General features: G+C 41.5%; 2 protein-coding genes across 5 annotated transcripts in view; both read right to left on the minus strand.

Moving 5' to 3' along the window:
• PDCD6 (programmed cell death 6) overlaps positions 1-17538 on the minus strand; it is a 23383-nt gene extending 5845 nt beyond the window's left edge. For 2 of the 3 annotated variants that reach the window (XM_060781508.2, XM_060781507.2), the window contains exons 1-4: positions 17217-17538; positions 17046-17107; positions 2724-2768; positions 1-83 (exon numbers count right to left, since the gene is read on the minus strand). The exon at positions 1-83 is cut by the window's left edge. In XM_060781508.2, coding sequence (XP_060637491.1) covers positions 1-83; positions 2724-2768; positions 17046-17107; positions 17217-17254 — 228 coding nt within the window. In that variant the 5' untranslated portion in view covers positions 17255-17538. The remainder of the gene's footprint in view (positions 84-2723; positions 2769-17045; positions 17108-17216) is intronic. The other variant, XM_067470151.1, reaches the window with a different exon arrangement.
• Positions 17539-24348: 6810 nt separating this feature from the next.
• On the minus strand, positions 24349-50427 carry EXOC3 (exocyst complex component 3). Of its 2 annotated transcripts, none has more exons than XM_067470152.1 (13): positions 50324-50427; positions 45498-45688; positions 43868-44087; positions 43027-43708; positions 41400-41517; positions 37786-37911; positions 37052-37152; positions 34458-34568; positions 33721-33871; positions 31848-31970; positions 28676-28837; positions 28308-28435; positions 24349-24945 (listed from the first exon to the last, which is right to left on the minus strand). In XM_067470152.1, the coding sequence occupies exons 2-13, from the start codon at positions 45639-45641 to the stop codon at positions 24774-24776; spliced, it is 2238 nt and encodes a 745-aa protein (XP_067326253.1). In that variant the 5' UTR covers positions 45642-45688; positions 50324-50427; the 3' UTR covers positions 24349-24773. The 2 variants fall into 2 exon arrangements, with proteins under 2 accessions (XP_067326253.1, XP_067326254.1); XM_067470153.1 differs by having other exon boundaries at positions 50296-50395.
• Positions 50428-70906: the final 20479 nt, after the last annotated feature.

Genomic DNA, 70906 nt, shown 5'->3' on the forward strand with positions numbered 1-70906 from the left:
ATTCTGCCAGTCAGAGATGTATTTCCAGACTCCTGTGAATTCGTTGAAGTTTACGCCGCCTTTGTTCTCTCTGTCAAACATGGCTGAAAGAAGCATAACCGAAATATGAATACATTTAACTTACAGAAAACTATGTAGTTCTTTCTTTAATAGAAACTATCCTATGTTTATCGAACAGAGTGCATGAATGTATTGTTTATAAAATGTTGTATCATGCAGTAGATTCTCAGTTATCTAGAGATTAAGCAACTGGAACTCCAGACAAGCATCCAGAAAAGACTTAATTAAAACTACATAATGCATTCATCAAACTTTTTTTTAGTAATATGGTAAAATGGTTATATTGTTAGGTCTACTCAGATGGCACTTTCTATTTGTTTGCTTTTAATTACTGTATATCAATATTAATATCAAGTCAATACAGAATTTATGGTATTGGAGATAATATTGGTTAGTATTAACGTTTAACAGTAAGACTCAAGCAACCAGAAACAACAATTTCCATGTCTGCTAGTTAACTGAGAGTCTACTATAGTTTTAAAACTTTTGATATATGTAACCAATTAGAGGCAGTTCCCGAGTTACAAAGAAATGTATAGCCTGGGCTATGCTGTACTAGTGTCATGGCCACTTCTCCCTTTCCTGTTATAAAATTATCACTGAGCTGAGAAGAGATGTGGTAGCATCAGGGCACGTCTTGCCTGGCATCTGGCATCAGGGTCCCTGGTGTGCACTTCTCATCTTTGCTCTTGTTTCCTTCACCTGGCAAGGCACTGCCCTTCCTAAAAGCCAACTTACAGTCAATGCCTGCTTTCTCCTCCCTATTTTTTTTTCCTCCGCCCAGCCTAGCTGAGCCTTCACGGATCATATCATGTTCCAGTGCCTCATCATCACCGCAGGAAGAACAGCCCAAGCAAGTTGTGCTGCTCTTCCAGTCCACTTGATCAGCAGCTACCACACCTGAGAGAGGAAAGTGATCTTGGTTTTCATTTGTGAAGTGTTAGAGGGTATGTAAATTGCCTAGGAATACTAATTAGTAATTACTTCATACATGGAATTGCTGGCCTTGGGAAGATGGATAAAGTTATTAAACTGCAGAGAAGAGAGGAAGTTTGGGAACTTCTGGTGTCTCTTCCCTTTAGATGTTTGATCATTTATTCCAGGAAGCCATCTCCAAATCTTCAGTCTGTCTTGGGGGCCCATAGTTGACCCCTGCAATAAAGTCATTGTTTGCCTCCCCTTTCATTTTTATGCAAATACTGTCTACCTGTTTCCATGTCCAATAAGTCATGGTACTCTTCACAGAAGTACATATCCTTGACATAAAATGCTACTCTTGCACTTTTCTTATTTGGTGTATTTGTTTGAAAGAAATGGTGCCACTCCAATGATACACCTCTCTGTAGCTTTCAGTAATACCTATTCAACAATATTTGCCTTCCTTTGTTAGCACTTCAAATTAATCTTATTTACTTCCCATGTGCATTACAGTAGAAGCAACCATTGGTTAATTATCTCCAGCTGAGCCCTTTTTTCCTGCCCACTGCTGAACAGTCACTTCATAGAATCATAGAATCAAAGAGTTGGAAGAGACCTCATGGGCCATACAGTCCAATCCCTGCCAAGAAGCAGGGATATTGCATTCAAATCACCCCTGACAGATGGCCATCCAGCCTCTGTTTAAAAACTTCCAAAGAAGGAGCCTACACCACATTCCGGGGCAGAGAGTTCCACTGCTGAACGGCTCTCACAGTCAGGAAGTTCTTCCTCGTGTTCAGATGGAATCTCCTCTCTTGTAGTTTGAAGCCATTGTTCCACGTTTTAGTCTCCAAGGAAGCAGAAAACAAGCTTGCTCCCTCCTCCCTGTGGCTTCCTCTCTCATATTTATACATGGCTATCATATCTCCTCTCAGCCTTCTCTTCTTCAGGCTAAACATGCCCAACTCCTTAAGCCACTCCTCATAGGGCTTGTTCTCCAGACCCTTGAACATTTTAGTCACCCTCCTCTGGACACATTCCAGCTTGTCAATATCTCTCTTCAATTGTGGTGCCCAGAATTGGACACAATATTCCAGGTGTGGTCTAACCAAAGCAGAATAGAGGGGTAGCATTACTTCCCTGGATCTAGACACTATGCTCCTCTTGATGCAGGCCAAAGTCCCACTGGCTTTTTTTGCCGCCACATCACACTGTTGGCTCATGTTTAACTTGTTGTCCACGAGGATTCCAAGATCTTTTTCACACGTACTGCTCTCGAGCCAGGCATCCCCCATTCTGTATCTTTGCATTTTGTTTTTTCTGCCTAAGTGGAGTATCTTGCATTTGTCCCTGTTGAACTTCATTTTGTTAGTTTTGGCCCATCTCTCTAATCTGTCAATATCGTTTTGAATTCTGCTCCTGTCCTCTGGAGTATTGGCTATCCCTCCCAATTTGGTGTCATCTGCAAACTTGATGATCATGCCTTCTAACCCTTCATCTAAGTCATTGGTTAGAAGGCATGATCATCAAGTTTGCAGACGACACCAAATTGGGAGGGATAGCCAATACTCCAGATCCAACAATTTGAAAACTGCATGATTTGCACACTTGATATATATGGTTTAAGAGAGAATACAAAAAGCAAACCATATTAAATCAAATATACTTTCAGTTCTCTACATATATACTATGAACATTTCAAAATGGTACAAAGGAAAAAAAATAAGAATATGCATATTACTTACATAAGATAGATCTAACTGTTGCTGGATTAAATGGAGTCCATGTTCCTAGAATAGAAATTAACCCAACTATAAACAAACAAACACACATATACACATATATAACACTGACAAATTAGCAATTAAAATGTCAAAATCAATTTGCAGTTATTTATTTATTTATTTATTTGGAACACTTGTATACCGCTAATATCTCAGCCTTGCGGCGACTCATTGCGGTTTACAACATATTTAAAATACAATATTCACTTTAAAAATATAAGGTAAATTATAAAAATACATACATATACATACATAGTATTGGGCCACCAATACAGACCGGGTATCTCATAGTTAAAATCATGATCCAATTCGTTGTCCTTGATTGCTAGTCCATGATCAGAACATCATCACATCGGCATTAGTTGAAAACTTGTTCGAACATCCAAGTTTTCAGTTTTTTACGAAATGCCATTAACGAGGTGGCTGATCTTATTTCAGTAGGGAGGGCATTCCAAAGCCGGGGGGCCACCACAGAAAAGGCCCTATCTCTCGTTCCCGCAAGCCGCACCTGTGAAGCAGGCGGGATGGAGAGAAGGGCTTCTCCTGAAGATCTTAGGGTCCTGGTGGGCTGATAGGCCGAGATACGTTCGGATAGGTAAATAGGGCCAGAACCGTTTAGGGCTTTAAAGGTCAAAACCAGCACTTTGAATTGGGCTCGGTAGCTAATCGGTAGCCAGTTAGACCCACGTGTAAGGCTATTTTCTTAAAAGAGAACCATTGATAAGAATTGAGAGGTTGAGTTTCACAAAACTTCCAGTACTATATTTTGTTGTACATATCTAAGTTGTTTTGCAGCAGGGATCCTCAAACTAAGGCCAGAGGGCAGATACGGCCCTCCACGGTCATTTACCTGGCCCTTGCTCAGGGTCAACCTAAGTCTGAAACTACTTGAAAGTAGACAACAACAAAAACAATCCTATCTCATCAGCCAAAAGCAGGCCCACACTTCCCATTGAAATACTAACCAATTTATATTTGTTAAAATTGTTCTTCATTTTAATTATTGTATTGTTTTAAAGCGTTTTTGTATTCAAATAAGATATATGCAGCGTGCATAGTAATTCATTAAGCTTTTTTCCAATTATAATCCGGCACTGTGACCTGGCCCTCTGCTTAAAATGTTTGAGGACCCCTGTTTTACAGGAATTGGGTTTTTTAAAAAATTGAGCTACAAAGTCCTGAATTGTAAGAAACAACTGAACTATATGGAATGTCTTTGCTTTTTCTGTTTTACAAAAGCTAAATAATACTATAAAAACAGCTAAAACAAGGAAAAATATTTTGCTCTACCTAGTCCTCTGTAGCACTGCTTCTTAAACTGTGAGTCCCAATTACAAATTGAGTCCCCATAGCTCATTGTTGGGATCAAGAAAAAGTTGGCAAAAGTAAAAGGTTTCTGAATGCCACCCAGTTATAGAAATATGTTAGTAACAACATACAGTGTTTACAGTGGACTCTGCACATTCATGCTTCAGTTGTACTTCACAAAAAGAAAAATCAGCCTGTTCAGCAAGCCTTGCAAATGCTGATTTATTATCAGTAAATGTTTGATTTTTTTTATATCTATTTTATGCCTCTGAATGTAAAATTCAGAGGCATGTAAAATCTCTCAGGCAGAAAGGGGTAACAGGTAGAAAAGGTTTAGGAAGCCCTGCTCTATAGTGCCAAGCAGATATAAAGTACCCCCCCCCCCCCAAATCAAAAGAAAACTAAGATCAGGAATGGAATTTTTTTTTTCGTGTCAGGAGTTGCTATTGTTGTGAGAGAATTGGCCGTCTGCAAGGACGTTGCCCAGGGGACGCCCGGATGATTTTTGATGTTTTTATCATCCTTGTGGGAGGCTTCTCTCATGCCCCGCAGGAGGAGCTGGAGCTGATAGAGGGAGCTCATCCGCCTCTCCCCGGATTCAGGAATGGAAATGATCAGAGATACTATGCAGTCTTATATAAATGTTACCTGCTACATGGCTTACATGACTTCTAACAACAATGTGGGGAAGTAAGAACAAATCTACAGAACTTATCTTGCCCGTAACTTGAGGACTGCCTGCACAACAAAAATCGTATTAGAAGGAAAGATAACAGTAGAGAGACAAAGCCAACAAGAAGAAATACAAGAAAGGAATCAGACAAAGAGAAATAGTGTGAAGTCTGATCTGTGGGAGAATAATTTTGGAAGAAATGCTTCCTAGTAGGCCTCTGGAAAGAACTGCCTGACCAATAAAAAGAGAACAGGAAAAGTGCAGGACTTGCATTTCTTAGATACTGTGATTAGATAAACTTAGAGGAATCTATTCTCTACTTGTCCTTCCATTGCTAATTTCGGACCTGCTGTAAACTGAAACACAATGTTTTAAACCACTAGCTGTCCCCTGCCACGCATTGCTGTGACCCAGTCTGGATCTGGATGCTGTGACCCAGTCTGGATCAGTAACCACAACTCCCAAATGTCAAGTTCTATTTTCCCCAAACTCCATCTGTGCTCATATTTGGGCATATGGAATATTCGTGCCAAGTTTGGTCCAGATCCATCATTGTTTGAGTCCACAGTGCTCTCGGGATGTAGGTGAACTACAACTCCCAAACTCAAGCTCAATGGCCACCAAACTCTTCTAGTGTTTTCTGTTGGTTATGGGAGTCCTGTGTGACACGTTTGGTTGAATTCCATCATTGGTGGAGTTCAGAATGCTCTTTGATTGTAAGCAAACTATAAATCCCAGCAACTACAACCCCCAAATGACAAACTCATTTTTTTTTGAGTGAAGGACATACATTGGGTTGTTAGCTGTATGTTGTCCAAATTTGGTGTCAATTCCCCCAGTAGTTTTTGAGTTCTGTTAATCCCACAAACGAACATTACATTTTTATTTATATAGATTTTAGGATCTAGAGTTCGAAAAGAAAAGAAATTCTTTCTTCCTCCTGCTTTGACATCAAATTAGTAAACCTTTTAAAACTTTTTAAATCATTATGCCAAAAGGCCCACCACTCTATCAAAAGGGGGCTTCAATTTGGAGTTAAAAGTTTGGTATTATAATGGTGGAAACAGCGTCACGTATAAAGACATCCACCTAATGGCAGCAGAATAGTTCCTGGGAGTGCAGGCATGTAGCCGAGGGGGGGGGGGGCTCGGGGGGCTTCAGCCCCCCCCCCCCCGAAATTCTCATGATGGTTCGCGAAAAGGCCTTACTGGTGAATTATTTAAACTGTTATGTTTATTCATATCATGATCTGATCACCATACTCAATATATCCCATATGCATGGGGGTATTGGGGTAATGATACAAAAGGTTTGCTAGGCTAGACCCCCTTTCACTCAGACTCAGCCCCCCCCCCCCCGAAAAAAATTCACCCCCCCCCCGAAACGAAATCCTGGCTACGGGCCTGTGGGAGAGACAGAAAGATCCCTGTTGGCAGGGACAGCGGATGTTGTTTTTAGCCGGTCTCCCCCCCCCCCCCCCCAAATACATAATAGACAAAGCTAGGTCACAGTTTGTAACAACCTGGTAGCCAAAACTGGAGAGATGGGCATATCTAGAGACTGGCTATATCTACAACAGCCAAAAAGGAACGGTAACATTTCATTTTCTGACTTTTTTTAGTATTTATGAATTGTCAAGCATAAAAAAAAGCTCTAAGTTATTTCAGAGACAAATACTTCATTGGGACTAAATGTAGACCTTTGTCTCTTGTAAAGAACGATGATTTAGAATTTCAGTTTAATTCTGCAATTGTAAATCTCCAGAAGTGCTGCTGTCCATCAAAAGTTATTTGGCAGACATTATTCTGAGAGGACTGTATTAGAACAAAGCTTCCTCTGTGGCCATGTGGGTGGAGTATGAACTAGGTAAAGCATCAATTAGTCAACACAACTTTCCATGCTGCCATTTACACTGTAGCAGCCCTATTTTAAGAAAGCAAGGCAGAGAACTCAAGACAGTGAGACTACTATATTTTGCTGTCCTCCTCAACTATTTGCAGTGACATGTAGAAACAGAAGAATTCGAAGTAATGTCAAGAAATTCCAACTGCTCACAAGAACTAGATTCTTGATTCTTCACCACTTCTTTTCCTTTCCAGAAAAGCTAGATGTTATGAATCCACCATTAAAATCTCACATCAGATGTAAGATTTTTTTGTATATACAAGATATATATATACACTTTGGTTGATGCAATGAATCGAGGATGGAATATAAGATTATTGAAGGTATTGATGTATTCTAAGAAAACCAATAAAAATATTTTTTTTAAAAGATGTAAGATTTTCAAGCCGCATAAAAAGAAAAAAAATGTATCACAGAAAAAACGTATTAAGAAAACTGCTAACAAGCAGGCAAAATATACGGTTCTGGCCCAGCTTACTTGTCTGAACGCATCCACCCCTATGTCCCACCTCATAATCTAAGATCATCCGAGGAGGCCCTGCTCTCGCTCCCGTCAACAGCATCTGGCGGGGACGAGACAGGGCCTTCTCGGCTGTGGCCCTCAACGCCCTGATCTACTACAAACATTCCTGTTTAGTCCAATGCATTGTCATTGGACAAAGCATTCATGGGAGTTAAAAGCACAGGATCCTTCTAAAAGTGGACAAACCACAAATACAACAGAGACAGGGGCAAGATTCCCCAGAAGGCTCCTCAGGGGAGCCTTCTGGGGAAGGGAACTTCTTATAGAGGAAGCATGAAGAATTTGTGCCCCATAACCACTACCGCTTGAAGAAGCTCAGGACTGCCACTTGCACATTCACATAGCAGTTACATGCTTCAGGCGGGGAATGGGACAAGCTATCACCATGGCTACCAATCACTTCCTGAAACCTCAATGTTCACATTCATATCTGCCCTTGTTCCAGCAGGAGTGAGGGAACGAGAAGTTGCCATGGCTGCTATTCACCTTCAAAGGAAGCGAGGCTGAGTGATTGCTTCAGAAGCTGGTGGTGGCCATGGCAGATTGCCACATGTCACTTCAGAAGGTGGTGGTGCCCACAACAATCATCCCCCCCCCCCCCACTGCCAAAGTGCATAGTTGCTCCATGCACATTCACATAGTAGCCCCAGACTTCAGGAAGTGACTTCCAACCATGGTGATTGCTTGTTTCCCTTCCTCCTGCCAAACTGCAGGGCTGTAGTGTTCACATTCAGATAGGGGGAGGGGGTGAGTGTCCATGGCAGTAGCTCATGCCCCCTTCCCACCAAACTATGAAGCTGCTGCATGTACATTCCCACAATGGCCTCAGGTTTTAGGAAACGGTTGGTAGTCGCAGCTATTATTTGTCCTGCCCCCTGCCAAAGTGTGTTCATGTTCCACACAGCAGTCCCAAGATTCAGGAGGCCATTACAAGGTGTGGCGATTGTTTGTTGACTGCCTCCTTCCAAAGTGCTGGGCTGCTGGATGCACATTCACACACTAGCTTCACACTAGTTGGTACTTGTAGCAAGCACCGATCTCACCCCTCTTGCCAAAGCATGGCCCTTCTGTGTGGTTCATAGCAGGCCTAGGCTTCCAGAGGTGGTTGGTAGCGCCCCTTGTAAATATAAACCAAACCATGGTGGCTGGAAGGGACGCGGTTAATACAGCAAGAACTAAGGAATAATCCTGAGCAGAGCAATGGCAAACCCATGAAAAATTAAATCCATGCAAGTCAAACCAGTGTGATTCGAGTGAGCCTGTTACCCCCTCCTTGTGCAAACGGAGATCTAAATAGAATCTATACTACCATTCAGTACCTTATATGCTTCAGTAGAAATGCTAGTGGTTACCAAGGAGAGGGGATAGGCTACAATGTTCTCTCCGGTTGTAAGTCTGTGCAACAACCTTTATATCTCCATAGTAACACCTAGACATGGAGAAAGACTCACAGAACCATTTCCTACTAATTCAGTGAGAACTTCTTCAAAAACAATTATTTCCTATTTGAAAAGTAAATGATCACATCATGTGAACATTTTTGATAGTAGAATATACATAGATTTCAAACATGTACATGTGGTAAAAGAGAGGGATACTCGTGAATTTAGGTCAATAGACATCACAGACTCAGCTGCCTAACTTCACATATTTTTCAACAGTATAAATTCCTGATAAACCAACCTGGACACAGCATTTTATTTGAGAATACAGAAATTTTATTTGAGAACACAGAAATGCTGGACCACTCTCACAACCACCATGTCAGAATACAAAGAGAAGCCACTGAAATCCACAAGCATGTGGACAATTTCAACAGAAAGGAAGAAACCATGAAAATGAACAAAATCTGGCTACCAGTATTAAAAAAACTCTAAAATTGCAACAGCACAACAACAGAGAGGAAACAGGCAGGGGCATCTAATTACCTCTCAACAAAAGTTTGCTCCAGGCACAGTCAGCCCATTGTATGCTAATCAAGTGGTCAGTTGAAACTTTCACACCTAGCTCCAGCAGACAAGAGTCCTTTGTCTCACCCTGGTCATTCCACAGATATATAAACCCTTTTTCCTAGTTCCAACAGACCTCACTACCTCTGAGGATGCTTGCCATAGATGCAGGCGAAACGTCAGGAGAGAATGCCTCTAGACCATGGCCATACAGCCCGAAAAAACCTACAACAACCCTCCTGATAAACTAGTTGTAATGAATGATGCTTGTAAGTTTCAAAATGTCTGCACTTTGATCTTTAAATGATATCATTGACTTTTTCTTATTTAAATAATTCATCACACAACCTAACTTGATAACACCTGATGTGATCAAGTGTAGGAATGTTTCAAGGTTCATCTCATTTAATGAATAATCGCAGATTTCAAGCACACTGTCAGCAGACTACTTGCTGATAAATGAGCTTTTTTGATAAACGAGTAAGTAGCATAAATGCGTGTGTGTATGTATACAAACACACACACACTTACAAGCTTGATGTTTCTAGTAGACAAACTATATGTGTGTATTAATAACATGTATTGTTTATAGACCTAACTACCTGATGAAGACTCCTGTGAGTCGAAACCGGTTGAATGTTGGTGTCTACTCTTGTGTAATAAAGAAAATAGGACATTTACTGTGCAAGGACTTGGGAGTCTACTCGTTTGTAGTAAAGACACAAGTACTATTTCCACGCACATTAAGATTTTTTTTCATCTTTCAAGAAAAAAAAATATTTCTGTTAAATATGAATGTAACAATCCTATGTTTTACTGACATTTGTATTTGTATGTATACATTGAGCTTCTCTGTGTTTAGATACAATTGCATTACTCCCGCTGTTAGCCCCAGCTTCTGCCAACCTAGCAGTTCGAAAACATGCAAATGTGATTAAATCAATAGGTACCACTCCGGCAGGAAGGTAACATTGCTCCATGCAATCATGCTGGCCACATGACCTTGGAGGTGTCTACAGACAACGCTGGCTCTTCGGCTTAAAAATTGAGATGAGCACCAACCTCCAGAGTCAGACACAACTGGACTTAATGTCAAGGGAAAACCTTTACATTTACCTACAGCAGCAAGGAGGAGGCTCAGACTCATGTATACACCTACCTAGATCAATGAAAATAATATCCAGAATTTCTCTTTTAATATACTTTCTTTAATATACCACAAAATATTACAGCAAAAAGCTTTTTGTAAATCTTTAGTTCTAAAAACTACCTAAAACCTGATGGGTAACACGTTTTGAAATCATGTTTTTGCTTTGTGTCACATTTTTGGAGAAAAGTAGAATACGGATCAAATAAAGTCCTGTGGCTTGGTTCATTTCTTTGAAGTTACTTGCTTTAAAGGCTTGTACAAACATATTTAAGGCAATGTGACCCCCCTCCAATTCTATTTCTGTTTAAATGTGACACATTCAGCAGCCTTCCCTTAAAACAATTACCATATTTTCTTTCAGGATTAATTTTGTTATGTATGTGTTTTAAATGTGCTTATATGTATTTCCAAGATGGATTCCACTGTGTATTAGAAATGCTGTGCAGAATGTTTATTCTAAGAGGCATACAAGAAGACTGGGGGTATAAGACGACCCCCAACTTATCAAGAAAAAATACAAAGTTAGGGTTAGGGCCATATAAGACCTCTTCCAACACTATGCCTATCTAGTTACAAGAAATCCCAAGTGCAAAGCTTGGCAAGGGAGGAGGAGGAGGAGGAGGGAGGAGGAGGGGCAGGCCACATTGCCATGGAGTTGGGGAACTACAACTCCCAGAATGCCTCAGCAAGCACATCCAAGGCATGCAACTGCCCGGGGCTGCTGGGAGTCGTAGTCCGGAGGTGCTTCCTTGGGCCTAGGTGAGCCCAGTGGCCTTTGGAGGAGGTGGAGGAGGGTCTTGAAAGTAGAGCGGAAGGTGTGGCAGGGACAGCCCCAGCGGCCCATCACCCCCGGCCGGTCTCCATAGTAATTAAACCCTGACACCCAGGATGTATACTAGTTTGAGTGTTGGGAATACAACAACCTTTATCGGCATACACTAACAAAATCACAAGAATGTTGGGTGTAGATTCTGCTCAAATCCATGCTCAGCAATGGAAATCTACTTAGCAAGTCACACTTTCTCAGCTTCAGAAGAAAGCAAAGGCAAGCACCCTCTGAACAAATGTTGCCAAGATAACTCCATGATAGGTTCATCTCAGGATCACTATACATCATATAGGACTTTTTTTTTTGTCGTGTCAGGAGTGACTTGAGAAACTGCAAGTCGCTCCTGGTGTGAGAGAATTGGCCGTCTGCAAGGACGTTGCCCAGAGGACGCCTGGATGATTTGATGTTTTTATCATCCTTGTGGGAGGCTTCTCTCATGTCCCCGCATGAGGAGCTGGAGCTGATAGAGGGAGCTCATCCGCCTCTCCCCAGATTCGAACCTGTGACCTGTTGGTCTTCAGTCCTGCCGGCATAAGGGTTTAACCCACTGCACCACCGGGGGCTCCATATAGGACTTGAAGGGCACCAAAAATCCAAACAAAAAGCTTGCGATACTACACATAAGAGGATAATATAGTCAAGCTCAATAACAATAAAAAATATAATATTTCAAAAGAGGTTAATCTAACATACAGATATGTCTATCTTACATTCACCTGGATTCAAGAACCTTCTGGACCTCTAAAGACACCCCAACCATTGCTTCAATTATCTCAACACAGATTGTCGCACATGAATCAAATTGCCTGATTCAGACACAATGCCAAGACAGAATTCTTCACAGTTATGTCTAAACCAGGACCTCTTCAGATGGAAGAGTAATAAACCCAGGCTTCTTTTCCTTGCTAAGCAAAACAATAAACCAAAAACAAGTCCTGCGTTACCAAGCTATATCAGAGTACAGTAGGCCCTTTATATTGCTGAGGTTTGGTTCCAGGATTTTCCACAGAATCCACAAATGCTCAAGTCCTATTATGTAGAATAGCATAGTACAGGGATGCCTCTTATATGAAATGGGAGTCAAGGTTTGCTTTTTTTTAATATTTACAAATTATTGATAGCATACAGAGGTCTGACAATACAGACATTACCAGGCAAAAACAAGTTCTAAGTTTTCTGGTTTATTTAGCTGCTTCTGCTGACGAAAAGAGGTTAACAAAGAGCTACAGAGCACACATGCTCATTCTTCTCTCCTGAAGATTTCCAAATTGTGTGTCTTGACAGGTTAGTGTGCCAGCTGCAGTGTGCTGGTGTCATGCAAATGTAAAGGAAACCTCTGAGTCTATGTGAAAGAAGCACAACATATATTATATATATATCTATATAAGTAAAAATGTAATGTTCGTTTGTGCAATTAACAGAACTCAAAAACCACTGGACTAATTGACATCAAATTTGGACACAAAACATCTAACAACCCAATGTATGTCCTTCGCTCAAAAAATTGATTTTGTCATTTAGGAGTTGTAGTTGCTGGGATTTATAGTTCACCTACAATCAAAGAGCATTCTGAACACCACCAATGATGGAATTCAACCAAACGTGGCACACAGTTCTCCCATGATCAACAGAAAATACTGGAAGGGTTGGTGGACAGTGTCCTTTGGTTTTGGAGTTGTAGTTCACCTACTTCCAGAGAACACTGTGAACTCAAACAATGATGGATCTGGACCAAACTTGGCACAAATATTCCATATGCCCAAATATGAACACAGATGGAGTTTGGGGGAAATAGACATTGACATTTGTGAGTTGTAGTTACTGGGATTTATAGTTCACCTACAATCAGAGCATTCTGAATCCCACAAATGACAGAATTGGGGCAAATTCCCCACACAGAACCCCCATGACCAACAGAAAATACTTAAGGCCATCCAGTCCAACTCTCTTCACCAGGGCAAGAAAATCTAATCAAACCCCCCAGACAAAAAGCCATCCAGCCATAGGTATAGATAGATATATATGATTCACACAGATAGAATATCATAGATTTGAAAGGGATCCCTAAAGGACAATGATATGTTGCATATTCCAGAGTAGGCAAACCAGACACTCTCCACATCAACACTGACAAAGAAACAACAACAAATACTGTTTACCACAAGCATAAAGAAATTACATAGATTAGAAACCATTACTTTATTTCCCAGATCACCAGGCTGGGCCACAGCAACGCGTGGCAGGGGACAGCTTGTGTGTGTGTGTGTGTGTGTGTATGTATGTATCTATCTATCTATCTATCTATCTATCTATATATATATGAAAGGTTTTCATGAGATATGTTGTCTCCGCATATATTCTGTTATTCCAATTTATGTCCATATTTCTTACAAAGGGTTGCTAGAAAAACTGAATTACTGTATTGTGAAATGGGGCGTGTCTAAAAAGTGCATCACCAACGTGAAATGTTTGGAAAGTTTCTATCGACTTCTAGTCCACACATCCTGGAAAGCCATGACTTGGATTAGTGTATGACACATAAATACCATCATCGCACGTGATAAGTCTACCCAAGGATTTCATCATCTTCCTACAATTTTTCTCTATGAATGGGAACACATTTGAAAGCTAAAAGATGCAAGTGGGATATAATGGATTGCTCTGATAATATGTGCACAATACATTCCTCTAAGGATCTCAAAGCAGAATACACGGGGATTCACAAAGCAGAACACCCTGACGGATACAGATCTATGTTGAAGTCAGATTTGTTTACCCTCTTCCCTTACTGAGCCCAATAGCATTTTCTCCAGGTATTCAATCTCATCTCCCAGTAACATAGAATCAAAGAGTTGGAAGAGACCTTTTTATTCAGGCAGGCTTTTCAAGATGAAGGATTTTAAGATCATTTCAGGGGGTGCTGTGGTTTTTAACACTGAATGTGTTTAATGATTTTTAACTGGAAATGTTTTAATACTAGTTATATTTAATCCTGCTTTAATGTTTCTATATTTGTATATTTTAAATTGTTATGCTGATGCTTTTACGTTAAGCCGTTAACTACTATTTGGGGGAAATAAAGCGGGGTATAAATAAATATAAGTCGGAGAAGAAGAAGGATCATCCAGTCCATACAGGAAAGCACGATCAAAACACCCCCGAGAGATGGCCATCCAGCCTCTGCTTTAAACTTCCAAAAAAAGAGACTCCACCACAATCTGGAGTCCATGACATGCGAGAGCAGAGAAGGACAGAGAAGAGTGAAAAAGATCTTGGAGTCCTCGTGGACAACATGTTAAACATGAGCCAACAATGTGATGCGGCGGCAAAAAAAGCCAATGGGATTTTGGACTGCATTAATAGGAGCATAGTGTCTAGATCTAGAGAAATAATGCTACCCCTCTATTCTGCTCTGGTTAGACCACACCTGGAATATTGTGTCCAATTCTGGGCACCACAATTTAAGGGAGATATTGACAAGCTGGAAAGTGTCCAGAGGAGGGTGACTAAAATGATCAAGGGTCTGGAGAACGAGCCCTATGAGGAGCGGCTTAAGGAGCCATGATGGCCATGTACAAATATGTGAGAGGAAGTCACAGGGAAGAGGGAGCAAGCTTGTTTTCTGCTTCCCTGGAGACTAGGATGCGAAACAATGGCTTCAAACTACAAGAAAGGAGATTCCATCTGAACATGAGGAAGAACTACTTTAGAAACCTTTAAAAAAGAAACGCAAGACCTGGCTCTGCCCTTGTGCTTTCAGAAAGTAGTCACATAATCTTATGCTATTATTCCCTCGACATTCTTGTCCTAGGAGTACACCCCCCCCCCCCTTGTACAAAGGTCTGATTATTTCCCTGTCTCTCCGAGTTCTCCCTTACAAATAATTCTGCTCCTTTATCTCATCCTGAGTTTTTAAATCATTTTATTGTATTTTGTTGTTCGGGCTTGGCCTCATGTAAGCCGCCCCCAGTCCCCGTTGGGGGTGATGGTGGTGGGGTATAAATAAAGATTATTATTATTATTAGAACTTCCTGACCCTGAGAGCCATTCAGCAGTGGAACTCTCTGCCCTGGAATGTGGTGGAGGCTCCTTCTTTGGAGGCTCTTAAACAGAGGCTGGATGGCCATCTGTCAGGGGTGCTTTAAATGCAACATTCCTGCTTCTTGGCTGGGGGTTGGACTGGATGGCCCATGAGGTCTCTTCCAACTCTAGGATTCTCGGAGCCCTTCCACAGCGCCATATAACCCAGTATTACATAAGTTTTTAAACATTTGCATGTTATTGTTTATATGTGAGTTATATTAATTGTATTTTTTTATTTTCTTATTGTTTTTGTTCTATTGATGTGCTGTTGGGCTTGGCCTCATGTAAGCTGCTCCAAGTCCCCTTGGGGTAGTGGAGTATAAATAAAGTTGGGTTGTTGTAGGTTTAAATAAAGTTGGGTTGTTGTAGGTTTATCGCATTATAACAGGGTGTCTGCGCCCCACACCACTGGAGAAATTACACTGTTTAGCTGGTATTGCACCACCTGACATCCGCCGGGAAGTAGCAGCCAATAGTGAAAGGACCAAGGCAGAGACATCTCCAGCTCATCCCCAGTTTGGGTATCAGCCAGCATGTCAACGACTTAAATCAAGACATAGTTTTCTTAGATCTACAGAGACACTTGGATCGCTGGAACACCCCAGCAAGCGAGAGTCCAAAAGTGGCAGGCCCAAACCCAGCACCTCAATCCATGGGTGATACCAGATGAGAGACTCCCCTCTGGGCACACAGAAGACTGTGGCCGACTTGGAAGGCGCTGAACAGACTGCGCTCTGGCACCACGAAATGCAGAGCCAATCTTAAGAAATGGGGTACAAAGTGGAATCCACGGATGCGAGTGCGGAGAAGAACAAACCACTGACCACCTGCTGCAATGCACCCTGAGCCCTGCCACATGCACAATGGGGGACCTTCTTAAGGCAACACCAGAGGCACTCCAAGTGGCCAGATAGTGGTCAAAGGACATTTAACCAACTACCAAGTTTGCAAAATCTGTGTGTTCTTTTTTTTTTAATCTGTGTGTTTGTTTTGTTCTGTTAGAATTGTAATACAATGGTATGGTTGCTGATGACACGATAAATAAAATAAATCTGACCTTTCCGTAAGTTTTTAAACATTTGCGTGTTATTGTTTATATGTAAGTTATATTAATTGTATTGTTTTATTTGCTTATTGTTTTTGTTCTATTGACGTGTTGTCCGGCTTGGCCTCATGTAAGCTGCTCCAAGTCCCCTTGGGGAGATGGTGGTGGAGTGTAAATAAAGTTGGGTTGTCGTAGGTTTTTTCGGGCTATATGGTCATGTTCTAGAGGCATTCTCTCCTGACGTTTTGCCTGCATCTACAGCAAGTATCCTCAGAGGTAGTGAGGTCTGTTGGAACTAGGAAAATGGGTTTATATATCTGTGGAATGACCAGGGTGGGACAAAGAACTCTTGTCTGCCGGAGCTAGGTGTGAATATTTCAACTGACCACCTTGATTAGCATTTGATGGCCTGGCAGTGCCTGGGGCAATCTTTTGTTGAGAGGTGATTAGATAAAGATGATTATGATGATTATTATTATATCAAGGCAGATAATCCACAATGTCTGCTTTGAACTGGGACAATGTGGGATTTTATTCAGCTGTGTGGAAGGGGCCTAAATCTGGCCCTTTTTGGAGAAAGATCTGCTGGCTCTGGGAAGTAATTTTCTGAGGAAACTGCCACCCATTTCCCTTTATGTTTTGGTAGTTTTTTAACGTTGTGCTAACATGATGACTGACTTGAAAAGAGAAACCAATTGGTCGGCCTGATTGAAGAGTTGTAGAAACGTTACATAATGACCAAAGACCGCATTGAGGCGGGGAGAGAAGCCATGAACCAAGGCAGGAAGGAAGGAAGGCAGGAGTGAGGAGGGACTCACCGTTGGAGAGCGCCTGCTGGAGCTCGAGGTCCGAGATGATCCCGCTGCGGTCCTTGTCGACCCTGAGAGAGAGGGGGGGGGGGAAGGAAGGGGAGAGGGCAGTCAGGGCAGCCCCTTCCCGAGCGAGCGCGGGAAGGGAACGCGCCAAGGAGGAGGAGGGGGGGGACTCACCTCTGGAAGACTCCCCACAAGAAATTCGGGTCCGCCATTGCTCACGCGCCCCAGCCCTTCAGTTCGAGAGAGAGAGAGAGAAGGAAGGAGGAAGGGAAAGCCAAAGGAAGGAGGAAAGGGCGGGCCCTACTTGTCTCCTCAGAGAAACACCGAAACTCCTCCACGGAAGGAAGGAGGGGGGAGGGAGGCCGTCCCTGAGAGGGGCGTCGCCCTGAGAGAGAGAGGCCTCCCCTCCCCCACTGAGCGCCTCCCTCTCTCTGAGGGGAGTCGCAGAAGTCGCGCGGACGGGGCTCTCCCCTGCCCGTTTGCCGCGCCATTTTGGCTCCTCCTACAACTCCACTTGGAACGTGATTGGACAAGGCGCCTCAGAGGAATTCCACGGCGACGGAGAGAGGGGTTCCAAGCTCTGGTGTCACGTGGTGTGACTTCATCGGAGAGAAGCGGGGGAAAGGTCTTCTGCGAGGAGGAAGCGTCTTCATTGCGTGGCCTTCCGTCTTTATTTATTTATTTACCTCATTACCTTTGAGGATGCTTGCCGTAGATGCAGGCGAAACGTCAGGAGAAATGCCTATAGAACATGGCCCTATAGCCCGAAAAAACCCACAAGAACCTATTTATTTATTTATTTATTTAAGTTACTTTTACCCCACCCTTCTCACCCCCGAGGGGGGACTCAGGGCGGCTTACAAAGGAAGGCACGATTCGATGCCTATATCAAATGTACATACATACATACATACATAACAGCACTTAAACAGTTAACAATTAAAATCACCAGTACATAACAATACACTAACACAATAGTAAACTAATCCTATGCTCAGCGCTCAGAGTTCCGTACATCCATTCCGTTTCGTCAATTCCTGCTCATCATCAAGGTCTTTCTTTAGCTGCCAGAATGTCCAAATGCCCGGTTCCACATCCAGGTCTTCAGTTTTTTTCTAAAAGAAAAAAGGGAATTCGCTGATCTAATCTCCCCGGGGAGTGAGTTCCACAGGTGAGGGGCCACCACCGAGAAGGCCCTGCTCCTCATCCCCACCAACCTCACTTGTGATAGAGGCAGGGTCGAGAGCAGGGCCTCCCCAGAAGATCTTAAACTCCGAGACGGGACGTAGAGGGAGATGCGTTCGGACAGATACGCTGGGCCGGAACCGTATAGGGTTTGTAGGTCAAAACCAGCACTTTGAATTGTGCTCGTAACTGGATCGGCAGCCAGTGGAGCTGACATAACAGAGGGGTCGTATGCTCCCTGTATGACACTTGGGTGAGTAATCTGGCTGCCTCCTGCTGGACTAATTGAAGTTTCCGAACTGTCTTCAATGGCAACCCCACGTAGAGTGCGTTGCAGTAATCGGGATGTAACAAGAGCATGGACCACTGTGGCCAGATCTGACTTCCCAAGGTTAATGCTTGGAATGGGAAGGCCCATATGCCAGACCACTGAAGCTATTCAAGACACTCAAATTTGACAGATTCCATCCCATGTGTTTTCCTCTGCAATAATCGCGGGTGATAGTCAGGCCTGTAGCGAGGGGGTGGCTTTAGGGGTTCAACCCCCCCCCCCAAATGTTTCAGATTTTTTTTAAAAAAACTGGTTTACTCATGAAGTTTAACTGGTTAACCAAATCCCCATGCTAAGTCTATGAGATGCAAAAAATTAAGAGTCCCTCCAGAACTGCAAGCACTATCTCAAGCAAATATTAACAATTTATTCACACTGTCATTACTTGCAGCAATAGCCGATGTAGTGAAGCAACCAAGTTGGGGGCGTGTGTGTTGAATGCTCTCATTAAGGAGGCCAGACTTAGTGGAGGTGGTTGACAGGGGTGGACCTGCAGGCTATTAAAGGTTGCTCTGCCCCCTGCTGTGCTCTTTGATTCAGCGTGAGCTAAGAGGCAGGTTTCAACCCCCCCCCCCCAAATTTTCAACCCCCCCCCCCCCGAAATTGTGAACCCTCCCCGAAATTTTTTCTGGTTACGGCCCTGGTGATAGTATGATAGCTAGGTCTGGAAGCTATGAGTGTTATGCACATTCCACAACATTGGTTGTGAATAAGGGAAGGCACCAGAGAGGGGGCAGAGTGAAAACGGGACACTTAGCCTGTTGTCGACCTTTGTAACCCGAAAGACAGTTGCATCTGTCAAGTAGGAAAATAAGGTTCCACCTGAAAGTGTGGGGAGGCTAAATTAACTGATTTATGAGGCCATAAAGAAGACTCCAGCAAAGCATTCCAGCGGGGAAGCATGTGGGGAATGCGGAAGTGCTTCATCAGCGTCGCAGATGGACGATGAAAGTGACATCTCCCCTGGCAGCCAGTTAAATAAGCCTCTGTGTATGTCCGTATATGTTGGTATGTCAAAAATTGGCATTGAATATTTGCCATATATGTGTACACTGTAATCCACCCTGAGTCCCCTGTGGGGTGAGAAGGGCGGAATATAAAAGCTGTAAATTAATAATAATAATAATAAATACTTACTTAGATTCCTCATTGTCCGAGTAGGATAGTCTTCCAGGATCAGTGTGGTGGTGGTGGGTCCGTAGGTGACTGTGGAGCCCTATTCTTGATCTGCATCGTCTCCCGCAGTGAGGGGATCAATTTCCAGGTGGAAGGCAGTCCCAGTTCGGGTTGGCTTGACGCGCCTTCCTCTTGGCACGTATCTCTTTCGCCCTCCATTCATGCCTCTTCAAATTCTGCAGCACTGCTAGTCACAGCTGACCCCCAGCTGGAGTGCTCAAGGGCCAGGGCTTCCCAGTTCTCAATGTCTGTGCCAGTTTTTAAGGTTGGCTTTGAGCCCATCTTTAAATCTCTTTTCCTGTCCACCAACATTCCGTTTTCCGTTCTTGAGTTCGGAGTAGAGCAACTGCTTTGGGAGATGGTGGCCAGTCCAGCGGAGTTGATGGCGGAGGACCATTGCTTCAATGCTGGTGGTCTTTGCTTCTTCCATCACACTGTCATTTGTCTGCTTGTCTTCCCAAGAGATTTGCAGGATTTTCCGGAGGCAGCGCTGATGGAATCGTTCTAGGAGTTGCATGTGATGTCTGTAGATAGGCATACAGCAGGGTTGGGAGGACAATAGCTTTATAATAGTTTTTTGGTATCCCTATGGATCTCTCGGTGCTCAAACACTCTCTGCTTCATTCAGAAAAATGCTGCACTTGCAGAGCTCAGGCAGTGTTGTATTTCGGTGTCAATGGTGACTTTGGTGGAGAGGTGGCTGCCAAGGTAGGGGAAATGGTCAACATTTTCTAATGTTACACCATTAAGCTGTATTTCTGGCATTGGAGAGGTATTGGCTGGTGACTGGTGGAAGAGCACTTTGGACAATGATAGTGGACCTATACGTCGTAGTTGGATTTGAAGGAAGGTTAGAGAGGAGTGGAGGGTAAGGCTTAGAGTTAGAGTTTACGGTTTAGGTTTTACGGGTTTAGGGTAAGGGTAGGATTTAGGGTTACGGTTGGGGTTAGGGTTATGGCTGGGGTTAGGGTTACGGTTGGGGTTAGAGTTACGGTTGGGGTTAGGGTTACGGTTGGGGTTAGGGTTATAGTTAGGGTAATGGTAGGGTTTAGGGTTAGTCTTTTACCATTAAAGAACTCTTACATTGATTCTATATTATCTGTGTCCGGCCTGGCTTACATTACCTCAGTTGCTCACTCTGCCCCCCGTCTCAATCACATGTTCCGTTCTGTGTTGTGCAAACAGCGCTCTCGAAGGAGCAAAGTGGAAACAGCATAAAGCTCAGAGCTTCCGGACCCAGCTATCATACTATCACTGAATCGTGAGCTCAAATAATTTCTCCCCATCCCCTTTCTTGAGAATTCTAAAACAGTTCCCTGGCAAAGCATCATGGATGCCAGGGGTAGTCTGTTTGCATTGTTTGATGGGTTCCATGATGCTTCATTCGATACCTGTTTTAAAAGGTTGCATGTGACGAGGTCCCTAGTCCTCATCACATGAAGGCTTCCCCCATTTCTACACACTTAAAAAAACGGAGCTCCATGTAGGCCATCAAATTATGTAAGACAGCTTCACCAGAGGGGTGCCTGTGGGACTTCAGTTTTAGAGTCTGTAGAAACAAGCATTTTTGGAGTCCAGTAGCTATTGGCTCCAGAGCTCAGTGTCCTTGGAAGCAAGGAAAGGTGGGTACTTGAAGGTGTGATGGCAACTGTCATTGGATGTGTCTGTTGTATTTTGTGAAGACAAATGGAGTGAGTGATTACTGTTGAAACAGTAGGATTAATACGTTTAATGAGAGAGAAGGCAATTCTTCAGTTGTAAACAACACGGAAATGCACAAGATATAATTCTAAAGAAGATGACCCCCCCCCCCCCACTTTCACCCCTTATAGCATGTCCCAAAATTAAGAGTAGTGTGTGCCTATGGGTTACACTTGTCCCAAGACTGCTTGCAATAGCTCTTTCTTCCACCCATGGGATCCTCAGGACAACTGCCCTGTGATGCAGGTCAAGCAGATTATGGGTCTGGCCTACTGCTTCCTAACATGGAGATCTGTTGAACAGGAATCATCTGGCTGCTACGAATCGTACTGCCCCCTAATACAGAATATTCAGGGTGTTGTACAATAACACATGCAACAGTCAAACAGCTTAAAATATATTTGTTTAAAAATGTATTGAGACATTAAAAGGCCTCCCTGCCAACTGCCACTTTTCTTGCTTCAGATGGCAGGGAGTTGGCCGGGAGTAACCCCTTCTACATTACTCGTGCTAGTCTACTATTGATGGATACTTTCAATTTGTGCAGTCTGAGGATGTGGACGGGATCCTTGGAGAGGTGAGAGCTACCACATGTGTTCTAGATCCTTGCCCTTCCTGGCTGATCAAACAGGCCAGAGGGTGAAGGATGTGGTCAGTGCCTCCTTAGAGCAAAACAAAACTCCAGTTCGCCTAAAGGAGGCGGTTGCGAAACTTACTTTTTTAAAAGCCATCTCTGTACCCCTCCATAATGGACAACTTGGCCTAGTGTCCAACCCATTTTTGAATAAGGTTTTGGGATAAGTGGTGACCTTCCCAACTCCAGCGATTTCTGAATGAAACAGACTAGTTTCAGGCCTGGCTATGGAACAGAGACTGCTTTGGTTGCCTTGGTGGATGACCTTCCCTGAGACCTAGACAGGAGGAATGTGTCCCTGTTGCTTGTCCTGGACATCTCAGGGGCTTTTGATACCATTGGCCATGGTATCCTCTGGGCCATCTTGCTGGGATGGAACTGGGAGGCAGTTTACAGTGGCTCCGTTCCTTCCTGGAAGGCCATACCCAGAAGGTGGTGCTGGGAGACTCCTGTTCTGGCCATTGTCCTGTGGGGTACCTCAGGATTGTTTTGTCCCTCATTCTGTTTAACATATACTTGAAACTGCTGGGAGAAGCCATCTAGAGTTTTGGAGCACAGTGCCATCTATATGCAGATGACACCAAGCTGACACTTTCCACTGAAATACTAATAAGTATATATTTGTTAAAATTGCTCTTCATTTTAATTATTGTATTGTTTATAAGTGTTTTTTGCACTACAAATAAGATATGTGCAGTGTGTATAAGAATTATTTCATGCTTTTTTCAAATTATAATTCAGCCCTCCAACAGTTTGAGGGACTGTGACCTGGCCCTCAGTTTAAAAAGTTTGAGGACTCCTGCGTTAAAAGGAGGTTTTTAAGATTAAGTTGAGTGAACTATTGTTTTCAGTTTTGATTATGTTTTTATGGATTTGAACTGTGAATTTTTAATACCATTATATTTAATTATGTTTTAATGTTTGTATATTTTAAAGATTTTAAATTGTATTGAAATGCTTTTAATATAAGCCTCTTTGATTCTCCTTGTGAAGAGAAAAAGTGGAGTATAGACAAACATAATAATAACTGCCAAATAATGCATTTTCAGAATCCAGATTAACTGCATTGAACTGGATTATATTTTGTTTGTTGTTTATTCGTTCAGTCGCTTTTGACTCTTCGTGACCTCATGGACCAGCCCACACCAGAGCTCCCTACTGGTTGTGGCCACCCCCAGTTTCTTCAAAGTCAAGCCAGTCACTTCAAGGATACCATGCATCCATCTTGCCCTTGGTCGGCTCCTCTTCCTTTTTCCTTCCAATTTCTCCAGCATCATTCTCTTCTCCAATGTTTCCTGTCTTCTAATTATGTGGCCAAAGTACTTCACCTTTGCCTCTAATATCCTTCCCTCCAGTGAGCAGTCGGGCTTTATTTCCTAGAGTATGGACTGGTTGGATCTCTTGTGGTCCAGGGTCCTCTCAGAATTGTCCTCCAGCACCACAGTTCAAAAGTGTCTATCTTCCTTCAGTCAGCCTTCCTTATGGTCCAGCTCTCACATCCACTGGATTATATGGCAGTGTGGGTTCATATAATCCAGGTAAATGCAGCTAATCTGGATTCTGAAAGTGCATTATATGGCAGTGTAGTGCCAACCTATGAAGCCTTGTAGGGTTCCCCAGCACTGTGAAATTGGCTCAGAGATTTACCTGAAAGTTTCTGGTGGGTGGGTTTCCAAAATGCCCACTCCAATTAAGTAGATTTATGGCAAAGCTCTGATCTAACTATAATTTCTGAATAGTGAAATATGTTAAACTAAAGGCCCAAGGGCCAAATCAACCCATGTCCTTTGATGTGGTCCTCCAGATGCTGGACTGCAACTCCTGTATTCCTCATCATTAGACATCATGACTAGGGCTGATGGAAGCTGTGATACAGCAACATCTGAAAGGCTGCCATTTGTTCTGGGATGAAGAATGTAGACTACTCCAGATGATTCTATGGCATGTTTCTGCCACGCGTTACCATAGAGTCTCCTTAAAGAACCAAAAAAATTCTGGAGAGGTATCCATTTCAATAGGGTTCACTGTTATAGTTTCCTGTTTCCATGGTAAATTCAAGAAGGAATTTACCATGGAAACAGGAACATGGCCAAACAGCCCAGAAAACTCACAACAACCTCAGGAAGGAATTGCCCATAATGGAAATAATGACCAATACTCCCTGATCTATTCCTCACCCACTTTAGTTGTAAAAGCAGCAGTAGCAGCAGTGATTATGAAAATGATAAGGTTTCCAGAGATGGAGAAAGGACTAAACAGTTGCAGTTCAAGACTAAACATCAGTTATTATTTCTTTATTTAGCAATCCTTTAGGCATCTCTCTTCAAATCACATGACAGTCAATTGAATGGGAAAGAACCCCCACTAACTGATGTGCCTCAAAAATGCCACATTACTTTTCATTTTCCCAATTTAGTGGTTAATTTATCATTACCTTTTCTAACACCTATACAATTATATATCAGAATGCATATACAAATCCAAGATAAATAATTGTGAAAATGATGCCAGGACAAAGCACTGTGGTCATCAGAACATTGCATGTTCTTCAAATGACCAACCTGGCTACTCCTAGCTCTTGCTGCAATGAAACAGAAAAACCAAAAGCCCAACAAGAAATTTTCACACGGTCTAAGTGCATAGTTACAAATGTCCCCAAGGTGTTAATTCTACACATACACACAAAGTACACATTTAAATATTACTATTTAAGAAGCTTTGGCACAGTTAGAGACGGAACTGTAATTTCTTTAAAAATTGGCACATAGTTTGGATTTGGCTGGCTTGAACCTTTGTCCAGAGTCTCAATGATGGTTTGCTTCATCTCTCTGCTGGCATCTCCCCGTGTTGTCAACAAAGCTGCAATGTGGTCATCCCTGCCAATAAAAGTACAGCATTAGTACAAAAAAACTGATAATAGAAAAACAGTTGGCAACATACCCTATATACTTATGTATAAGTCTAGATTTTTTATCAAAAAATCAACCCCCCAAAATTGAGCTGACATTCATGAGTCAATGCAAATACTGAACCTTGACTCTTATAAAAAAAGGAACCATACCCTTCTCTGAGTAGAATGGCGAAAGGCAAGAGCTTAGTCAGGAAGCCTAAAAGTAGCACCAACCCTCCCCACTCTCTCCACTATTACACCACTTTTGGACTTTATGAATGCCTGAGCGGACAAATGGTGGCAGTCGCTAGGGGCAACTGAGCTAGCACTGGTGTTCTCCCCTCTCCACAGAATAGTTCTTGATCTATTCACGTCGACAGGCCTTTGATCTTTGATATTGTTGTTTTTAAATTGTTTTAAATTGTGTTAAATTTTAGCCTGTTCTTGTAAGTTGCTCTGAGCCCCAGGGGAGTGACGGCATACAAGTTTGAATAATAAATAAATAAATAAATAAATAAATTCATAATTTTGGGCCCAAAACCTGCCCTCAACATACACGAGGTCAACTTCTACGTGAGTATATTCAGCAAGAGTCGCATTCTGTACAAAATATTTCACTGCCAATTTATTTTATAGACAATCAAAAATAGACTAATGTTTCTGATTGCACTGATTGGAAACAAACAACATAGGGATATATTTACAATACCAACACTGTTATAATAAAACTTTATTTATACCCCGCCACCATCTCCCCAAGGGACTCTGAGCGGCTTGCATGAGGCCAAGCCCAACAACACGCCACAACAAAAAAGCAATAACAATACAAAGCAATAAAAAATAATATAAATCACATATAACAATAACACACAGGATTTAAAAACTTATGGCCATGCCAGATGTAATGATTTAAAATTTAAAAAATAATGCTGGGTATGGCAAGATAGGATATGTCTTGTAGGAGGCTTTTTTTTTTTTTAAAGTGAGGGTTTTAAAAAGTGAGGGGTACAGTCCAACGCAACCCAATGGTTAAAGTGCATTTGTAAGGACATTTTCCTGGGAGTTGTTCCTTTATTCCGGGAAGGCACACTGGAATAGCCACGTTTTCAGGCTCCTCTTAAAGACTGCCAATGTTTGGGCATGCCTGATATCCTTTGGAAGTGAGTTCCAGAGTCGGGAGGCCACCACCGAGTAGGCCCTCTCCCTCGTCCCCACCAATCGCGCCTGCAAGGGAGGCGGGAGCACGAGCAGGGCCTCTCCGGATGATCGAAGAGATCATGTGGGTTCATACACAGAAATGCAGTCACGTAGATAGGCGGGTCCCAAACCGTTCAGGGCTTTGTAGGTAAGAACAAAGCCCTGTTCTTAATTTTATTTTACTGTATATTTCCCCTAAAATTGGGATAACGTATAATTCTATGAAGTCAGTAAGGGAATCTACAGTTACTCTGTATGCCTGCTTAGGTATATCACATTCCTTCTTTTCTATCTCTGTTATCATTTGTTATTTCTGACTTATGGCAACTCCAAGGGGAATCTGCCCCAAGGCTTTCTTTGCAAGCTTTGTTTAGAGGGGGTTTGCCACCATCTTTCTTTGAAGTTGAGATAAAATGATTTCATCTAAAGTCATCTAAAGAGAATTTCCATGGGCAAGCAGGGGATCAATTCACATTCTCTTACAGTTAGAAGTCTACAGTTAAGCCCCTGCACCATGTTGCTTCACATCATGACATCATCTGGTGCTTCAGGACTGGGGTCAGAAAGTGTTCAAATAATAAAGGGTTTTTTTAGTATCATTTCTGTTTGGAAAGTAATGTTTTGGCCATCTATCGGGGGTGTTTGAATACAATTCTCCTGCTTTTTGGCAGGAGGTTGTACTGGATGGCCCACAAGGTCTCTTCCAACTCAATGATCCTATCATTTTACGATTTCAGGTCACTTTGTGTGGGATAAAACCACAATTTTGCCTATTTCAATAGTGTGCTGTAATTAGCACATATTATTTTTTTGTATCTCAAAGGCATGAAATCCTTGATAGTTATTTGTAAATCCAGATGAGTAGTCTAGACAAGGCAAATACTGCCAGGAGATTATGCACCACAGTAGATGATATGTATATATGGGAACCTACAAAGGGCAGGTTTGCATTCACGATCTCCAGATTTTAATTTAATAAAATCTACACTGCATTACAAAATGATGTTAAAATTTTACATTATTTTACTGAAAATAAAGAAGCAGGAAATATACATTAAGACACTGGAAGCTATGTGTTTTCTTTATAAGGTGTGATGCTACCCAAAGACATCTCACATAAGCAAAATCTACTCAAAGAACCTCTTAAAAAGTCTTTAGGTTGTTTATATTATTTTATATTTTCTTATTTTCTATTGTGTTCTTGTGTTATTGTTTTACTGTATCGCTGGGCCTCATGAAGCCATCCCAAGTCCCCTTGGAGAGATAGTGGTGGGGTATAAATAAAGTTTTATTATTATTATTATTATTATTGCTGTTTAACAAGACCATAGTTACACTGACCTGCACAATGTGCACACCGTAACATTCATATACTGTATATACTCAAGTATAAGCCTAGTTTTTCAGACATTTTTTTAGGCTAAAAAAGTTCCCCTCGGCTTATACTCAAGTCAAGGTTATATATTATTTTACTCTGTTATTATTATTATTATTATTATTATTATTATTATTTCATTTATTATTTTATTCTATTTATTATTATTACATTTATAATTTTACTCTATTATTATACATTTATTCTTTTACTGTATAATTGTTATTGCTACATTCATTATTTTACTCTTTTTATTATTATTGTTATTATTATTTGTTATGTTGCTCTCTTTATTATTATTGGAAGGATATGTAAGCACATTTACATTGAAGAAGGTAAATAATCATTTAATCAGAGTTGGACAGTCTTATCTTAAATTACCATTTTTGTAAATATTCAAAAATATATAACCTACTGATTCCTCAATTAATGTAATTTAATTGGTATCTATTTTTATTTTGCAATTTACCCGTAGCAGCTGCATTTCCCACCCTTGGCTTATACTGAAGTCAATCCGTTTTCTCAGTTTTTTTTGTGGTAAAATTAGGCGCCTCGACTTATATTCGGGTCGGCTTATACTCGAGTATATACGGTAAATTGGAACTATACCCTTTCTTTGTTCAGACCTTGGCTTTGACTTTATCTCTTGCACATAATAGATTAAAATGTTGAGGAAAAAATGCTTGCTATAAAACAACCACACAAAATTTTCTCAAGGCTTTGTGATATTCAAATAAAATGTCAACAATTTTAGCTATAATAATGAAAAGTATTACCTGATATCTGGGTGTTTGCTAACTAAAGTTGAGACTTCTAGATAAAGTAGTGAAGGGTCCGTCAACTTGAAAACCTCTGCAATAGCTTCAATGACATCACAAAGTCCTTCCGTGTCCTCCCCAGACCCCTATTAAAAACATCATTGATGAAAGTGTCATCCCTTTCAGATCAAAATTAGCACATTAGGAAGAAAATGGCAAAAAATCATATTCTGTGTTTATTTTTTATTTTGCTTTTTGGGATGCATACTATGAGATACTACTGAATGTGGGACATATTAGACAACACTAACATGGTACGGGAGAAGGAAGTATCAGAATGCCAGTTTATAATTACACGATCATCTTTTCATTTGACATATACTTACAGCAGTAAGCTTCTTAAACAGAAATCTGAACTGTTCGGCTTCCCTATTCATCCTTTCAGCACCTTCTCTTCTTTCTTCTGCATTCTTGAATGTAATGCGTTTTGACATGATAGCCTTGATATACTCCACAACAACCCTACGATGGCACTCAATAGTCATTTTCTGGGGAAAAATTAGAGTGGACATTTTGGAGAAAGTACATTTGCATCTAATATTTGCTGCCGTTCCATTTAATATTTAACAAGAGGCTAAATTCTAAAAATAACTTCCATAGTGTACAAACTATGTTAAGAGGAAATAACTTCTGGTGTAGAGACTTTTATTAGTTTACTAAATATTTTCAGATGACAGCTATGCCACATAATAACATTGAGCAACTGTTAATCTATAACCTGGGCTGATTATTAGTGTGCCTGCTCTACTTCCTCCTATATACTTTGGGAACAGCTGGTAGCATTTACACCTCATAATTGTGGTTTTTCTTATTCCACGGCACTAACAGCAGTGGTTCTCAACCTATGGGTTCTCAGATGTTTTGGCCTTCAACTCCCAGAAATCATAATAGCTGGTAAACTGGCTGGGATTTCTGGGAGTTGTAGGCCAAAACACCTGGGGACCCACAGATTGAGAACCACTGACTTATGGATATGGTATCTGAGAAAGGGAACCTTTCCCCCAAAGAAATAAATATTTCTCCTTTAAGGTTTCTAGCAAAATACAGAAGAGATATTTTATAAAGAGAATACTGCCATGTGCTATGTTAAGCTAAGCTGCCCAGCTCTCCCATTTTAAGGAAAGCAGACACATTGAGATGAATGGAACAGGGACAGCTAGGATACACACTAGTGTGTGCTACACACTAGAACCATAGAATCATAGAGTTGGAAGAGACCTCATGGGCCATCTAGTCCAACCCCCTGCTAAGAAACAGGAATATTGCATTCAAAGCACCCCTGGCCATCTAGCCTCTGTTTAAAAACTTCCAAAGAAGGAGCCTCCACCACACAGAGAGTTCCACTGCTGAATGGCTCTCACAGTCAGGAAGTTCTTCCTCATGTTCAGATGGAATCTCCTCTCTTGTAGTTTGAAGCCATTGTTCCACATCCTAGTTTCCAGGGCAGCAGAAAACAAGCTTGCTCCCCCCTCCCTGTGACTTCCTCTCACATATTTATACATGGCTATCATATCTCCTCTCAGCCTTCTCTTCTTCAGGCTAAACATGCCCAGCTCCTTAAGCCGCTCCTCATAGGGCTTATTCTCCAGACCCTTGATCATTTTAGTCGCCCTCCTCTGGTCACATTTCAGCTTGTCAACATCTCTCTTCAATTGTGGTGCCCGGAATTGGACACAATATTCTAGGTGTGGTCTAACCAAGGCGGAATAGAGGGGTAGCATTAGTTCCCTGGATCTAGACACTAGATCCAGGGAAGTAATCAATCACTTGAAATCAATCACAAAGACATTTTAAATGTGTGATTTTATATTGTTGATGCATTAAAATGGGTTTGTATTTTATTTTAATTTATTTTACTGTGTTCATATGTGTCAAACCCTAGGCCGAATCTGCCCTGCCATGTCACTTTATGTGACAGATGCTGGACTAAAACTTCTGTATTCCTCATCATTAGACATCATGACTAGAGATGATGGGAGCTGTGATAGTGTAACATCTGGAAGGCTGCAGTTGGTTCTGTTTAGTCAGAATAGTGGAGTTTGAATTTAGATACAAGGCTTGTGGATATGACATCTGACTTGAAAATGTCCTTTAACCTTTCCCAACCTCAGAGCCACAAGGGCTGTTGGGTTGCAATTCCCATTATAGCATTTTCAATTAAAATGAACTTTAAAACTATAGTTGATTGAACAGTTTCTCGTTTGATTGCCTGTAGTAGAAAGGACAGATTGAAGAAGGTACATGCAAATATGTGGCTCCTATTATGATTATCCAAACTCGGGAAGCCAATGAATTCGCAATAGCTCCCATTCTAACAAGCTACATAACAATGAAGATCTATAATAATAATAATAATAATAATAATAATAATAATAATAATAATAATAAAATAAATAAATAAACAAACAAACAAACTTTATTTATACTCCGCCACCATCTGTCCAAGGGGACTTGGGACGGCTTACATGGGGCCAAGCCCAGCAATACAGTAAACAATATACAACAGAACACAGCAAAATAAAATAAAATAAAATACAAACCCATTTTAATGCATCAACAATATAAAATCACACATTTAAAACGTCTTTGTGATTGTATTGTCGAAGGCTTTCATGGCTGGAATCACTGGGTTGTTGTAGGTTTTTCCGGGCTATATGGCCATGTTCTAGAAGCATTTTCTCCTGACGTTTCACCTGCATCTATGGCAAGCATCCACATTCCACAGATATATAAACCCATTTTCCTACTTCCAACAGACCTCACTACCTCTGAGGATGCTTGCCATAGATGCAGGTGAAACGTCAAGAGAAAATGCCTCTAAAACATGGCCATATAGCCCGGAAAAATCTACAACAACCCAGTCTTTGTGATTGATTTCAAGTGAAAAAGACACACTTTATGTTAATAATTAGGTAGTTACAAATTTAAAATACCGATGAAGGTGAAGAAAAAAAACTAAGGGAGAATGCTGCTATTTAAAAAGATTTACCTCCATGGTTTCTAGAAAAAGATTCATTTACGCCAGAGGCAAGCATAGTATGATTCACAGGCTACATGTGGCTGTTTGTGGTCCCCTAGACCTCCCTTAAGTACTCATACATACTAAAATACATTTTGGCTCAGCCCAAAATATTTTTGGGTTGCTCCTGTGAGCATCCAGGAGTGATTGTTATTTTCACTGAGTAGACATGCTTTCCTCAAACTACTCTGAAATCTGACCCCATCGAAATCACATGTGATTGCCTAATCAGGTTTTCATTTTGTGCATTTATGGGTCTGTATAGCTGTAGCAAACACCAAAGGGAAAATCTGGCCCTGAGGCCCACCAATGTTGCCCACCCCTAGTATGAGATCATATTGTTCCAAAGTTGTTGTTTTTAGTTGTTATATTTAGCAATTATAAAGATAAGAGGACAACAAAAGGTCTTTAAAGCAAGATTTCATCTCATTAGACTACAGTGCTTAAGTATTTTAAGTCAGACTTTGCAAATACAGTACCTTTTTATAAGGCTTCTTTATTCTTGCAAAATCATTGAAATAATCCTCCACTGTTACACAGATTGTATCCACAGCATTGGATCCTGCAAGCCATTTCCTTGTCATCAGTTCACTGAGATGAGGCTAAAAGAGAAAGAGCGCACATACACATGGAATAGTTTTGAATATACAGGCAGTATCTGAATTACAAACATCCAACTTACAAACGACTCATAGTTAAGAACGGGGGTGAGAAAACATGAAGTGAGAGAAATCTATCTCTTGGAAGGGAAATTCACCCCTGAAAGTATTATCATTGGGAACAGGCGTCTCCACTGAAGCTTTACCACTAATCCACCGGAGCCTCCGGTGGTGCATTGAGTTAAACCCCTGTGCCAGCAGGACTGAAGACCGACAGGTCGCAGATTCGAATCCAAGGAGAGGCGGATGAGCTCCCTCTATCAGCTCTAGCTCCTCATGCGGGGACATGAGAGAAGCCTCCCACAAGGATGATTAAAAACATCAAATCATCCAGGCATCCCCTGGGCAACGTCCTTGCAGACGGCCAATTCTCTCACACCAGAAGCGACTTGCAGTTTCTCAAGTCACTCCTGACACGACAAAAAAACAAACAAAAAACAAACAAAAACTTGTTTCCACTGCTTGTATTAGGATCTTTAATATTATATAACATACTACTGAGAAACCGATTTCATAAAATCATAAAATTAAAAGGGATCCCAAGGGTCATTTAGTCCAACCCCTGCCAGTGAAGAATTCTGTCAGTGTAGGATTTCACTCCTGAATCTTTGTTTTGACAATTCAAGATGTTCAAACGTTATGCCATTTAGAATGACATTCATAGGTGGAATAAAGTGGTAGAATTGAGTTGTAAGAATAAAATATGCCAATTATTCTTAATTGTTTTATAGTTCAATTTACTACACCATCCTACAGACCCCACAATAGAAACCCAAGACAGTTTACTGCTATTACGAAAATGCACACTGATATCGGTTAGATAGCTATAAATATAAATCTAAGATAAAGGCATTTGCATCTGTTTACTAGTATGGATAAATAGTTACTCTTTCTACCTATTAGACACAGTGAAGACATCTGCCCTTGCGCCTTGCTACTCTGCTGCTGAGTATGCATGCCCAGTGTGGAACACATCTCACCACGCTAAAACAGTGGATGTGGCTCTTAATGAGACATGCCACATTATCACGGGGTGTCTGCACCCTACACCACTGGAGAAATTACACTGTTTAGCCGGTATTGCACCACCTGACATCCGCTGGGAAGTAGCAACCTATAGTGAAAGGACCAAGGCAGTGACATCTCCAGCTCATCCCCTGTTTGGGTATCAGCCAGCACGTCAATGACTTAAATCAAGAAATAGTTTTCTAAGATCTACAGAGACACTCGCTGGAACACCCCAGCAAGCGAGAGTCCAGAAGTGGCAGGCTCAAACCCAGAACCTCAACCAATGGCTGATACCAAATGAGAGACTCCCCCCTGGGCACATAGAGGACTGGGCGACTTGGAAGGCACTAAACAGACTGCGCTCTGGCACCACGAGATGCAGAGCCAACCTTAAGAAATGGAGCTACAAAGTGGAATCCACGACATGCGAGTGTGGAGAAAAGCAAACTACAGACCACCTGCTGCAATGCAACCTGAGCCCTGCCACATGCACAACGGAGGACCTTCTTGCAGCAACACCAGAGGCACTCCAAGTGGCCAGCTACTGGTCAAAGAACATTTAATCAACTACCAAGATTGTTTGTTTGTTTGTTAAAAATGCAATAAAACTGTGTGGTTTGCTCCTGACACAATAAATAAAATAAATAAATTTTGGAAAGGGGTTTTGAAAGAAAGAAAATGTAACCTCCAAATCCATGAAGACTTCTTCAAGCAAGCTGGTACATCCTTCTTTGGCAACATCATCTAGAACTGCATCAATGCATGCATGACTGCTTGCCATGATTTCTTCCATCATAGGAGTCAAGTATTTCTTTTTCAAACTGATGATTGATTCCCTTCAACGAACAAGAAAACATCCTTCAGCATCTCAGCAAGTGCACAAGGTGTAGACAATTTGCAGCAGTAAAATCTGAAGTATAAGTACTGCAGCAATCCTTATAATTTTTTAACCACAATTAGAAGAGGCATCCAAAATGCACATTGCAATGTTGACACATAACAACACAGTGTACACATGTATCACTTTGCTTGTTTCCAGTGCTTATAGAAATGGAAGACTCTGTCTTCTCAATTGCTTCTTATAATGCATACTCTTCAGTTATATAAGAAAATTTTAACTGAGGATTGTGAGGATCAAATGGAAAACATTACACTTGAAAAAGAAGTAAGCCCTAACTCCACAACACATTTTTTCATCTGCATCTCCTTGTATAGTGTGTGATTGGACAAAGAAATATAGCATGACGCCTGCTTCATCACAACTTTACACACAGATACTGAATTAATTGTTGAATTAAGTCATTATTGTCCTCCAATTGTTCCATTCAACATTAACTTTTTAAATATAAATCCAAGTATAAGTTTATGCACTTACAGTATATATTCATTTACACTACATGAAAGTCTGATTGCAAAACTTACTTAAATGTTTGACAATTGTTGATGATGGCAACCATGTACTGAACATAGCATGGATGATACTGACGATTTCTAAGATGTTCTTCTTTATATGAATGTGCTTCTTCTTTGTACCTGTATAAATTAAGGGGAATTATCATTATCAAAGTTTGGAAGGACAAATACTTTTCATTTATCATTCAAAAGGAAGATCTTCCTTCTCCTTTCCTTTGCATTTATATTTTAAAGAATCTAGTAAAAAAAGGGGGGGGGGGTCAGTTGAAGTTCCAATATGTATTAAGTGTTGCTAACATATATTGATACTATGCAATCAACAAATTTGCATTGCTGCATAATCCAATAATCTGGTCACCAATGTCTTAACAGCACATGCTATGTTTAGAGTAGGAAAATCACTCAGAGACAAGCAAAAAACTCTCTAATTCACCTTCACAAAATCATCAGAGGCTGTCTTGGAATTCTCTATTTATGCATTTGCAATAATAATAATAATAATAATAATAATAATAATAATAATAATAATCTTTATTTATACACTACCACCATCTCCCCAACAGGGACTCGGGTCGGCTTACATGAGGGTAAGCCCAACAGTACATTACAATAAAATAAAATCAGCACACAAAACAAGCAACACAAAGTAAATAAAACATTGGAATACAATAAACAATATAAAATAAAACAATAAGAAATCATTCACAATCACAATGACAGTGAGCAGGCCATGTGTACAAGATAAAATGCTAAAAATTCATGGTGAGATAAGAGTGGAGCAGATTATTTGTGAGGGAGAAACTCATATAAAAACAGGGTCGAAGAAACAGGGCTTCAGGCAGGAGGAGAGAAATGTACTATAAGGACAAACATTGGGGGGGAGCAACTAAAGGGGATGTATGGTTAGTCTCTAACTACGCAAAGCCAAGAGAGAAAGAAATAAGAGTGAGCAGCTGGGGTGTATAACATAGGAACTTTCCCAAACCATCTATTAAGAAAATAGAGCAAATATCCAAATAGTGTGTTTTGACACACTAGTGTGGCGCCCGTAGCTCACAGGAGTGCCACATTAAAAATCCCCCCCCCCCCCCGAAAAAGGCTGTCCAGAAGACACTTGAACTAAATCCTTGGAGAAGGAAGAGGAGTAGTAGGAGGCAGCAGAAGCAACCGGTAGTAGCCATTCAGGTGACCCCAACCCTGAGGCCCTGCCATCTGGTAGTAGCCATTCAGATGACCCCAAACCTGAGGCCCTGCCGCCATCCTTCTCCTCGTCCTCCTCGACTGTTTGCCTTGCCCGAGGGCATCAGTCCAAACACTGGCCCCAGCCACAGTGGGGGAAGAAGGAGGAGGAAGGAGAAGAAAACGTAGTGAATTGGGGTCAAGTCGGGACACAAAATGAGAAGGGACATCTAAAGGCCATTCAGTCCAACCTCCTTCTGCCAGGCAGGAAAACACAATTGAAACACTCCCAAAAGACAGCCATCCAGCCTCAGTTCAAAAAGTTACAGAAAAGGAGACTTCATTGGACTCTGAAGCAGCCTATTGTTTACTAGAGTTGGAAGAGACTGGCAAGAAGACACAAAGCCCTCCCAACAGAAAGCCATTCAGCCTCAGTACAAAAACCTCCAGAGAAGGAGAGTCTACTGGAAGCGATCCCCAAGGGGCACCTAGTCCACCCTCCTTCAGCCAGGAAGGACGACACAATCAAAGCAGAAGAAGAACTTTATTTTTCTACCCTGCCTCCATCTCCCCAAAGGGACTCGGGGCAGCTTCCATGGAGCCAAGCCCAGGAAACATATAATTAAAAGCAGAGTAATAACAAAATACAATTTAAAAGATTAAAACAAACATAACAATAATAGACAAGCATCAAGCAACAAAAGAACTAAGGGGGGGGGGGGGGAGAGGCCAAAATACAGGCTGATTAAAGAGTAATTGGTTCAACAAGGTGGATGAAAATGTGTAACAGCATAGGAAATATCATTAGAAGAGAGCAATCTAACAAGATCAGAAATAATTCAGTTTGACTTACAAAATCTGAATAGTAATATAATATAGGAAATTCAGGTTGAATGATAATTAGGTTGCGATAGCATCCAGCCTCTAATAAAAACCTCCAGAGAGGTTTTATCACAAAAGCAGTTGAGTGCTGGTGCTGTTCAAGTGTAGGCACTTTTATAATTTGCATTATTTATTGATTGAGTTGCAGTAATTACCACTAAAATGGCTAATATATATATATAGAGAGAGAGAGAGCATGAAATTCTGATAAAGGGGTTGTTTATGCTCTAGTTTGATAATAAAACTGAATTACCGTGTCACAAAAGGATGCATGCCTGTCACCAACATGAAAAGTTTGGAATACAATAAGCTCTTTACTTATTTCTGAGTGGTTGAAGTGCATAGAAAGGCAAAAACTCGGGTACTACTTTTCTATTCACATTGAGAGGCAGTGGCCCATGTCTGACCTTTAGGGAAGTGAACAGCTAAAGTGAACAGCAACATGTAAGAGATTGTAGATGTTTGGTAACATATCTGGAAAGAAAACATTCCTCAAACTAACATGAGAAACATAGAGTGAGGAAGTAAAATATAATTTTTACCTGCTGAGGAAGGAACTCATTTGTTGAAGACACAAATGCAATACTTTCATTTTTAAATCTTCACTTATCTGAGTAGCCACTTGAAGATTCTGTTCAAACATCTGAAAATAAACAATTAACAAATATTTTTATTTATTTACTTTATTTGTATACCGCTGTTTCTCAGCCCTTAGGCGACTCAACGTGGTTAACAACAGCAGCAGCAAAAATTCAATGCTAGCATCATGCGAACCATTTAAAAGCAATTAACACAATAATACACTAAGTTATTACACATCAGTAAACAGAAGTCAATACTGCAGTCAATAAACATCCCCTTCTACAAGTTGTTACATTCACTTTCTGATGTCACTTGAACATAATGGCTTGGACTAACATGTATGTTGCTATGGTGGGAACTGCTGAACTTTGCTGGAAGGGCAAATCCACAACAAAGTGCAATAATAGCTATTCTGGTGCTACTAGGATTATGCTGGTGTGCTAGATCCCACATCTTACCAGAACAAAGGGCCAAAATAGAGAATTTGGGAACATTTCAACAGCAGAGATCTATGTATGTTAATTGAAAAATATGTATCACAGTGTTAGAATGGTGGCCAAAGAAACCCATAACAATATATTTTTAAATCAACCAATTCAGTCCATAGAACGGATACATTCCAGAAAGGTATATTCATCCATTATTTCACTGATTTCTAAACTATTCCCATCCAATTGTTAATTAACTGCCATACCTGAAATACAATAGCAGGAAGGGTAGTTTGATAGTATCCATCTTGATCTGCCTCTGGCTCATTTTCTTTTAGCCAGTCTTTTTTATCTGTCTCCAATGCTTTTCGTAGCCAGCCAATGATGTTGGACTACATAAAAATGAAGTTTTTTAAAAAGGCAAAATTAGCTCAGTTCTTTTTTTTTAAAAAAAAAAAAGTTTATACTTTGAAATTGCATTCTTTACTAAGGGTACTGGAACTCAACCACATCTTGCACAAGTTTGTAGTCCTCATCAAGGAAATAAAGAGGCCATAGAGTTAGCTGGCACAGAAAGACTTTTCCTCATTGTCCTCTGTATCTGCCTTTCTCTCCTCCTCTTTCTGTTTGTTAGACTGATGCTTCTTAGGGATAGGCTTCTTTTTATTCAAAGTTCCTGGCCACATAGCAAGCATTTTGTTTTTCTCATGTGATAACAGAGAGAGTCTGTCACTAACATGTCTCCAGAGAGATTAGTTAGATAGCTAGGCCCTAATCTATATATATAAAAATGCTCTGTGCATAATGAGTACCCTAAAGAACCAATTAACGAAATCACACCACTTTTGGCAACAAAATGTCTCACAATGCAAGGAGTGACCATCACTCAAAAAATTATGATTTTGTCATCTGGGAGTTGTAATTGCTGGGATTTATAGTTCACCTATAATTAAAGAGCATTCTGGACTCCACCAATGATGGAATCGAACCAAACTTGGCACACAGGACTCCCCTGACCAACAAAAAATACTAGAAGGGTTTGGTGGGCATTGACCTTCAGTTTTGGAGTTGTGGTTCACCTACATCTAGAGAGCATCAAACAATGATGGATCTGGACCAAACTTGGCACAAATACTCAATATGCCCAAATATAAACACAGATGGAGTTTGGCGGAAACAGACCTTGACATTTGGGAGTTGTAGTTACTGGGATTTATAGTTCACCTACAATCAAGGAGCATTCTGAAGCCCACCAATGACAGAATTGGGGCGAACTTCCCACACAGAACCCTCATGACCAACAGAAAATACTGTGTTTTCTGGTGGTCTTTGGAAACCCTTCTGACACCTCCTCGCAACACCCCCAGGGGTCCCAAACCTCAGTATGAGAAATGCTGCCTTAAGACCATCCAATCCAACTCCCTTCACCAGAGCAAGAAAAAATAATCAAAGCCCTCCTGAAAAAGGGCCATCCAGCCATTCACACACATATATGTTTATGACAGATGCAGTATCAAAGATTTGAAAGGGACCCCTAAAGAAGGACAATTATATGTTGTATGTTCCAGAGTAGGCAAACCAGACATCAACACTGGCAAAGAAACAGCAAGAAATAATCTTGATCCACAAGCAGAAAGACATTATATATATTAGAAACCAACACTTTCTCATTACTTTATTTTCCAGATCACCAGACTGGGCCACAGCAACGCGTGGCTGGGGACCGCTAGTTTTCCTATATAAAAATGTAGTTCTTTCAATAAAATCTTTTGAAACTTGTAAAGCTTGGCTCTACCTCTGTAATTGCTTGAGCTTATTTGCGCAACTGTTAAGCTCAAAAAGCTTTGATCTGCTAAAACTGCTGCTGTAGTTGTCATTGCTAATTTGCATTTTAAATGCTTTTTCCTTTTTGAAATTACCCAACAAAGGGTGTTTCCAGAGAGGGAAGATATATAAATGGACTGAGTCAGTAAGGAAAGAGAAGTCTCATAGGGTATGGAGTCATTCACAGAGGAAAGAAGCCCTATCAGTGCCAGGAATGTGAGAAAAGTCTCAGGTACAAATCAATTCTGATTTGCACTGCCAGTCGATCAGGAGTGCTTGACACCACCCTCCCTGCCTCTGATATAGAAGAAGGAAGGGAAAACACTGAACATAGAAATGACAACTCGAGATGCTTTCATATGATGAGATAGAGAGGAGTTTGACCTTTACTTTTGGCTGACAAAACTGCTGCAGCCGTTCATCCTTATTCTCTTTTTATGACAGGGAAGTGCAGAATCGTACATGTGCACACTTGTTCATGGGCACACATCGACAGCACCAAACAGTCATTAACTATCTTTTTAAAAAAGCAGTTCCTCATGGGCTAAAGTAGGGGAAACATAAAGTAGTTTTTCTACTTCTTGTCCTGGGGCGCCAGAGTCCCTAAACTACTCTTCCGAGGCAATATTTTTATATGCAATCAACCTGCATTGTGCATGGAAATTTAAAAGTACCTGAAAAGCAATGTCTTCTCACATATTTTCCCGTTGCTTTAACTGCTTTTTGCCTTGCCACAGAAATATTAGCTGGGGGGGTGGGGGTGGGGTGGGGGGATGAAATAGCTAAACTAAGTGGATGATACCGCTCCCAGGAGGAACGATCCACAGAGGTGGGACAGTAACATTAAAAACCATTTTAAACATATATTTTCAGAAAGAAAAGGAATGACACAGGGCTAGTCTATATATATAAAAATGCTCTGTGTACCTTAAAAACAAAAGAACCAATGAATGAAATCACACCAAATTTGGCAACAAAACGTCTCACAACACAAGGAGTGACCATCACTCAAAAATTATGATTTTGTCATTTGGGAGTTGTAGTTGATGGGAATTATAGTTCAGCTACAATTAAAGAGCATTCTGAACTCTATCAACGATGGAATTGAACCAAACTTGGCACACAGAACTCCCATGACCAACAAAAAATACTGGAAGTGTTTGGTGGGCATTGACTTTGAGTTTGGGAGTTGTAGTTCACCTACATCCAGAGAGCACTGTGGACTCAAATAATGATGGATCTGGACCAAACTTGGCATGAATATTCCATGTGTCCAAATATGAATACAGATGGGGTTTGGGGGAAATAGACCTTGACATTTGGGAGTTGTAGTTACTGGGATTTATAGTTCACCTACAATCAAAGAGCATTCCGAACCACACCAATGAGAGAATTGGGCCAAACTTCCCACAGACAACTCCCATGACCAACAGAAATGCTGCCTTAAGGCTATCCAGTCCAACTCCCTTCACCAGGGCAAGAAAACATAATCAAAGCCCTCCTGACAAAGAGCCATCCAAAGCCATAGATATAGATAGATCTATATGATTCACACACAGAGAGAGATATAGTATCCTAGATTTGAAAGGGACCCCTAAAGAAGGACAATTATATGTTGCATGTTCCAGAGTAGGCAAACTACATCAACAATGACAAAGAAACAAGAAGAAATACTGTTTCCCCACAAGCATAAAAATTACATATATTAGAAACCAACCCTTTCTCATTACTTTATTTTCGAGATCACCAGACTGGGCCACAGCAACGCATGGCAGGGGATGGCTAGTGATTCTATAATTCTTGAGGAGAGCATGGGATGTCAACTACTTCAGTTTAACTTTTAAAATAAACATTTTACAAATATTCCAAAAAGCTTTAGAGTCACAGCTATCCATTACCATAGAAGGTTTACAAAGTTTGCAGTGGCCTGCACAATGGGGTACTTTTTGAACAACTCAGTTACAACATGCAAAATAAAATCTGATCTGGGTAGAGGAAAAAGACTCAGCATTCAATTCCTGTTTGAATGAGTAAACAAATTATTGTTGCAACTTACTGTAAGAGTTGACATGTATGTGCTAAGGAGTTCATCCACCACTTCTTGGGAAAGTAGAGGTTGTAGGGTATTCACATCTACTTCTGGTGCAAGTTCTGGATTTCCCATCATTTCTACACTGTGTTGAAGAGAGAACAGAAAGATAGCAAGTGAAGAAAAACTCATATGTAGTTATTTGTGTGTGGGATCACACTTTTTCCCAACATTTCTCTTGAAGTCTAAAATGTGTGACTGACTATGCTTTGCTTCCCCTTTCGGTGGTATAACAAACTCCAGGAGAACATGGTCATTCACACCTAATGATCCTACCACTTTCACCACATTTACCAAGTCATCACTGTTGATTAGGATCAGATACAAAATACCTGATCCCCTTGTTGCCTTCACTCTTTGGACAATAAAATCATCTGCAAGACAATTGAAGAATCTGTAAGACACCTGGTTCCTTCAACTTTTCCTCATGTGTTTTATTCTCCATACCTCTTTTCATCCTTGTTGCCAATCTCTGAACCTGCTCCAATTTGTTTACATATAAATATACAATCCACAGTTAAATACTATATTCTAATCTGCATTATTTTAAATCAGTTTAAGAGGGCTATTGACAGGTGGGAACTTGTCCAGAGGAGGGGAACTAAAATTATCAAAGGTCTGGAAAACATGCTTTACGAGGAACGGCTTAAAAAGCAGCATATGTTTAGCCTGTAAAAGAGAAGGTAAAGAGATTTGATAACCATGTCTTGGTTTGAAAGGATGTCATAAGGAAGAAGGAGCGTTTAAAAATGTGCTGTCAACCACTAGAGAAATGTATGTGTTGTAAATTACTTTCCTTCTATCCTCTTTATCCCAAGTTATTTTCACTGTTCTAGAGCTCTTGTGATATTGTAGTGAAAAAGAATATGAACATAAAAACCAAGGGCTTGCAGAGGCCAGATGTAGAGGGGGAAAAAAACAAGCCCTATCTGGAGTGGCTTAGGAAGCTGAGTATATTAAGCTTGAAGAAAAGAAAGCTGAGAGTCATGATATCCATGTTTAAATATTTGAAGGGATGCCATAAGAAAGAGCAGGCTGTTTTCTGTTGACCTAGAGACTAGAACTCAGAGAAATTAGTTCAAATTATGGGAAAAGAAATTGAACATGAATATTTGGAAGCACCTCCTGACCATAAGAGCTGTTCAACAGTGGAACTCACTGCCTCAGAGTGTGGTGGAAGCTCCTCCTTTGAAGGTTTTTAAACAGAGGTTTACTGAATAATATGTATCTGCTTTAAAACAACCAATGTATAACAAATGTAATGAACCATGATTAAAATAATAAAAAATATTTTTTAAATACACAGAGGCTGCATGGCCATCTGTCAGGAGTGCTTTATGCTTTTCCTGCATGGCAGGGGGTTAAACTGGATGGTCCTTGTGGTCTCTTCCAACTCTGATTCTATTCTATGACCCCAAAACCTCTGCTTCTACAGATCAGTTATTCACCTACAGAATCTGTTATTATTGGCCATGCTGATGTAAGCTTCTGGGAGCCGAAGTATAATACAGCTGGAAGATCAAAGGTCGAGACCCCTGGGTTTTAAAACATGAATTCCTTCCTTAATAATGATTTACCATTAAAATAATGTTACCTTTTATAAGTATTTAAAACCCACGTCAGAAGACTAACAATTTCATTTGCTTCCAGATCTTCAGAGGCCAGGTCCTGCATCCGTACAGACAATGCCTGATGGTACATGTTGAGTAACTTCTTGAAAATGTCATAATGTGGTGGGAAACACTGATCCAGAAGATTCTTCGCCACCAGCAGATCATCAAGGACATATTTGCGAACTATTTCCAGATGCCGTACAAGCCACATTTTTTCAGATTCTCGGTTGTCTGCTTGAGTGCCTTCAATCCTAGTTGTAACAGTTCGATCCAACACAATAAACATCTTCTCCTTCCACTTTTTAGGTCTTCCAGGGGGAATGAACCCAGTTTGCTTCTTCCTATCAAGCATGCGCCTATCTATTTTCTCTTCCCTCTCAATTATTCTAATCACGGAAACCAGCAAGGTTGGATCCCGCCGAACTGTGACCAGAGCTCTCTGAATGACTATCCAGAGCTGCTTGGCTAGCTCCTCAGAAAGCTTCTGCATATCTCCAAAATAATTGTCAATTAGATTCATATCATGTGTGTTCTTGCTGTCCATACGGTATTGTTCATACATCAGATCATCTCGAGAGCACTCTAAGTCCATCAGCTTCCGATGGGCTTGTAGAAAGTGTCCCTGTTCAATCAGGTCTTGGGTTTCCTGAACTATCTCTGGTACTGAGGGAAAAAAACAAAGAAAAGCAGCATTATATCATACCTCTAGCTAGTTACAAAATATCCAACTGAATGTAATGTAGTAACAGCGCACAATTTCACCATATAATATTAATACATTGTTATTCCCTCAAATAAAGGACATATATTGGAAACTGATACCTGAAAAAATATTTTTTAAGTTTTCTACAGCAGCTGCCAGTTGACTATGTTGAACTACAGCATCCTTGACATCCTTGAGATTTTCAATAGTGTTGATACTTTGCCGCCAGTCTTGATTGACATCTACCAAAGAACGCTGAATATCTTTTACATCATTCAGTGCATTGTGCAATTGGCTTAAGCCAGTTCGAACGCCATCTAACTGTGACTGGATTGCTGCCTGAAAAAGATAAACTTACGAATAAGCTCACTCTATATGGGCAAAAAACATAACATAGAATTTTAAAAATATTTAATTAAATTATTGTTGCTTGAAAAAAGAGACACCACAACAAATAGACTGGGGCCAGAAAGTGTGAAAAACGGCCTCCTTTGTACAAACCTGCTCAGAACTAGAAATTCCTTGTCCCACCATTCCATCCCAAGAAACTGGGAGTACATCCACACTGTAGAATTAAAGCAATTTGACACTGCTTTAACTGCCTTTGCTCAATACCACAGAATCTTGAGATTTATAGTTTACTGAGACACTGACACTTTTGGACAGAGAAGGCTTAAGAATTTATAAAACTGCAACTCACATCATTCCATAGTATTAAACCATGGCAGTTAAAGTGGGATCAAATTGCTTTAATTCTACAGTGTAAATGCACCTAGGTTTCTGAGCACAAAACAGTGCACAGAACCCTATCCTGTTATGGATTCTCTCCGCATTCTTGTTGCAATTCCACTGAGCAGCCAAAACTATACTATTCCAGTTTGTGTTGGATTTCTAAAATAGTTTAGGTTTAATTTTGTAAACAAAATTACACGAATTGCAAATTATTTTGGGCTTTTGGTGGATATAAAAGGAATGTATAAATAAATATGTCAATGGAATAGTGATCATAGTAATATTAATAGTAATATACTTTTAGGTTGTTTCTATATTTCAAAATAAAGAGCATTTCTGTAAAGGTAAAATGTAAAACTAAAATATATATGTATATATATGCCATATGTGTATTTTGATTTCAATAGACTAATGTTTGCAACTGAGTTAAAATGTAATCTTCTTTCCCAAAGTGTACCATGAAATGTAGGAATTAGGCATATCAGGAATGACAGAGGAACAATAAAAAAGATAAAGATAGTGATGATGGCCCATGGGCTAAGGGGACACACTAACAAGACAAAATTCACAGTTGGGCAATACATTTATTAGGACTTATGAAGCAAAGAACAAAAGCAGTAAAATAAAAATTAATCTTGAAATAATTTTCGTATTTACATAAACCAAGTATGAACAAAATCCTAGTGCCAATATCAAGAATGTTACTAGGATATATTTCCTGTCTGGTTTATGTCCACAATTATCTTCAAAATGCTTTTTCGATTTTTTGCTTACTGCATTTGATTAATTCCCTACTGTCAGTCTTCCATCTCAAAGACAGTGGTAAATCTGAACGAATGACAGCATAGGATAACATGCCATTTCTATACTGCTTAATTATTGTGCCCGTTCAGGTGCCTAACATCTATTGTTTCCTGGCAATTTAGAACTAGAATTACGATACAAAGGCCTTAAAATGTGTTCAACTAAAAAGGTTCATTTATTACTGAATACAGGCTTGGCATTAAGATTTAATACCTTCAGTCTGGCTTCCACTGACGCCTTCTTACGTGCTTCTCTCCGGCGATATTGTTCCACTTTATCCAGTTGATCTGGTCGCTGAAGCATTCCAGCCACCCTCTGCACAGCAGTTGCAACCGCCTCTCTACCCGTCTCCTCCATCTTAGAATAGGGTCTTAGAGTGTAGATATATACATATTTAAGGAACACTGCAAGAAGGGAATAATAAAATATTTAGACTATATTTAGACTATCATTTTCCTGTAGAAATCACTTAAACTGAATAGATGCAACAGAGCCATTCGGTTAGTAACAAAGATAATTTAGGCACAAAATAGAGCATAGGATGAGGATGAATATGCCGAGGATCAATCCTGACAAGACAGAGGTCCTCCTGGTTGATCGTAAGCCGGATCGGGATATAGGGTGACAACCTGTGCTGGATGGGGTTGCACTCCCCCTAAAGTCACAGGTCCGCAGCTTGGGTGTCCTCCTGGACTCATCCCTAACGCTTGAAGCCTAGGCGTCGGTGGTGGCTGGGAGGGTCTTTGCACAATTAAGACTTGTGCGCCAGCTGCGACCATACCTCATGAAGTCAGATCTGGCCAGGGTGGTCCATTCCTTAGTCACCTCCAGATTGGATTACTGTAATGCACTCTACGTGGGGCTGCCCTTGAAGACGGCCCGGAAATTTCAATTGATACAACGGGCGGCAGTCAGGTTACTAACTGGAGCAACTTACAGGGAGCGGTCAACCCCCCTGTTTAAGGAGCTCCATTGGCTGCCGTTCATTTTCTGATCCGAATTCAAGGTGCAGGTTCTTACCTACAAAGCCCTGAACGGTTTGGGATCCACCTACCTGCATGACTTCATTTCTGTGTACGAACCCATGCGATCTCTTCGATCATCTGGAGAGGCCCTGCTCTTGCTCCTGCCCCCTTCACAGGTGCGATTGGTGGGGACGAGGGAGAGGGCTTTCTCTGTGGTGGCCCCCAACTCTGGAACTCACTTCCTAAGGATATCAGGCATGCCCCCACATTGACAGTCTTTAGGAAGAGCCTGAAAACGTGGCTGTTCCAGTGTGCCTTCGCTGAACAAGGAAATAATCCCCAGCAAAATGTCCTCAGAAGCACTTTAACTACTCGTTGGGTTGTTCTCCCTTCATTTCTTTTAAAACCCTCCTATCAGATACATCCTTCCTCTGTTCATGCCCAGCATATAGTTTTTAAATTTTAAATTATTACATTTGGCCCGGCCATAAGTTTTTAAATCCTTATGTGTTACTGTTTACATGTGAGTTATATTAATTGTATTGTTTTTGCTTATTGTTTTTGTTTTATTGATGTGTTGTCGGGCTTGGCCTCATGTAAGCCGCTCCGAGTCCCCTTGGGGAGATGGTGGTGGGGTATAAATAAAGTTTTATTATTATAGTTTTATTATAAGCATTGATAATTACATAATAAGGTTAGTGACAAAGAAGCAAGACAGATTATAACTGAATAAAGACACCAATAAATACCAGATGCCTTAGGCTATATTTCTGAGAAGGAAACTGGCAAAACAAAATCCCATGAAATTCACCAAAAGTTAATAAGTAACTTGAAAATATCCACACAAACATTAATGTCCTCAGATTGACAGGTTCACCATACATACTGACAGAAAGCATGCTTTGATTGGAGATGAGTGATGAGCATAATCAGCTTCACTAGACTATGACTTCCTGATTTATTGATTCTGGAGGCTCTCTGTAACTCCTGTGTAGGCAATGTGCCCCATGGAAACAGCCAGCAAGGACTCCTGCGTTTCAGCCCGTTTATATGTATTGAGAAGATGCAGAACTTGAACTACGTTTATTATTATTATTATTATTAAACTTTATTTGTACCCCGCTAGCATCTCCCGAAGGATTCGATGCGGCTTACACAGGCCAAGGCCTCAACACACAACATAACAATACAATCTAAGCAAATCAAACAATTAAAAACAGAAAAGCAAAGTAAACCACAGGCACAATACACTAAAACATAATAAAACTGGGCCGGGCCAGAAGGTGGGTACAAAGATTAAAAGTGCTGATGTGACAGGAGGTGTATAAAGGGCTTCTAGGGCAAGTGCGATGTGTGATGTGCAGCAATCATTGGTTCTGATAAAGTGCTTATGGGACTTGGTAGTGGAGATTTCCTAATCTGGGAAGGCGCATCGGAAAAGCCAGGTCTTCAAGTTCTTTCTGAAGACAGCCAATGTAGGGGCCTGTCTAAGGTCTTTGGGGAGGGTGTTCCAGAGTTGGGGGGGCCACCACGGAAAAGGCCCTGTCCCGCGTCCCCACCAAGCGCGCTTGCGACGCCGGTGGGATCACGAGCAGGGCCTCTCCAGATGATCCAAGTGAACGTGTGGGTTCGTAAATGGAAATGCGGTCACGCAGGTAGGCTGGTCCCAAACCGTTCAGGGCTTTATTGGAAGCTTTGTCTGGGTTGGGGTGTTATTGAGAAACTGGACCCCAAATTATCAACAATATTAATTATATGAATTGCGAGCCATGACTCCATTGAGACATGCAGCAGGAGCACACACTATAGTAACCCATTCATGAATTATCTTTGGACTATTGTCTAAGTCAGTCTTATTATTAAATTATTTATGAAACTGATCACATCAAACTCATTACCTCTGACAAGACAAAAACAGGTTCCCAAATCGCTCCTCTCTTGCCCCGCCTACACTGCCATACAATCCAGATTATCAAATCCGATAATCCACATTCTCTGCTTTGAATTGGATTGTTTGAGTCTACATTGCCATATAATCCAGTTCAAAACATATAATCTGGATTTAATGGGGCAGTGTAGATGGGGCCTCCGCTTCCTCTATTTATTTCCTCTGGCCTCTTCTTTTGGGATCTATAGAAAGGCAAGGTCGCCGTTCACCTCCTGTTGCTATATATAACCCCGCTGCTGAATTATAGCACTTCAACATCGCCACAACTGTGAAGACATCTGCCCTTGCGCTGTGTTATTCTGCTGCTGAGTATGCATGCCCAGTGTGGAACACATCTCACCACACTAAAACAGTGGATGTGGCTCTTAATGAGACATGCTGCATTATCACGGGGTGTCTGCGCCCTACACCACTGGGGAAATTACACTGCTTAGCAGGTATTGCATCACCTGACATCCGCCGGGAAGTAGCAGCCAATAGTGAAAGGAGCAAGGCAGAGACCTCTCCAGCTCTTCCCCTGTTTGGGTATCAGCCAGCACGTCAACGACTTAAATCTAGACATAGTTTTCTAAGATCTACAGAGACACTCGCTGGAACACCTCAGCAAGTGAGAGTCCAAAAGTGGCAGGCTCAAACCCAGAACCTCAACCAATGGATGATACCAAATGAGAGACTCCCCCCTGGGCACACAAAAAACTGGGCGACTTGGAAGGTGCTGAACAGACTGTGCTCTGGCACCAAAAGATGCAGAGCCAACCTTCAGAAATGGGGCTACAAAGTGGAATCCTCGACATGCGAGTGTGGAGAAGAGCAAACTACAGACCACCTGCTGCAATGCAACCTGAGCCCTGCCACATGCACAATGGAGGACCTTCTTGCAGCAACACCAGAAGCACTCCAAGTGGCCAGATACTGGTCAAAGGACATTTAATCAACTACCAAACTCACAAATTTTGTATTTTGTCTGTTTGTTTGCTTTGTTCTGTTAGAAATGTAATATAATTAGACTGGTTTTATTTATTTATTGTGTCATCAGCAACCATACCATTGTATTACATTTCTAACAGAACAAAACAAACACACAGATTTTGCAAATTTGGTAGTTAGTTAAATGTCCTTTGACATTCCGCCCTGTAGCCCCATTTCTTAAGATTGGCTCTGCATCTCGTGGTGCCGGAGCACAGTCTGTTCAGCACCTACCAAGTCGCCCAGTCTTCTGTGTGCCCAGGGGGGAGTCTCTCATTTGGTATCACCCATGGATTGAGGTGCTGAGTTTGGGCCTGCCACTTTTGGACTCTCGCTTGCTGAGGTGTTCCAGCGAGTGTCTCTGTAGATCTAAGAAAACTATGTCTTGATTTAAGTCGTTGACGTGCTGGCTGATAGCCAAACAGGGGATGAGCTGGAGATGTCTCTACCTTGGTCCTGACACGACAAATAAATAAATTTGACTGATTGTCATGACACGACAAATAAATACTGCCACAACTGACTCAAGGCTACAAGATCCTGGCACAGAGTTCTCTCACAGAGGCTCACAATGCCTCACAAAACTACAACTCCCAGAATCCCATGAGCCGGAAGTAAGGCCGCCCCTCCCTTCCAGTGACACAGCGCCGCCAATGCAGGAGCCTCTGGAGCGGGAGCCCTTTTATTCAGGAGGCTTCATGATGCAGGGATCCTATTTCCGAGCAGGAAAGTGAGCCCACGGCAAGCCTCGGGTGCGACGCTCCCACGCATCTCTTTCACCTGGGATATTCTAAACCCCCTCAGGGCCCTCCTCGACGTGAAGCAGAGCCAGCCCTGGTGAACAACTGGGTGGGGCGACATTTCGGAGGAAGGAACTCGCACAACAGCCCTTCCCCCACCCCCCACCCTGCGGGCTCCTTGCCTGAGGCCCACGAGAAGAGGGCCTCTCTCAGGCCTTAAGGAAACAGTTTTGCCTCAACGTGCTGAAGAGCGGGCAGCTTGGCTTTGGGGGTAAAAACAAACAAACCCCTCAGGCGTGAGGAAAAAGCACGGGGCCCTCAATATCATTTCTAGCAGCCCCTCCCTTCCCCCTGTTTCTCTGTTTATTTGTTTAGAGAAGCACGCGACTCACCCCGCTGACTTCCCTGGACCCGTCTCACCTGAGGGAGCGATACCGCCCCCGGAAGCCTCTGACAGACAGCTTCGCAACGCGCCTGCGCCGCACGGCCTGGGACCACAACAATGCAGGACCCGAGACTTAGTGCGCATGCGCTCGTCCAGCCAGCTGGGCCAGTTCAAGAGCAAACGGCGCATGCGCCAATCATAGCAAGCTCTGGTTGGCCCTTCGGAAGTTGGGTTCTCTGTCAAAAAGGAACGAACCCTCGTGCATCTTTCTAACCTGGGGGTCGGGACCCCTGAGGGGGTCGTCAGAGCGGTCGCCAAAGACCATCAGAAAACACTACGTGGGAGTTACTCTCCACCTGGGGATGACAACCAGACACAGTGAAGACATCTGCCCTTGCGCTATGCTATTCTGCTGCTGAGTACGCATGCCCAGTGTGGAACACATCTCACCACACTAAAACAGTGGATGTGGCTCTGAATGAGACGTGCCTCATTATCACAGGGTGTCTGCACCCTACACCACTACAGAAATCACACTGTTTAGCCAGTATTGCACCACCTGACATCTGCCGGGAAGTAGCAGCCAATAGTGAAAGGACCAAGACAGTGACATCTCCAGCCAACATGTCAACGACTTAAATCAAGAAATAGTTTTCTAAGATCTACACAGACACTCGCTGGAACACATCAGCAAGTGAGAGTCCAAAAGTGGCAGGCTCAAACCCAGAACCTCAATCAATGGCTGATACCAAATGAGACACTCCCTCCTGGGCACACAGAAGACTGGGCGACTTGGAAGGCACTGAACAGACTGCGCTCTGGCACCACGAGATGCAGAGCCAACCTTCAGAAATGGGGCTACAAAGTGGAATCCACGACATGCGAGTGTGGAGATGAGCAGGCCACTGACCACCTCCTGCAATGCAACCTGAGCCCTGCTACATGCACCATGGAGGACCTTCTTGCAGCAATACCGGAAGCACTCCAAGTGGCGAGTTACTGGTCAAAGGACATTTCACCAACTACCAAACTCACAGGTTTTGTATTTGTCTGTTTGTTTGCTTTGTTCTGTTAGAAATGTAATATAATGGGCTGGTTGCTCTGACACGACAAATAAATCGGAAAACACAATATTTCAACAGGGACAAATGCAAGATACTCCACTTAGGCAGAAAAAACGAAATGCAAAGATACAGAATGGGGGACGATGCCTGGCTCGAGAGCAGTACATGTGAAAAGGATCTTGGAGTCGTTGTGGACAACAACTTAAACATGAGCTAACAATGTAATGTGGTGGCAAAAAAAGCCAATGGGATTTTGACCTGCATCAATAGGAGCATAGTGTCTAGATCAGGGGTCCACAAACTTTTTAAACAGAGGGCCAAGTCACAGTTCCTCAAACTGTTGGAGGGCCGGATTATAATTTGAAAAAAACATGAATGAATTCCTATACATACCACATATCTTATTTGTAGTGCAAAAATCACTTAAAAACAATACAATAATTAAAATGAAGAACAATTTTAACAAATACAAACTTATTAGTATCTCAATGGGAAGTGTGGGCCTGCTTTTGGCTCATGAGACAGGATTGTTGTCGTTGTTGTTGTGTGCTTTCAAGTCATTTCAGACTTAGGTTGACCCTGAGCGAGGGCCGGGTAAATGACCTTGGAGGGCCGCATCCGGCCCCCGGGCCTTAGTTTGAGGACCCCTGGTCTAGATCTAGGAAAGAAATGCTACCCCTCTATTCCACTTTGGTTAGACCACACCTGGAATATTGTGTCCAATTCTGGGCACCACAATTCAAGAGAGATTATTATTATTATTATTATTATTATTATTAAACTTTATTTGTACCCCGCTAGCATCTCGCGAAGGACTCGATGCGGCTTACAAAGGCCAAGGCCTCAACACAACAACAGCAAAACAATACAATTCAAAGCAAATTAAAAACATAAGCAATAACAAAACATTACATCATTACGCAATAAAAACCAGGGCCGGGCCAGTGATGGGTACAGGTTAATAAGTGCTGGGTGTGGCAGGTGGTATGTTGGATTTCTGGGCAAGTGCAATATGCAGAGAGTCATTAAACTCTAATAAAGTGCTTCTGGGACATAGTGCTGGAGGTAATCCTAATCTGGAAAGGCACATCGGAATAGCCAGGTCTTCCTAAATAGCCAGGTTCTTCCTAAAGACTGCCAACGTGGGTGCTAGTCTAATGTCTTTGGGGAATGTGTTCCAAAACCCGGTGGGCACAGCTGAGTGAGATTTACTCCCCCCCCCCCCCGGCTCGTCCAACCAGGTCACGGTGATGCAAGCCAGATCCGCCCTCTCATCCAGGATCAAGTCCTGAATGGCAGCGGTCTTTCCATTGACAGACCTGGCATTGATCAGCAGAACCTTAAGGCCAAGGGGTCTGTCATGGAGCCTACCACTTCCTACCTTCTCCAGGGTCGCAAGAACTCTGTTGAGATATTGACAAGCTGGAATGTGTCCAGAGGAGGGCGACTAAAATGATCAAGGGTCTGGAGAACAAGCCCTATGAGGAGCGGGGTAAGGAGCTGGGCATGTTTACCCTGAAGAAGAGAAGGCTAAGAGGAGATATGATAGCCATGTATAAATATGTGAGAGGAAGCCACAGGGAGGAGGGAGTGAGCTTGTTTTCTGCTTCCTTGGAAACTAGGACGTGGAACAATGGCTTCAAACTACAAGAGAGGAGATTCCATCTGAACATGAGGAAAAACTTCCTGACTGAGAGCCGTTCAGCAGTGGAACTCTCTGCCCCGGAGTGTGGTGGAAGCTCCTTCTTTGGAAGCTTTTAAACAGATGCTGGATAGCCATCTGTCAGGGATGATTTGAATGCAATATTCCTGCTTCTTGGCAGGGGGTTGGACTGGATGGCCCATGAGGTCTCTTCCAACTCTTTGATTCTATGATTCTGTGTTGGTCATGGGGGTTCTGTGTGGGAAGTTTGGCCCAATTCCATCGTTGGTGAGGTTCAGAATGCTCTTTGATTGTAGGTGAACTATAAATTCCAGCAACAACAACTCCTAAATGTCAAGGTCTATTTTTTCCTACACTCCACCAGTGTTTACATTTGGGCATATTGAGCATTCATGCCAAGTTTGGTCCAGATCCATCATTGTGTGCATCCACACTGCTCTCTAGATCAGGGGTCTTCAAACTAAGGCCCAGGAGCCGGGTACAGCCCTCCAAGTTCATTTACCTGGCCCTTGCTCAGGTTCAACTTAAGTCTGAAAGCATACAACAACAACAATCCTATCTCACCAGCCAAAAGCAGGCCCACACTTCCCATTAAAATACTAATAAGTTTATATTTGTTAAAATAGTTCTTCATTTTAATTATTGTATTGTTTTACGCGTTTTCTGCACTATAAATAAGACATGTGCAGTGCGCATAGGAATTCATTTATGTGTTTTTAAAATTATAATCCGGCCCTCCAACAGTTTGGGGGACTGTGACCTGGCCCTCTATTTCAAAAGTTTGTGGACTCCTGCTCTAGATGTAGGTGGGCTACAATTCCAAAACTCAAGGTCAATGCCCACCGAACCCTTCCAATATTTTCTGTTTGTCATGGGAGTCCTGTGTGCCAAGTTTGGTTCGATTCCATCATCGGTGGAGTTCAGAATGCTCTTAGATAGACCTATTTCTTTGCTGAATGTGGATTACAAAATATTTGCGAATATTTTGGCGACTAGACTAAAAGAATTTTTGACTGATTGGATAGGGGGGGACCAAGCAGGGTTCCTCCCGGGAAGATATATGAAAGACAATATTCGAACTGTAGTAGATTTGATAGAATATTTCGAAGTGAACCATCAAAAGGAAGCGGCCATTTTGTCAATTGATGCAGAGAAAGCATTCGACAATTTAAACTGGGACTTTTTTAAGATGCTGATCCAGGAAATGGACATGGGAATGCAATTTACAAATGCAGTTAATGCAATTTATGATGTCCAAAGAGCGAAAATACGAATAAATGGTCAACAAACGGATGAGTTTGTAATTACGAAAGGTACAAGACAAGGCTGTCCGCTATCTCCCCTGATTTTCATTATGGCTTTGGAGCCGCTGATGATGAAAATAAGAGAAGACACAAATGTTAAGGGAGTCAAAATAGGGAAATATGAATATAAGATTAAAGCCTTTGCGGACGACTTGTTAGGAATTGTGGAAGATCCTATAAATAATCTTCAGAATTGGATAAATAAATTGCAAGAATATGGAAGGGTGGCAGGCTTCAAGGTGAATAAAGGGAAAACAAAGATTTTGACAAAAAATGTAAAGAAAGAAAATCAGGAGAAAATTGCAGCAACCACAGGAATGGAAATCGTTAAAAAAATTAAATATTTAGGAATTTGGATATCAGCAAAGAATGGCCAACTGTTGAAAAACAATTACGAATCGACCTGGAACAAAATAAAGAAAGATCTTAAGAATTGGAAATCATTGAAGCTATCCTTGTTAGGAAGGATTGCTTTAATTAAAATGATGGTATTACCGAAGCTATTATTTCTATTTCAAAATATTCCCGTAATCAGAAGCCAAATAACCTTTAAAAGTTGGAACAAAGAACTCCTGAAATTCGTATGGGACGGAAAAAGACCTAGAATTAAGTATATGAACTTAATTGATAAAAAAACAAGAGGAGGACTAGGTTTCCCAGACCTGAAAGCATATCATGATTCAAGTGCTCTCTTATGGATAAGAGACTGGATGTTATTAGAAAATGAAAAATGTCTGAATTTAGAAGGCCATGATTTACGTGTGGGCTGGCATGCCTACACGTGGTATGAAAGAGAGAAAAAGGAAAAGAATTTTGGGAATCACTTCGTCAGAGCATCTTTGTTGAGAGTGTGGTTAAAATATAAAAATATTTTCTATAACAAAACGCCACTTTGGGTTTCACCAATGGAGGCGCATCAAAGAAGATTGTTAGGCTGGAGAGCGTGGCCAACGTATAAGGATATCTTAAAAGAGAATACAGGGGAGATTAAGTCCTACGAACAATTGAAGGAGAAAAATAAGAATATGACATGGTTACATTACTTACAAATGAAAGACTATATTAAACAAGATAATAAAGTAGGCTTTGCCTGGGAAGGCTCGATGTGGGATAAAATTTTAAAGGTAAGGAGGAAAGTAATCTCGGTCATATATAATACTCTTCTGACGTGGTCAACTGAGACTGAGCAAGTTAAACCATGTATGATAAAGTGGGCACAAAATATAAGAAGACCTATTCAATTTAAAGAGTGGGAACAGATGTGGAACAAGAAATTAAAATATGTATATGCAACTGATTTAAAAGAAAATTGGATAAAAATGTTCCACAGATGGTATACCACCCCTAAGAAATTATCTTTGATAAATAAAAATTCTTCAGATAAATGTTGGAAAGGTTGCCAACAGACAGGTACTTTTTATCACATGTGGTGGACTTGCAAAGAAATAGTGAAATATTGGTCTATGATTCATGAAGAGGTACAAAAAATCTTAAAAAGAATCTTTAAGAAGAAACCGGAGTATTATCTATTGGGATTTACTGACTCTGAATTACAACTACAAGAGAATGAGGATAAACTCTTTACCTATATGACAACGGCAGCGAGAATTGAATTAGCAAAAGTATGGAAACAGGACAATATCCCTACCAAGGAGGATTGGTTAGGGAAAATTAGAGAAATAAGAGAGATGGACGAGCTGACTTTTTATTTGAAAAAAAATACCGGAAACCCGATAAAGAGGACAGACTGGACAACTTTTGATAAGTACGAGGAAGATGAGAAAAAGTAAAAAAGAGATATAGTTTAGAAAAACAACAGAAATATTATTGGAAATACAACACCTGACGAAGAGATGGAAGTCAAACCTTTGTTTTAGACTTTGTTTTTTCTACTTTTTCTAATTTTTTATATAGACTTTTGTAGGGTTGTTGTTTTTTTTTTTGTTTTTTTCTTTTTATATTGCACTGTTTTATTTTTATGTATCTTTTTTCTCTTCTTACTGTTCTATCTTCTTTAAATGTTCCCACTCTTTCGCTGTATTAGTTAAATTCTTCAAATTCTTTAATAAAAATTATCTTAAAAAAAAAAAGAATGCTCTTAGATTGTAGGTGAACTATAAATCCTACCAACTACAACTTCCAAATGGCAAAATCAATCCCCCCTTCCAACCCCACCACTATTCAAATTTGGGTGTATTGGGTATTTGTGCCAAATTGGGTCTAGAGAATAAAAATACACCCTGAATATCAGATATTTACATTACGTTTCATAACAGTAGCAAAATTACAGTTATGAAGTAGCAACGAAAATAATTTTATTGTTGGAATTTACCACGACATGAGGGACTGTATTAAGGGGCCAATGGCATTAGGAAGGTTAAGCGAGAGTCCAAAAATGGCAGGCTCAAACCCAGAACCTCAATCAATGGCTGATACCAAATGAGAGACTCCTCCCTGGGCACACAGAAGACTGGGCGACTTGGAAGGCGCTGAACAGACTGCGCTCAGGTACCACGAGATGAAGAGCCAACCTTAAGAAATGGGGCTACAAAGTGGAGTCCACAACATGCGAGTGTGGAGAAGAGCAAACTACAGACCACCTGCTGCAATGCAACCTGAGCCCTGCCACATGCACAATGGAGGACCTTCTTATAGTAACACCAGAGGCACTCCAAGTGGCCAGCTACTGGTCAAAGGACATTTAATCAACTACCAAGCTTACAAACTTTGTATTTTGTTTGTTTGTTTGTTTGTTTGATAAAAATGCAATACAACTGTTTGGCTTGCTCCTGACATGACAAATAATAATCAGAGATTAGAGAACACCAAAAAGAAGACGAACTGGTCAGGACTCCAGGACTATTGTAAAGAAAAGAATATCCCATTGATGATAGACTTGTCCAACGTATAAACAGTGATCAACTAAGAAGAGACTTCGGAGAAATAGAAGAAACCGAAGAAGTGAGAAACTCAAGGACCAGAAGGAGCTTGGGAAGTCAATGTTTTAATCTCCCCTCCCCTGCCCCCCTACCCACCCCCCCCACCCCCTTTCCCCCGCTTACCCTTTGCACTTCCCCAACCTTTCCTCCCCTTTCTTCCCCAGAGAATCCCTCCCCCTCCCTCAACCCCTCTTTCTTTTTATTTGCAATGTAAAATTCTTTGGATAAATAAATATATAAAAAAATGACAAATAATAATCAGAAAACACAATATTTTCTGTTGTTCATAGGGGTTCTGTGTGGGAAGTTTGGCCCAATTCTATTGTTGGTAGGGTTCAGAATGCTCTTTGATTGTAGGTGAACTATAAATCCCAGCAACCACAACTCCTAAATGTCAAGGTCTATTTTCCCTAAACTCCACCAGTGTTTTCATTTGGGCATATTGAGCATTCGTGCCAAGTTTTGTCCAGATCCATCATTGTGTGCTTCCACATTGCTCTCTGGATGTAGATGGACTACAACTCCAAAACTCAAGGTCAATGCCCACCAAACCCTTCCAGTATTTTCTGTTTGTCATGGGAGTTCTGTGTGTCAAGTTTGGTTCGATCCCATCGTTGGTGGAGTTCAGAATGCTCTTTGGTTGTGGGTGAACTATAAATCCTAGCAACTACAACTCCCAAATGGCAAAATCAATCCCCCCTTCCAACCCCACCACTATTCAAATTTGGGTGTATTGGGTATTTGTGCCAAATTGGGTCCAGTGAACGACAATACATCCTGAATATCAGATATTTACATTATGATTCATAACAGTAGCAAAATTACAATTATGAAAACACGGATTTAACAAAACCAAGTCATGCCAGACTAATCTGATCTCTTTTTTCAACAGAGTTACAAGCTATTCAACAGAGTTATTTATTTATTTGCATTATTTCTACCCCGCTCATATCAGCCTGCAGGCGATTCAGAGCGGCGTACACAATCGGCACAATTCGATGCCATAAAAACACATGCATTGATAAACAAAAAGAACCATTATAGTGCAATTAGACATAAGACAGTGCATAATAACAATATTAAAACTAAAAACTATATCCTCTCATTCAAGTCCTTATCCGTTCCATCATCTTGGGCCGTTCCTGGGTCATTTTCCAATTCAAGTTTCTCCATTGGAGGTTCCAAATGCTTGCTCAAAGAGCCACGTTTTTACTCTTTTCCGAAAGGTCAGGAGGGAGGGGGCTAATCTAATATCCCTAGGCAGGGAGTTCCACAGCCGAGGGGCCACCAAAGAGAAGGCCCTGTCTCCCGTCCCCGCCAGACGTGCTTGCGAAGCAGGCGGGATCGAGAGCAGGGCCTCCTTGGATGAGCTCAAATTCCTGGAGGGTTCGTAGGAAGAGATGAGTTCGGATAGATAAGCTGGGCCGGAACCCAGTATATGAAGCAAAACAAACCAGCAATGCAAGACTTGTACCTATGACTAATCTACTACAAGACAGGCCAAAGACAGGAAATTGCCACTACCTTGCTGCTTACTCTGCTCAGAGAAATCAGACAAACTACAACTAACTCTGCAGAATAATGCTACCCTCTTAAGGACTCTGTGCAGCAAACTTTGCAAATACCCCCCAATTGTCCAACAATGATTCATCTGTATAGAAACAGCATGAATTGTGCTATTCCTCCCTCCCTTGAGAATTCTGAGGAAGATGAAGCAGATTCAGAAAGGAATCTAGTCCTTTTAGTCCATCCGAATTCTCCTCAACAAGATTCACAGCAGGAGGTGATGGAAGTAAGATCTCTAAGCTCCTGGGAAAGGTTTCAGTGGTTGGCGGCACAAATCTTCCTCCACAGATGGAGCAGAGGGTTAGGCACACATACCTGTGTGATGCCTGTTGTGCAATGTGTTGACTGAGCTGGCTGTCTTTAAAAGCAGAAAGCTTCCTGTGTTGGGTTGCTGTGAGTTTTACAGGCTGTGTTGGAATTATTGGAAGCAAACTATCAGTTAATCTCTTGACTTGGCTACTGGAAGTACTTGATTTATTGAACAGCTTTCTGACTTTTCTGTCTCTACCGATTAGGCTTTGTTTTGATTTATGACCTCTGCCCCAGACACGTCTTGTTACTGTGGCTCCTGAAATCTTTATCTCTGGTTTGTTGTGGGAACAGGACAGTTTAAAAGATAGGAACAAAGATGTTGCCACAAACACAGATGTCAATTCTGCTCCCACATCTACTAATATACAGCAATATTCAGGGTCTAATAACATCACCCACAACATTTCTAATGAGCTATCTATATAAATAAAAATGTAATGTTCGGTTTGTGGAATTAACATAACTCGAAAAGTTCTGGACATCTTGACACCAAATTTGGCTACAAAACACCTAGTAACCCAAGGAGTGACCGTCACTAAAAAAATTGATTTTGCCATTTGGGCGTTGTAGTTGCTAGGATTTATAGTTAACCTCCATTCAACGCCTTCCAAGTTGCCGTTTTCTGTGTGCCCAAGGGGCAGTCTCATTTGGTATCAGCCATTGATTGAGGTTCTGGGTTTGAGCCTGCCACTTTTGGACTCTCGCTTAACCTTCCTAATGCCACGGCCCCTTAATACAGTTCCTCATGTCGTGGTAAATTCCAACAATAAAATTATTTTAGTTGCTACTTCATAACTGTAATTTTGCTACTGTTATGAATCGTAATGTAACTATCTGATATTCAGGATGTATTTTCATTCACTAAACCCAATTTGGCACAAATACCCAATACACCCAAATTTGAATAGTGGTGGGGTAGGAAGGGGGCATTGATTTTGCCATTTGGGAGTTGTAGTTGCTAGGATTTATAGTTCACCTACAATCAAAGAGCATTCTGAACCCACCAATGATGGAATTGAACCAAATATGGCACACAGGACTCCCATGACCAACAAGAGTTTGGTGGGCATTGACCTTGAGTGTGGGAGTTGTAGTTCACCTCCATCCAGAGAGCACTGTGGACTCAAACAATGATAGACCTGGACCAAACTTGGCACAAATATTCCATATGCCCAAATATTTATTTATTTATTTATTTATATGACTTGTATACCGCTACTCCCAATTTGGCTCGGAGCGGTTTACAGCAGTAGATTAAAACAATACAATTAACTTTAAAATACAATAAAAACAAGAACAGACATAGTCACGGAACACGGAATAACGGAATAACGGATATTGAGACTGGATTCTGATTTTATTGATGAGACGTGATGGATTTGTTAAATTGATGTATCGATGTATTGATGTTTGATGTTTAATCGCTATGCTTTTAAATGTCCAATGATTTTGTACTGTGTATATTGAAATTGTTGTTAACCTCTCTGAGTCGCCTATGGGCTGAGAAGAGTGGTATACAAGCAAAGTAAATAAATAAATAGTCCCAAGTTATTCACGCATCGAAAGCTTGTTGGAAGAGAAAGGTTTTACAGGCTTTCCGAAAAGCAAGTAGGTCTCAGATAGTTTGGGTTTCAACTGGCAAGGCATTCCATAAATAAGGGGCTACAATCGAGAAGGCTCTCTGCCTAGTAGAGGATACATGATAAGTCCGGAAGCAAATTTTGGTCTTCAGACCGAAGTAATCTCTGGGGTTGGTAGGGGGATAAGCGGGCCCTCAGGTATGCTGGCCCCAGACCATATAAGGCCTTAAAGGTTAGTACCAGCACCTTGAAAGTAATCCGGTACTCAATCGGTAGCCAGTGCAGCTGTTGTAGAATTGGGGTGATACGACACCTCACCGGCACCCCGGCGAGAAGACCAGCCGCCGCATTTTGCACCAGCTTCAGTTTCTGGATCACTGACAAAAGAAGGTCAATGTAGAGGGCGTTACAGTAGTCAGGCCTCAAGATGACCGTCGCCTGGATCACTATAGCCAGGTCGTTTCTAGATCAGTAGGGAGCCAGTCGCCTAGCCTGACGCAGATCACCAGACTGCGCCACAGCAACACTTGGCAGGGGACGGCTATTATACAGTATTTTTTCAACAATGTCCCTCAGCGCTCTTCATTGGTCAGAGAGAATAATCTCTACACCAGAGGATAAAAAGAAATAAATTGAAATATTCAAAAACCAGTTGTAGACATTCTATCTCAGACCTCCATGCAGCAGTTTTTGAACAAAATTAAAAGGGACATTGGAAAGACAAACAGCTTAATTTGGATATATTCACAAACTCTCATCCCAGTGGGGCTTGAAGAGAGTTGTTTCTTGTCTCACTATTCATATTAAAGTAGTAGTTGCATATCTATCTATGAAGTAGGCTTTTATGCCTCCTTTGTTGCAACACTTCAATGTAGAAGACCAAGTGCTTCCTCCACTACTCATTTACAGGCTCATCTTGTTTTGTATGTAAAATATGTCTCTCACCTCTGTCCCTCTGACAATTCCTTGTGATCACTATTGGGACTGAATTTGTCACCCCATCACCACACCCACAGAGTTTGCATTTCTGTTGCAATTCACAGTCCCATCGTCCTTCCTCACTCCACGTATCTAATGAAGAGACATGAACTCCGCAAAAGTTTAGGCTAGAAATATTTTTTTCTGAATCTCTTAAGGCACTAAGATATATTTTCTTTATATAATCCATTGGTTTATTTATAGGTTTAAAAGTATACTATTCTTTTCTATTGGTTGCTACACAGATTTTGTTTAAATAAGAAGGAAACTGGATATTTTTTCTTATTTTATTAGAAAAAGGGTACATTTTGGTGGGTCACGGTGCTGGGTTGGGCTGGATAGCCCCTGGGAATTCTTCCAATTTTAGGTTCAGATGATGATGACGATGATGATAATGATGATTATTATTAAGCAGGAGCTGTGGGGTGCTTTGATCGTGCTTTTCCTGCATTGTAAAAGGGGGTTGGACTGGACGGTCCGTGTGGTGGTCTCTTCCAACTTTATGGTTCTTTTGTTGTTCATTTGTTCAGTCGCTTCTGACTCTTTGTGACCTCATGAACCAGCCCACGACAGAGCTCGCTGTCAGCCGTCATCACCCGCAGCTCCTTCAAGGTCAAGCCAGTCACTTCAAGGATGCCATCCATAATAGAATCATGGTTCTATGATTCTGTTGTTGTTGTTGTTGTTGTTGTTCTTGTTCTTGTTGTTGTTGTTATTAAGCATGGAGCTGGATGGTCACCAATCTGGAGTGCTTTGATTATGTTCAGTCCACCAATGGTCTGAGGGACCATGGACCAGCCCTCTGCTTTAAATGTTTGAGGACCCCTGCCCAAGAGTTTATTTTCCAAGCCCAATTTAAGGTGCAGGTGCTTACCTACAAAGCCCTAAACGGTTTGGGACCATCCTACCTGCGTGACCACATCTTCATTTATGAACACGCTCACTTCGTTCATCCGGAGAGGCCCTGCTCGTGATTCCACCTGCGTCACAGGCGCGCTTGGTGGGGACGCGAGACAGGGCCTTTTCTCTGGTGGCCCCCCGACTCTGGAACACCCTCCCAAAAGATCTTAGACAGGCCCCTACATTGGCAGTCTTTAGAAAGAACTTGAAGACCTGGCTGTTCCGATGTGCCTTTCCAGAATAGGAATCTCCAATAACAAGTCCCAGAAGCACTTTATTAGAACTAAGATTGCTGCACTCTGCACTTAGCCTATAATCCTTACATATCACTTGTCACATCAGCACTTATAATCTTGTACCCATTACCCTGGCCTGGCCCAGTTTTTATAGTGTCTTGATGTATTGTTTATTGTTTGTTGTTTAATACTGCTTTAACTGTTTTTAATTTGCTTAGTTGTTGTATTGAAGAAACCATCACTGGATCCCACTCAATTTGACAACTATCGGCCAGTTTCCAATCTCCCCTATTTGGGCAAAGTCATGGAACGTGTGGTGGCAACACAACTCCAGGGGTTTCTGGTAGACACTGATTATCTTGATCCGGCACAGTCTGGCTTTAGGCCGGGACATGGAACTGAGACAGCCTTGGTCGCCTTGGTAGATGATCTGCGCAGGGAACTAGACAGGGGGAGTGTGTCCCTGTTGGTTCTGCTGGACCTCTCAGCGGCCTTCGATACCGTCGATCACGGTATCCTTCTGGGCCGCCTCATGGACATGGGGCTCGGAGGCACTGCTTTACGGTGGCTCCGATCCTTCCTTGAGGGACGGACCCAGAAGGTGTTACTGGGTGACACCTGTTCGGCCCCACAACCGTTGTTGTGTGGAGTCCCACAGGGTTCAATCTTGTCCCCGATGTTATTTAACATCTACATGAAGCCGCTGGGAGAGATCATTCGGAGTTTCGGACTAAGATGCTATCTCTATGCAGATGACGTCCAAATCTGTCACTCCTTCTCACCTGTCACCAAGGAGGCTGTCCAGACCTTGAACCGGTGTTTAGCCGCTGTATCGGACTGGATGAGAGCTAACAAATTGAAATTGAATCCAGACAAGACAGAGGTCCTACTGGTCAGTCGGAAGGCCGAACAGGGTATAGGGTTACAGCCTGTGTTAGACGGGGTTACACTCCCCCTGAAGACGCAGGTTCGCAGCTTGGGAGTGATCCTGGACTCATCGCTGAGCCTGGAACCCCAGGTCTCAGCGGTGGCCGGGAGAGCTTTCGCACAATTAAAACTTGTGCGCCAGCTGCGCCCGTACCTTGGGAAGTCGGATCTGGCCACGGTGGTCCACGCTCTTGTCACATCCCGGCTGGATTACTGCAACGCACTCTACGTGGGGTTGCCTTTAAAGACGGCTCGGAAACTACAACTAGTCCAGCGAGAAGCAGCCAGGTTGCTCACCGGAGCGACATACAGGGAGCACACCACCCCCATGTTGCGTCAGCTCCACTGGCTGCCAATCCAATTCCGAGCAGAATTTAAAGTGCTGGTTTTGACCTATAAAACCCTATACGGTTCCGGCCCAGTGTATTTGTCCGAACGGATCTCCCTCTACATCCCACCTCGAAGTTTAAGATCTTCTGGGGAGGCCCTGCTCTCGACCCCGCCAGTCTCTCAAGCGAGGCTGGCGGGGACGAGGAGCAGGGCCTTCTCAGTGGCGGCCCCCCGCCTGTGGAACTCACTCCCCGGGGAGATTAGATCGGCGACCTCCCTCCTAGCATTTAGGAAAAAACTAAAGACCTGGATGTGGGACCAAGCTTTTGGTCACTCTGACAATTAACTCAAGGACCTGGGAAGAGACTAAGACAAACGGAGTAGAACGGACTTATGGACTCTGATATATGGACTCTGACATGAGATTGTTTTTAGGTTTTAGGATTTTACTATGTATTGATGTTTTAATTTAAATGTTGAATTGTTATTTTTTGGATTACTTGTTATGTGTTCGGGCATCTAATTGTGCCCTCCCCTGTAAGCCGCCCTGAGTCCCCCCCGGGGTGAGAAGGGCGGGGTATAAGTGAATGAAATAAATAAAAAATAAATAAATATTATTATGTTGTGTTTTGAAGCCTTGGCCTTTGTAAGCCGCATCGAGTCCTTCGGGAGATGCTAGCGGGGTACAAATAAAGATAATAATAATAATAATAATAATAATTAATAATTAATAATAATAATAGAGTCTCAGATTTGAATCTCCGCTCAGCCATAAAAATCCACTGGATGACTGTGGACAAGTTACTTTCTCTCAGTCTCAGAGTAAGGCTGAGAGAGTTGTCATAAGTCAGAAAAAAACTTGAAGGCACTCAATAGAAGGTAGTTTTAACTTTTATGGTTAGGAACATGATAACAAACAGCACTAGCAATTTCTTCAATTCAGTCAGGTATAATAATGTTTTGTAGTATATTGCAGAATAATTTATATGTACCGCTGTATATTTTTAGAAAGCAGGGACAAGCAAATCAGCTTTTAATTAAAAAGAGATTATACCTCAGTGAAGCACTGCAGTGCACTAAAAACAAGGACTCTGAGTACAACTTCTGACTAATCCTTCAGAGCTCTGTGCTGTTGTTGAGGGGCCCTCCCAGTCTTCCTTGGACATTAAAGTAGTTCAGAAAACCAAATGAGAACTCTTCTACAAATGCCATACAATACTGCTGCTGAATCCAGAAAATAAGTTTGATCAGCAGGTTGTCATGTAGAATTTAGGGCATCATATCCACAATCTTTTGTTACATTGATTTATGGTAGGATATAAATATGTCTCATTGACATATTTGGCAAAATGTTTGGAAAATATGACTAATTTGAGCATTTGTATTATTGATTAATATTCCTTGCTGTCATCTCATCATCAATCCCACAATCCAGTATCATTTCCGTTGTTCCATTCCTATGGTCAAATTACCAATCATTGCACTTCTTGTTCAAATGCCTTCTTAAACAGCCAGGTCTTTAACTTCCTGCGGAATATCAACAGGGAGGGAGCTAGCCTAATGTCCACGGGAAGGGTGTTCCACAGCCGAGGCGCCACCACCGACGCAGGCGGGATCGAGAGCAGGGCCTCCCCGGACGATCTCAAAGTCCTCGTGGGCTCATAGGCCGAGAGGCGGTCAGTTAGGTATCTTGGGCCGGAACCGTTTAGGGCTTTATAGGCCAATGCCTATAAAGCCCGATAGCAGATCGGCAGCCAGTGGAGCTGGTACAGCAGGGGGGTTGTATGCTCCCTGCGACCCGCTCCTGTTAGTATCATGGCTGCCGCACGTTGGACCAGTTGGAGCTTCCGAGCCGTCTTCAAAGGCAACTCCACGTAGAGAGCGTTGCAATAGTCTAAACGGGATGTAACCAGGGCGTGGACTACCGTGGCCAAGTCAGACTTCCCAAGGTACAGGCGCAGCTGGCGCACGAGCCTAAGCTGTGCAAATGCTCCCCTGGTCACCGCTACTTAATTTATTTCATACTTAATTTATTTAATACTACTTAATTTATTTCATTTTAATATCCTGCATGAGTATTAATTTGATGTAATTACGGTAAGTGGTTTTTAAGACTAATTATATATACATTTACTCAGGAATAAACATTGCTGAATTTATGTAGGATTTACATTGGAATATATCTGTGATCAAAAAGGCATGTAACTATAAGATCATGAACCACTGGGTGAGAAGTATTTGTGTGTCTAGACTTATTTATTTGTATTAACTTGAAATCTTTGTTCAGTGGCATTTTGCTACTTATTATACATAAATAATCCTAGATTACCAGATTACTTGCATTACCTTCCAGGTGTACATACAGCAAAAGGTTGTTAGTTTGTCTTTGTTCTCTGTAAAAATTTCAATACAGCTCTCAGGATTATTGGGAGAAGGAACAGAAGCATTCATCATGACCCAGGCACACTGCCTATCTAAATATATCACCACGTTGGACCTCTTGAAAACCAGTTTTATATTTAAGTATAAGCAAATTAAAATTCTATAATACTTTCTCCTGCAATTGGGAGATTATTTTTGGATCCTGCACATTTTATTGCATTATAAGCAGGCTCAGATGTTGAATGATTTCTGATTGGATCTCCTGGTATGTTGTTTTTTACTTAAAACAACCAAGGTAAAGGTGAATCATATGCATTGGAACTGTAGTTTTGAGGCTGTCATGCCCTGCTCTCAAGTCTCAGATAGCTAAGATGAAGAGCAGGTGGAAGTGCTGAGTTTACCTCCTAGGAGCCACTCAACTTAGCATTGAAAAAACAATGGCAAAACCCGAGAGTAATCACTTCCAGCAGCAACCCAACTTGGAACTGGAAATACCAGTGGCTGTGTAGTAGCAGATAGGAGAGACAATACCAAGAGTGAGCCTTTGTTTGGAGGTCAGGAAAGTACGTTTATTATCAGCTGAGACTCTGGGGTGGAATTACGTCCAAAAGCAAACCAGAGTGAGGATAAAGGTGTTGCCTTTCCCTTTTTATGTATCTTCAAATGCAGGCAAACAAAGCATCATGCTTCTACATACGTAACATCATCAGTACGTCAGCTTAGCATCATAGAAATATCAAATTCTATCTTCCAACATGCAAGAGGCATGTGTCTATACTTTTTTTCTAAAGCAGCTTATAGCTTACACCAATGCATCAAGGGGCCTACTTTGACCTGTCAGGAGGGAGAGAGATTCCTTACTTTTTAGAAGTAAGATGGTATAACCTGGGCTATGCTGTACCAGTCTTTGTATAGATAACATAACCCCTTCTCCTCCCTCTTTCAACACTAATCTCCTTCAGCATTCTTGCTGGCCTGTCAGCTGGGATTTCTAATACAGAGAGAACTTTTCTACATTTAAGTGCTTCTAAAGTACATACAATATATGTATAAATATCTGTATTTCCAATATCTCCTCATCAGCCGAACCTGAGAGTAGCAGCTCCCAGTAGCCTCATTAGGAAAACACAGGGATACCTACCTTAGGGCCCCTCTTCCACACAGCCCTCTATCCCAGCATGTCAAGGCAAAAAATCCCACATTACCTGAGTAGGGACTCAGATAACCCAGTTCAAGACAGATATTTTCGGTCCTGATATTCTGGGATATAGGGCTGTGTGGAAGGTCCCCTACTGGAATACAGGCAAGATAAGGAGGGCCTGAGGCTGGAACCACAGTGCTCTATATCTCAGGATCTAATCATTCCAGATTATCTGGCAGTGCAGATTCATATAATTTGGTTCAAAGCAGAAATTCTGGGATCAGATCCTGGGATATAGGGCACTATAGATCCAGCCTTATAAGGTCCTGATGCCTTTATAATGAACACTTGGCAATCAGGGAACAGCTGAAAAATAAAGCTGGGCTATACATCTAGCAGCTGTAACCCTGACCCTTCTTTTGCTGAAAGATCGCATGCACATTCGCTCTCCCCTCCCCTCTCCCTTCCGAGTCTTTTTCTTACATGGACAAAAAGAAAGCGCAACAGCCAAACTCCACTGCAAAGCCATCCCTGGGTGTCTTTCGCCTTCTCCCCCTTTCTGATTTCCTTTCTGATTTCTTCCCTTCCACCCTTCTCTCCTGAGGCAACAAAAGTACCGTACCTTCCTCTTTTACAGGCATCCTTTGGAGGGGCAGTCAGCCAAAAAATCTGTCTGCCTTTGTTCCGTCTTCCAGGATCATAGTTTGCACTACCTTTTAGTTGCATGGGATAGTGTTCCTTTGCATTTCCCCAGGGTTGCTACAATCTCAGCTGCACTCTGAAAGTTAACAGCATTAGAGGCTAGAAAGCCAGCCTGCAGGCCCCTTTTGCAGCTATTGGTTCAGAAAGTATCTCTTTGGGTTTAGAGACCGCCCCTTTTTCCTGGGTTGAGATCTCCATTTTGGAATCTCCCCTGCCTCCTTCAGTAGGGAAGAAAGCTTCAAATGTTCTGTTGGTCAGGCAGGTAACTCTGAAAAAACCATTGTAAGAATGATTGAGATACTATAGATTGGGATTGAGACATAGATACTGATTGAGATATAGATAGTAATTGAGTTACAGATAGAAAGATATATTGAGTTATATAGATAAAGAAGCTAATTGAGATAGATAGATAAAATAGCAACTGAGTAATTGAGCTATTGAGTTATAGATAGATATTGAGTTATTGAGAAATACGAGGGGTATTTTTTAAGTAAGGTCCATTTGAACGTTAGTACACAATGAAAGTTTATTTCAAAAAAGTAAATTTATTTTCAGAAAGTACATACTTCACTCTATTTTTCGACATAGTTGCCAAGTTTGTTCAAACACTTATCATACCTCTGAACCAATTTTAAAATACCCTCTTCATAAAAACTTGCTGCCACCAAAAGACACCAAATAATCTGTAATCAAAGAAGGGCGACCGGAGCGGTCCTCATCATGGACGTTGTCACGGCCATCTTTGAATTGTCGTACCCACTTACGCACTTTGCTTTCACTCATAACAGTATCACCGTACACTTCACAAATCTGTCGATGAATTTCTGCAGCAGGCAGGTTCCTTGCTGACAAAAACCATATCACTGAGTGAACCTCACATGCGGAGGGTGAGTTGATAGTCTTAAACATTTTTAAAGCACAGAACAAACCGTACAGGTTAGCTACAGAGCGGAAACTGAGCACAGTTGTTCCCGAGGCATGCCGGTACACGACGCACGCGCTCGTTGTGGTAAGCGCGCGAACTACTAGTGTCTACAACAAAACGGACCTTACTTTAAAAATAACCCTCATAGTTATTGAACACTATTTGCTTCATCTTCAAAACTAACCTTGGGCTGGAATAGGGAAGGCCTACGCTTTCTAAAAGATAGTTGCTCAGGGTTGGGGTAAAAAGATCTCAGGGTTTTTTCCTACCATTTGGATGAAGGCAGCTCAGTGACTAGAGGAAAAAGGAAAGAAAGAACATCTCTGTAGTTTCACCAATTGACTGTTTTGTTTGTCACTTTAACAAGCTGTGCCAAGTCTGCAAGGACTTTGAGAAATAAATATTCTGTTTTGATGTTCAAAGCCTGTAGTAGCCTCAGTTGCTGGGAATCTCAAGCTTCTAAAGAAAGACCCCCGCGGTCCGCCCAGACAAAGAGAGAAGCATATCTTAGTTTTATTTTTATAGGGTCTGGGTGTGATGGCACAGCCGTGTTTAGCAAGCCTTGCACATGCTGATTTTGCTTGATATTTTTTAAATTTCACAAATACTTCTGAGGTAAGGGAGAGAGACTATTTCCTCTTTTTAAAAACCTCTTTGCTGCCTTATACTGATTCAGTTTCTTCATTTATATTGACTGGGACATTCCGTATCCTGTTAAACCTTTGTACTTTATATCACAGGCAACGAAACACTCTTGTGTATAACAAAGTAACAGTTTATTTATAACTTCTAGCTCCAACGCTTGTGGTTACATTAGTGTTTTGTTGCAATTTTGAGGCTTACAGTCAGTATCATTTACTTGGTTAACTTTTCTGAATAAACTATCAATGTTTCATATTCACAAACTTGTTACTTGCTTTACACACTCTTGGCTGAATTATATTCTGAACTAAGGCAACACTAGCCTTCTTTATGTTCCTTAAAATTCGAGCTCTATTTAACTAACTGCTTCTCTATATCAGAAGTCTTTAACACATCTTCATAACTGCTTATTTCTATCAGGCACTCAAAAACCAACTCTCCTCTTCATACACAGATTCTGAACTGTCATTTTTAACTCCCTCACTCTAACTGCCTCTTTTAGAACCTTGGCTCCGCCCCTTTGGAATGTTCAGCTCTACTCTCCCCAACTGTCATTTTGGCCTGGCAGCCTTTTCAAATCCTGGGCCTACACTAATCTGCATATGACCAATCGGCTTCACATATGCAAATGAATCCTATCTCTGCTGTTGCTACCCTGTCTGTGCCTATTCTTCCCTATCTGCCATATGTAAACATAGAGCTATACACCCAAACTTTAACATAAAGTAGCAATTTCACTACAACTTCGCTTCAAAATTTTGATTCTAAAAATTAACTTGGGTTTATAAACCGGAATAACTTGAAATCTGCCATTAAGAGTCAAAAAAATTGCCTGCAACTTGTGCAGGGAAAGGAAGGTTAATACTTCCTATTTGATTTTGGGGAGTGGGGAGGAAGAAATGGATGTCAATTGCACACATGTAGACGGAGTTGGATGTGGGTCTAATTCAGGCACATGGAACCTGTAATGTTGGAAGTACAGACACCTCCCACCCCAAGCACTCCATTGTGTTCCCCCACTTCA

Source organism: Anolis sagrei, chromosome 6 (assembly GCF_037176765.1).
Source record: "Anolis sagrei isolate rAnoSag1 chromosome 6, rAnoSag1.mat, whole genome shotgun sequence".
In the NCBI taxonomy this organism is placed as follows: domain Eukaryota; kingdom Metazoa; phylum Chordata; class Lepidosauria; order Squamata; family Dactyloidae; genus Anolis; species Anolis sagrei.

What these genes read in the sequence shown, in the direction of transcription:
- EXOC3 (XM_067470152.1), bottom strand. Translation starts at nt 45,641, where the DNA reads ATGGAGGAGACGGGTAGAGAGGCGGTTGCAACTGCTGTGCAGAGGGTG. An exon ending in ATGAGTTCCTTCCTCAGCAG is followed by an intron (nt 34,569 to 37,051) that starts GTAAAAATTATA and finishes TAATTTATACAG; the next exon opens with GTACAAAGAAGAAGCACATT. An exon ending in AACAATTGTCAAACATTTAA is followed by an intron (nt 33,872 to 34,457) that starts GTAAGTTTTGCA and finishes TGTTCGTTGAAG; the next exon opens with GGAATCAATCATCAGTTTGA.